Source organism: Lutra lutra, chromosome 16 (genome assembly GCF_902655055.1).
Source record: "Lutra lutra chromosome 16, mLutLut1.2, whole genome shotgun sequence".
Lineage (NCBI taxonomy): Eukaryota > Metazoa > Chordata > Mammalia > Carnivora > Mustelidae > Lutra > Lutra lutra.
The window spans coordinates 25,831,904-25,892,193 of NC_062293.1; the positions used below are offsets into that span (position 1 = coordinate 25,831,904).

At 50.6% G+C, this 60,290-nt stretch overlaps 3 protein-coding genes across 6 annotated transcripts; 2 read left to right on the forward strand and 1 right to left on the reverse strand.

Annotated features, from left to right (window-relative positions):
* Positions 1–11,473: 11,473 nt before the first annotated feature.
* On the forward strand, positions 11,474–46,549 carry ACSF2 (acyl-CoA synthetase family member 2). 2 transcript variants are annotated; one of them, XM_047707758.1, is made up of 16 exons: positions 11,475–11,650; positions 33,620–33,815; positions 34,191–34,319; positions 34,569–34,622; positions 34,930–35,048; positions 35,165–35,330; positions 35,888–35,983; positions 36,132–36,289; positions 36,583–36,674; positions 36,959–37,035; positions 43,527–43,634; positions 44,814–44,965; positions 45,549–45,690; positions 45,788–45,898; positions 46,065–46,133; positions 46,403–46,549. In XM_047707758.1, exons 1-16 carry the CDS (start codon positions 11,523–11,525, stop codon positions 46,451–46,453), a joined length of 1,848 nt encoding a protein of 615 aa, XP_047563714.1. In that variant the 5' UTR covers positions 11,475–11,522; the 3' UTR covers positions 46,454–46,549. The 2 variants fall into 2 exon arrangements, with proteins under 2 accessions (XP_047563715.1, XP_047563714.1); XM_047707759.1 differs by lacking the exon at positions 34,191–34,319 and having other exon boundaries at positions 11,474–11,650.
* CHAD (chondroadherin) lies at positions 37,447–41,906 on the reverse strand. 2 transcript variants are annotated; one of them, XM_047707761.1, is made up of 4 exons: positions 40,590–41,906; positions 38,613–38,776; positions 38,199–38,344; positions 37,447–37,878 (listed from the first exon to the last, which is right to left on the reverse strand). In XM_047707761.1, exons 1-3 carry the CDS (start codon positions 41,508–41,510, stop codon positions 38,203–38,205), a joined length of 1,227 nt encoding a protein of 408 aa, XP_047563717.1. In that variant the 5' UTR covers positions 41,511–41,906; the 3' UTR covers positions 37,447–37,878; positions 38,199–38,202. The 2 variants fall into 2 exon arrangements, with proteins under 2 accessions (XP_047563717.1, XP_047563716.1); XM_047707760.1 differs by having other exon boundaries at positions 37,447–37,971.
* Positions 46,550–48,850: 2,301 nt separating the features above from the next.
* On the forward strand, positions 48,851–59,591 carry RSAD1 (radical S-adenosyl methionine domain containing 1). Of its 2 annotated transcripts, XM_047707765.1 has the most exons (10): positions 48,858–49,177; positions 49,548–49,681; positions 49,799–50,003; positions 52,594–52,959; positions 53,142–53,205; positions 53,646–53,793; positions 53,944–53,998; positions 54,344–54,447; positions 54,633–54,782; positions 59,149–59,591. In XM_047707765.1, the coding sequence occupies exons 1-9, from the start codon at positions 49,043–49,045 to the stop codon at positions 54,748–54,750; spliced, it is 1,329 nt and encodes a 442-aa protein (XP_047563721.1). In that variant the 5' UTR covers positions 48,858–49,042; the 3' UTR covers positions 54,751–54,782; positions 59,149–59,591. The 2 variants fall into 2 exon arrangements, with proteins under 2 accessions (XP_047563722.1, XP_047563721.1); XM_047707766.1 differs by lacking the exons at positions 54,633–54,782; positions 59,149–59,591 and having other exon boundaries at positions 48,851–49,177; positions 53,944–54,186.
* Positions 59,592–60,290: the final 699 nt, after the last annotated feature.

The following is a 60,290-nucleotide window of genomic DNA, read 5'->3' on the forward strand; positions in this document are numbered from 1 at the left end:
CTTAGGCTATCCTTAACCCCCTCCCAACTTGAAAGTAAATGATGGGCCACTCCTCATGACCCCAGGGCAGCTCTTTCTGCCCACGGGTCCTGTCCTCACGCTTTAATAAAATCATCTTTTTGCACCAAAGATGTCTCAAGAATTCTTTCTTGGCCTCTGGCTTCAAACCCTAAGGTCTTTCTTGCATTCGCCTCCAAACCTTTCTCTTCTCCTGGAATGGCCTTGCTTCCCAATGCACCTCTTCTTAGCTAATTTTTAGTCCTTCAGGAAACCTCCCCTGACCACCATGAACTCCAGAGCTAGGGGTCCCTTCTTGGGACTCTGATAATGTCCTATGTGCTATCTTACTGTCAGAGGTGATAGGGCATGGTGCCTAAGACAGGACCTCTGGTTTACCAGAAAGCTTATTAGGTGATTACCATGCTTATTTATGGATAGGTGAGAAATGTGCATAATAACGGTGTCTAGCTGGTAGAGTCTGGGTAGGACTGAATGAGCAAAACACCATGAGCTTACTGTAGTGACTGGCATTTACTAAGTACCTGATAAATATTAGCCATAATTCATAACTTGCCTTGTGTTATACTTATCTTTATGTGTCTGTCCTCCACTCTGGACTGTGAGGGAGAGATTTTGTCTTTGTATCCCCAGTGTCTGAGTGTCTGAGACATGGTGGTTCTCGTTCAAAGGCCTGCTGAATGAAAGAATGAATGAATGAACAAGTGAAGCACTTTACCCACTTCGCACTCAGTTTGCTCATCTTTGAAATGGGCACATCAAAGCTTCTCTCAGAGGGCAACTGTGAAGACCAACTGAAGTCGGTGGCGAGAGCTATTCATTTCACAAATCCTTGTGCACACCCCTCCCACCCACAACAAGGCACAAGGCACAGTGCTGGGTTTCTGGGTACCAGACAAGGCAACTGAATAATTATACATTAGCACTTGGCAATCTCTAAAGCCCTTGAGCACCCATTATCTCATTGTGATAAACTACAAAAAGAGACTATACAGTGACTTTTATGGTTCTCTCTCTCTCTCTTTTTTTTAGAGAGAGCATGCACTCATGTGAGTGGGTTGTGGGAGAGAATCTGGTGGGGGCAGGGGGCAGGAGGGAGGGGGGCTCTATCTCACGACCCTGAGATCATGACTGACCTGAGCCAAAATCAAGAGTCCAACGCTTAACCCCTTAACCAACTGAACCTGCCAGGCGCCCCTGTTGCCTTTTTTTTAATTAAGGAAGAAACTCAGGGAGAAGTAACTTGTCCTTAGTCACATAGAGGCAGACCCAAACCTTTTGATTCCAAGTCCTGTTTCTTTTCACTACACCCTGTCATCTCTGTCCCCAAGGAGCCTACAGTCAAAACAAGTAATTATTATATAAAGTAGAAAGGATAATGGCCCTAACACATATAGACAAAAACCATGCAATGTACAGGGCTGTGTGGGTATGTGTTTGAGAGCGCTAACATCAGACTTACACATTTAAGAGCATTCTGTCCAGGGCTATGATTTACATATGTTATTTATTTTTTATTTTTTAAAGATTTCCTTTATTTATTTGACAGAGAGAGACACACAGCAGGAGAGGGAATACAAGCTGGGGGAGCGGGAGAGAGAGAAGCAGGCTTCCCGCCAAGCAGGGAGCTCCACTCAGGGCTCGATCCCAGGATCTCAGGATCACCATCACAGCCAAAGGCAGACGCTTAATGACTGAGCCACCCAGGCGTCCCTATATGTGTTGTTTTTTTTTTTTTTTAAACTCACAACAACCTTATAAGGCAGACATTATTTCGGTTTTTCAAAGAAAGTAATCAAGGCTCAGAGAGATCAACTATTTAACTATTCAAAGACAGTCACAATAAATAGATGAATGTATTCCATGGAATGTGGGTCATACCCCGCTGTGGTGGAGAAAAAGAGCCTAAAGGAAGGAAGATAGCAGGAAGGCATCTCAGAGGAGATGGCATTCAAGTTGAGCTTGGAAGAATGGGTCAGGTGCAGACAGGCAGAGTCACAGCCCAAGGAAGCCGGGCAGAAGAGTGAGCAATTGACAGCGGCTGTACCTCTGAGAAAGGCTTTTTGTTGCTGTTGTTTTAAATCCCTAAGGCAGTTTGATGAGAAGTGGAGCCTGTCATCTGTGGACAGCTTTTTCCTTGGAAACAATAGACTGGCCCTGGGCTGCAGTCCCCAAACCAAGTGCCACCTTGTGCCTGGATGTCTAGGTTGTTTGGGGAGATGCCTAAGGGAACACAAGCACCATGGCTCTTGAGAAGGTAATGATCAGGAAGAGGGCAGGATATAGTAGCTTCCTGAGAGAAGCTTGGGCATCGGGCCAGCACTGTGACTGTTAGCTCTAGTGTCATCCTGGCAAGTCACTCTACCTCTCCAAGCCCCTGTTTCTCCTTCCGTAGAATGGGGATAAGAAAATGGGTAAGAGCGGGGCGCCTGGGTGGCTCAGTGGGTTAAAGCCTCTGCCTTCGGCTCAGGTCATGATCCCAGGGTCCTGGGATCGAGCCCCACATAGGGCTCTCTGCTCAGCAGGGAGCCTGCTTCCCTTCCTCTCTCTCTGCCTGCCTCTCTGCCTAATTGTAATCTCTGTCTGTCAAATAAATAAATAAAATCTTTAAAAAAAAAAAAAAAGAAAATGGGTAAGAGTGCCAAGGACCCACACAGAGACACATGTAAGAGCCAAATAGCATTATGCAAGAAGTCAGCTTTCCTTAGAGCAGTTGGGTCTGGTCCAGCAGTTGTGGGTTGAGAAAAAGAGACTCAGTTAGCCCTTGAGGCTTGGAGCCCCCAAAGTAACTTTTAAGGCAAATGATCTCTCTCTCTGTGGTTTATTTATCTACATGGACTTGCTTTAAATACTTCCACAAATAGAGAATCATGCCATATTCGCCACAAATCTGTCCGTCCCGAAGTAAACTCTTAAACTGATAGCAATCACAATCAGAAATCCCAACAAGATTTTTGTTTTTAGAACTGGGTAAAAATGATCTGAAAATGCATATAACAGTGGAAAAAATCAAAATCATATGGAAGGATAAATGTACAAGAATTGCCAAGAACATTTACTTCGTGAGATAAAAAAAATAGCCACGAGGGTCAGGCCCAACCAGATATTAGACTCATCCTAAAGCTCCAAACAGTAGAGAATTGTTACAGGCAGGTAGGTATCAGTGGTACAGCATAAAGAACCTAAAAACAAATAAAAATGTATATGAGTCTTTAAAATATAGATAAGATGGCAGTTAAAGTGAAATCCATCCGGGGCGGCTGGGTGGCTCAGTCGGTTAAGCATCTGGCTCTCGGTTTCAACTTGGGTCATGATCTTGGGGTCATGAGATTGAGCCCCTAGTCGGGCTCCCTGCTTAGCTGGGGTCAGGGAGTCGGGTCTGCTGGAGATTATCTCTCCCTCTTGCTCCCCGACCCCTGGTGCTCTTTCTCACCCTCTCTCCCTCCCTCACTTAAATAAATAAATCTTTTTAAAAAATAAAAATAAAGTCAAATCCATCAAAAGGGGAGTGGTTGAATAAACCAGAGTGTATTATGCAGTGGAACATTATGCTGAAGAACTTCCCGCAGCATTAAAGAGAATGAGTAGAACTATATGTATTGACATGGAAAAAAATGTTGTGTATGATCAAGTAAAAAATGCAAGTCATTGAGTAAGGTAGATGACATACAGCACAATCTCATTAAATTTTTTTTTTTTTACTTTGACATTATTTCAGGCTTACAGAAAAGTTGCAAGGATAGCAGAAAGAATTCTTGGATGCCATTTACCCAGATTTCCCAACTGTTAACATTTAACTACAGACATACATACGTATTTCTAAACTATTTAGGAGTATGCTGTACACACGATACCTCTTTATTTGTAAATACCTCAGCATGTAGCTCCCTACTTTGAGGAAACCTCTTACATAATTACAGGACAGTTATAAAAGTCGACAAATTAACACAGACCAACACTATTATACAATCCATGACTTCATTCAGATTTCATCAATTCTCCAACATGATCTCATTTTTTGGAAAAAAAAAATAGAGAGAGGGAGGGGATGGAGAAACACATACATATACCTACATATTTGTATGAGCCTAGGAACATTTGGAAGAATATTCACCCTTTTAACACTGTGTACTTTGAATATTTGTCACAAGGTGCACATATTACTTTTATAATATGTTACAATGCAGAAAAATTAATATAAATAAACAAGGAATGAATGAACACAGTTACCATATGTTGAAGAGAAACTTGAGATCAAATTCTCATTTGGCCAACTTTGGACCCATGACCAGTTCTCTCCATCTCCCAGACTGGATGTCCTCAATCATAAATCTCCATTTATTGAGGAAGATATATATATATATATATATATATGTATATATATATATATATATATATGTGTGTGTGTGTGTGTGTGTATATATGTCTGAGAGCCTAGATAGATATAGATATAGATATAGATATAGATATAGATATAGATATAGATATAATCTTCCTAGATATAAAACTACTGGCTACTCCCAGAATATACCTGTTCTCTGCCTTCACATACACTTTCACCAGATTCCCTTGATATATGTTTCCCTGTAACATCCCATTGGCCGTCCACAGTTTCTCCTCCCAGTCCTGTCTACGGCGGGCTGCCTAATGGTTTCCCAAGATGTTCACGTCTGCATCCCCAGAACCCATGAATACATTACTTTACATGGCCAGGGACACTTTTCAAATGTGATTGAATTAAGGATCTTGAGATGGAGAGATTATCCAGAATCATCCAAGTGGGCCCTCAGTGTAATGACAAGTGTCCTTACAAGAGAGGCAGAGGAGTTTGGGTGTAGAGGAGGTGGCGGCTGAGGGAGATTAGACATGATGTGGCTGCAGCCAAGGCAGACCTGAAGCCACGAGAAGCTGGAAGAGACAAGAAATGATTTTCCCCTGGAACCTCTAGAAAGAACCAGCCCTGTCAACACTTTGATTTTAGTCCCATAAGACTGACTTCAGACTTCTGGCCTTCAGAATCATAAGAGAACAAAGTTCTGTTGTTTGTACTCCACCAAATGTGTGTAGTTTATTCCAGCAGGCATAGGAAATTAACACACCGTTCATTTTTTCAAGGAACCAGCTCAGATCTCTAGGGGACCTTCTGGGACATGCCCAGGGTAGGTGCCGGTCCCCTATTCCCCATTCCCACAGCACTGGCCACATGGCACCTCATTGTCAGTCTCAGGATAAGCGTTCTCTGCTAGACACCGAGTTCCCTGAGGATAGAGGTCCTGCCTCTTTCCTATCTCAGGCCAGAGGGCCCGGCACTGAGCCTGGTTCCAAAAAGGTACTCAGTGAATGTCTGCAGAACCAATGAGTGAGTAAAGGAAGATAAATTTTCTTGGGTCTGATATACTCGGTCTTTACCCAAGACTTCATGGTTGACCTTAGTTCCTGACTTTGACCCAAGGAAAGTTAAAAATCACATCATCCAAAAAAGATTTTTGCTCTCCTTACAAAAGCAAGGCTTTCACAACCTATGGCAAACGCTAGGACTGCAGCTTGCTTAGCTTTTTAGTTTTGAGTTGCTGGAAAATTGTGATCGTTTTAAGATCCTATCTGCCCGTGTCTGCCATCAGTTACCGGTTGTGATCAAAATAATGTTACTCTGCCTGGCAGTTCAGAACCAGTTCCCAATTTTCACTTTTAGTTTGAATATCAGAAACAGCCATTTTTAAGACGACTTTTTTTTTTTTTAAATCGGGCTTGTTGTTTTGTTATTTTGTTGTTTATTTTTTTTTTTGCTTCAGGTACTAGCTGCCACATCGGACAGGCAGAGTATGAGTGTTGTGTTATCTCCGGGCACTGTCATCCTTTCTTTCAAAATGAGAATCCAGGAGACCTGGCTGTCCCGGTCGGTAGAGCGTCAGATTCTTGATCTCAGGGTCATGAGTTCAAGTTCCACGTTGGGTGTGGAGCTTACTTAAACACACACACACACACACACACCCCAAAACAAAATCAGAACTCTTCCTCATCCTCCTCTCCCTTTTCCTTCATCTGGTCTGCTAGCTCTATCTACTTTCCTCCTCTCCTCTGGGAGCTCTGCATTTCTACCTCAGCTCAGATCATGATCTCAGGTGAGATCCAGCCCCACATGGAACTCCATTTGCTCTCTCCTTTTCCCTCTACCCCTCCCCACCTATGCTCACGCTCTCTCCCTTTCTCTCTCTAAAAAAACAAAACAAAACAAAACAAAACAAAAAAAACCTTTTTTTTTATTGAGATAAAACATGTATTGGGCAACTGTCTGGCTCAGTTGGTAGAGCACATGACTCTTTTTTTTTTTTAAGATTTTATTTATGTATTTGACAGACAGAGATCACAAGCAGGCAGAAAGAGAGGAGGAAGCAGGCTCCCTGCTGAGCTGAAAGCTAGAAGCAGGGACTCCATCCAAGGACCCTGAGATCATGACCTGAGCCAAAGGCAGAGGCTTAACCCACTGAGCCACCCAGGTGCCCCAAAAGTTTATTTATTTTTAAAATTTTATTTATATTTATATGTATCTATGTTTATATATAAATATAAAATATCTAAAATATTATTTATATTTAAAATTTTATTTATTTATTTGAGAGGGAGGGAACATGTGCGCAAAGGAGAGAGGGAGGAGCAGAGCAGGAGGGAGAGAGACAGCAGACTATGTGCTGAGCATGGAGCCCTCGGAGAGGCTCCGTTCCAGGATCCCGAGGTCATGGCCTGAGCCACAGCAAGATCAGACACTTAACCCACTAAATCACCCAGGTGCTCCCCATTTTAACCATTTTTAAGTGCATGGGCATTAAGGGGCATTAAGTTCAGGGGCATTAAGTTCCCTCGAACTGTTGTGTAACATGACCACCATCCATCTCCAGAACCTTTTCATCTTCCCAGATGAAAACTCTATACCCATTAAACACTAAGTGCCCACTCCTCCTCCCTCGCCCCTGGCAACCACCACTCTCCTTCCCATGGAATGTGACCATCTTAGGTACCTCCTGGAAGTGTTTGCACTTTTGTGTCTAGCTCATCTGACTTAACATCATGTCCTCAAGGTTCGCTTCTCTTATAACACATGTAAGAGTTTCCCTCCTTTATCAGGCTGAATAAATTCCATTGTATGGACATACCACCTTTGGGTCATCCACTCAGTAATCTGCCAGGGGGAATCCGGGTTGTTTCCATCTCTTGGCTATTATGAATAATGCTGCTACGAACATACGTGTATGGATGTCTGCTCAAGTTCCTACTTGCAATGCTTCCTGCTAGAGGTGGAGTTGCTAGATCGCGGAGGGATTATTTTTCACTTTTGAGACACAGCCATGCTATTCTTCACAGGGGCGGCGCCATTTTATATCCTTGCCACAAGGCACAAGGCTTTCAGTTTCTCCAGCTGCTCGCCAACACTTACTGTTTTCTGTTTTATTTTATGGTTACTTTTTCTTATTTTTTTAAAAAGATTTTATTTATTTATTTTGACAGAGAGAGAGAGAGAGAGTGCCCACAAGCAGGAGGAGAGGCAGAGGGAGAGGGAGAAGCGGACTCACTGCTGAGCAGGGAGTGCCATGTGGGACTCAATCCCAGGACCCCAAGATCATGCTCTGAGTCGAAGGCAGATGCTTAACTGACAGGGCCACTCAGGCACCCCTATTTTATTGTTATTTTTTACACTTGATCTTAGCCAAAAGGCCGAGAAGCGATTTATTGTTATTTTTTGAATAGCCATTCTCAAGGGTGTGAGGTGGTACCTCATTGTGGTTTTGATTTGGATTTCCCTAATGACCACTGATACTGAGCACCTTTTCATTTTTATTTTTGTGCTGGGTATTGTTCCATGTGCTTATTGGCCATCGTATGTCTTCTTTGGAGACATGTCTATTCAGGTCCAAGCCATTTTGAACGATTTTAACCATTCATGCTATTTGCCTCTAAATATTATATGTATTCAGCCATTTCTTGATTTTGTTTTATAGGGGAGAAATTGCACTGTTGGGTCTCCTCCCCAAGTCCTCCTAATACAGTTTTTCTGTTATTTTCGTACACAGACTGGTTGCCTACACAACTTTAAATAACATACTCCTTAGGGCGCCTGGGTGGCTCAGTGGGTTAAAGCCTCTGTCTTCGGCTCAGGTCATAATCCCAGGGTCCTGGGATCAAGCCCCGCATTGGGTTCTCTGCTCCGCAGGGAGCCTGCTTCCTCCTCTCTCTCTCTCTGGCTGCCTCTCTGCCTGCTTGTGATCTCTGTCTGTGAAATAAACAAATAAAATCTTTAAAAAACAAACAAACAAACAAACAAAAACATACTCCTTTATTTCATGTTCCATCACCGGTAGGCAGGATCCCTTGAGGACTCAAATTAAACAGGGATATCTGCCCGGCCCCTCCATCTCCTACCCCTCCCTTCTCAACTTCTGTCACGTGTGACTTCTGGGGTGTGTAGCATTAACCCTGTTCCCTAACCGTGATGAACTCTTCTGAAATTTACTCATAGGTTGATACTAAGACTTTTTTAAAAGATCAATAAATGTGGGGAAACTGGGTGGTACAATCGGTTAAGTGACCAACTTTGGTTTCAGCCCAGGTCATGAACTTGGGGTCATGAGATCGAGCCCCGTGTTGGGCTCCACGACACAAGTCTGCTTAAGATTCTTTCTCCCTCTCCCTGCCCCTCCTGCTTGGGTGCGCTCTCTCTCTTTCTCAAATAAATAAATAAATCTTTTTTTAAAAGGGCAATAAGTGGCATTTACATTTTGAGCTCATTTTTGAAGCACAGAAGGGAAGAATATTGGCAAAGGGGAAAGGTTAAGGGCTTTCTCAGGGTAACCAGTGGCCTGAGCAGAATCACAGGCACCATAAACCCTGCAAGTCAGGCGCTGGGCTGGGGCAGAAAGCCCCTTGAGCAGCTGTGCAGAACTGAGTTGGTTGAAGGTAGAGAGAGGAAAGTTACAGGATCTGGTTGGTGACGTGCCTGGCTCACCACCCCTGCAAAGTGACCTAAGAGTTCTGGTCAACAGACTCAGGGACCCTCACATTAGGCACTGTCACTTCTTTTCCTCCCAGTCCTTCTCCCCGTTCATAGAACCAGTGCCTACCAGGTTTCTCAAGGCTTTGCAGAGATGGAAAATAATTCCTCCTCCTAAAAAAGGTTTGCAACACTGAACACCGGGGAAAGTCTCAGAGTGTAGACATAGGAGGAAGGAGAGGATGGAGGGAGAAGCTAACAATCACTGATAAAGGGTCGAGTACTGGTTCTGTGCCCCAATCCTTACCCCACCTCTCTGCATGAGGCTGGTATTATTGCCCCCATTTTATTTATTTATTATTTATTTATTTATTTATTTTTAAAGATTTCATTTATTTATTGGAGAGAGAGAGAGAGAGAGTGCATTGGTGCAGGAGCAGGGGCAGAAGGAGAGGGAGAAGCAGGCTCCCTGATGTGCTGGGAGCCTGTCTCACGGCTCCATCCCAAGACCCCGGGATCATGACCTGAGCTGAAGGCAGACACCCAACTGACTGAGCCACCCAGGCGCCCCATTCCCATTTTAAAGATGATGACTGAAGTTGGAGAGGCCCTGGGACTTCCCCAAAGCTACCAAATAAGTGTGGCCTGAGCCTTGGCCTGTGCTCACTGTGCTTACCTTGACCTTGGGCAAGTAGCTGAACCTACCTGGGTCTCAGGTTTTTAATTTATTTTTTCTTTTTTAAGATTTTAAGTCATCTCTACACCCAACATGGGGCTTGAACTCATAGTCCTGAGATCAAGAGTGGCATGCTCTACCACAGGACGGAGCCAGCCGGACGCCCCTCAGTCTCCTCATCCATAAAACAGCAACACATTCAAAGGCGTTCCTGTTCCTGGCAGGGTGGTGGTGAAGGCCAGAGAGGACACCTTTGAAGAGTCTGGCTTGTGGAAGATATCCTGACACTGGCAGCTGATATTCCCTGGCTCTCGTGTCTGGGAAGTCAGGGAAGCCTATGCATGGAGAGCTGAGGCTAGAGCAAGTTCAAGGAGGAATTCATCCTTCTCCTCCCCTCCCCCTCTTCCCCCTGCCTCCCCCCCCCCCCCCCCCCCCCCCCCCCGCCCCGCATCCCCCGCCCCATTAGCAAGGAAACAAGAAGTGTTTCACTTCACAAGTCCTGGGCCACCCATTAAGGTACTGCAGCACTGATCCCCTCCAGACCTGGTTTGTGTCCCAGGGCATTCCATTCGTGGGGCAGCTGTCACAGTCAGCAAATTCCTCTGGTTAGGAAGGTGGTCCCTTGCAAACCCCGCCCCCCATCTTCCTCCCTCCCCCATCTCCACACAACTTGAAGTGTGCAGACCTCCCGCAGGAGTCAAGGTTTCAGGGAGATCCGAGGTCACTCTCAGGGTGATGACGAGGACCAGCACAGTCCTCCTCTCAGGACCTCAGTGGAGCCCAAGTCCCAAGATAAGGGCAAAGGTCTCCTATAGCCAGGTCCCGCCCCTAAACTCGCTTTCTGCGTGGCCCAGGTTTCATCGCTGCCTCTAGGGCAGGAAAGGGGAGGTCACCCCACCGCAATCTTCCCGCCTCCATTGCTGTCCTCCTCCTCCTCTGGATGAAGGGTCAAGACAGCGTGAACCTGACGTGTATGCCCCTCTCTGGTGCCCAGTGCCACCTTGCCCCGCCAGGACCAGAGCTGGAACAGGCACGGGGGGCTGAGCTTGCAGGACAGCCGCTCTCCATTCATGCCTCAGGCCGGGCGCGGAGTTGTGCCCTAGGCCTGAAAGAGCCAGGCGGATGGGGGATGAGAAGCACGGGTTGCAGTCCCTGATGCCACCCTACATGGTGCACTGCGGGGGGTCAAGGCTGCCCCAGGAGAGACGCGGGTACCAACTGGCGTCCAGTTAGCTGACTTCGGGCCCCGGAAGGGGCTGGCCCAACGCACTCTTGTCCTGGCCGCCTCCCCACCCACTGCAAACACTCCGCTCCAGCTGGCGCGCCTCGGGGCGGGTGTGTGTGTGTGTGGGGGGGGGTGCTTCGCGGCTCCCTTGGCCTCTGGCTCCCAACCCAGGGAGGGGGGTGGCAGCCCAGGACCCGCGCGCTAAACGGGGCTCCGGGGATGGACGCGCCGCGGCCTCGTCTCCCTGCCCGCACTCACGGCCCGCGGGCTCCCCTTCTGCGAAATCAACAAGCTCTTGCGCCCCCAAACCTAGGCCTCTAGTGGTCGGGAGGGGAGCCGGCCGAAGCTGGAGGCCTTCGGATCCGGAGGGAAACGTCTTCGAGGTGGGAGGGGAGGGCCTCGGGTCCCAGGGGAAGGTGGTCCCGAGCCTAGCCGCTTCCTCCACGCCTCGCCCCGCCTCGTCCCGCCCCGCCCCGCGGGACCCAGTCCTCCGCACCCCATAGGCAGAGGCGACCCTCCCCGCCCCTCTGCGCTCGCCCCGCCTCCGCTTTACTTTAAAAGTAAGCCGCCTCGGCTTTTACTTTAAAAGTTTCCTGGGGCCGGGACGCGCATAGAGAGCCATGGCCATCTACGTCGGGATGCTGCGCCTCGCGACGCTGTGCGCCAGGGGCCCGGGGGTGCTGGGGACCCGCCCCATCCTCGCGGGCGGTGGGCAGGAAGCGAGACTGCAGGCCGTCCGCCCCCTCAGGTACGCGGCCCGCCTCCCCACCTCCCCCGCGGGAGGGAGTTTAGGGGGTCCTGCAGAGCTTCCCTGGGGGCCAATCCCACTCTGGTTGGGAAGCCCGAGGCTGCAGCACCTCTGGATGGCACGCGCTGGGGAGCAGGTACCCCGCACCCAGCGCCTAGGCAACAGGAAATGCTGGCCTGGCTCGCGCGCACTGGGGCTGCAGCTGGTGGCTGGCAATGACCCTGCACGGACTCCGGGTTCTGGTTCCAGGACTCTTGGTTCTTTCCATGCATGATGAGCACACCGAGGGCCAGGAGCCTGGGCCTTCGGAGGTCTAGCCTGAGGAAAAGGGGCAGGGGCAAGCCTCTGTCTTCAGAACACTGCCTCTGAGCTGGACCGCCCTTCAGGGATAAACATGGGGATCTTTGGCCTGTCTTGGCAGTCCGTTAAGCTCAGCGGTCTCCCCTCTCCTCTGTAGGTGCTGAGAACATTGCTTTTGCACCTTGCAACCTGCTAGACCTGTTCTCTTCTGTTCTCAGAGCAAAAGGTGGGATGGGGGCTGGCAGGTGCCCATTGCCCCAGGATTCACTGCCCCCCAGCAGTGTAGTAAGTAGTGCTCTCTTCTTTAAGACTGCAAGTGTGATCGTTTGTTGGTTGCTTAAGCAGATCTGGGGTCCTACTGATGGTATCACTGGTGGTTATCTTCAGCAACCCGATGGGGGAGGCCTGAACACCACTGAGTGGGCCCTGGCACCCAGATGGGCCGGGAACTAAGTTGTGGGGGAGGAGGACAAAGGGGCTTCTTCTCTGAGAGAACTGTTTGGTTAACAAAAATAGGATGGGGGGTGCAGATTGGAGGGAGGTGCAAATTCCTCTTTTGGCTAAAACTCTAAGATCACAGTGTTTTGAACTTGCTGGTTCCTGGTAACTAAAAAGCACACAGTGCTTTAAGATGGCTACGCCTAGTTTTCTGGGAAAACCCTGTGGCTCAAGGCTGGTCAGTAGATGCATTTGTGATGAAGGCAGCTGGGTTTTGGGATGCCTGGGTGGCTCAGTCAGTTAAGCATCTGCCTTTGGCTCAGGTCAGGATCCGAGGGCTCTGGGATTGAGTCCCACATCGGGCTCCTTGCTCAGCGGGGAGCCTGCTTCTCCCTCCTGCTGTGTGCGCTCTCTCTCTCTCTCTCTGACACATAAATAAAATCTTAAAAAAAAAGACAGCTGGGTCTTCTCACCATGCCTCCCTAGGCAAATTCCACCATCAGTCCCCCAACCCTCCAAGCCCCACCTCTGGACCGCTCAGTGAGAGCCTTCTTACAACATGAGGACCCCAAGGAAAGTTCCTCCTAAAAGCATACATGTTTCATGATGCTAAATCAGGCCCCTTCTGGTCACATAGCAAAACTCTTAACCTTTGACATTTTTGTGCTTAAACACCAGAACCCTTACCCGGTACAGGCCTACAATCTCAGGGTACAGGCACCAAGCCTTAAAGAAATTCTGCCTCTGCAACAGGAGGAGATCCATTTGTCCAGAGAGAGAAGGTTTCCTGAGCATTTGGCCTAATTTCTTCCCATCCCTTCCATGCGCTTGAACCCTTTTCTACTGACTATGGTGATTTGGCCTGATATCACTCCCTCTTTCCCCTTCAGAAACCCTCCAGAGTCTCAAGCAGTCAACCCTGAGCACATAGGTCATGTCAAACACCTGGTGGGTGCTATGGAGATAGGAGCCAAGGAACCCAGTCTTCCAGAGACGTGCAGCCTAGTGGGGGGAAAGTAAGTCCAGTGACCACTACTCAGTGTTCCAAGTGTAATGGTATGGACAGCTCCTGGGCTTCTGCTCTCCGCTTTTTCTGATCTAGTCACACATGAAGCCTGCTTTTCTGCTACCCAACCCTCCCCCCATCCCAGACCTATTGTTTATCCTGCTTCTCACCTTCCCCAGTTTTGCCTGTTAGGAAAGAGCAAGAACTTTGCAGCCAGACTGCCTGGGGTTATAGCCCTGGCTTCTCCACCTACCCACTGTGTGACCTTGAGTGCATTGCCTAACTAACCTCTGAGCCTGGTGACTTTGTCATCAATGCTACCTACTTGCTGGATTGATGAAGTTTTGCTTTGCTCAGCCTTTTCTTTGGGGCAGGTCTGGTCCCTGTGACCTTCAAATGGCATCTGGCTAGGAATTCCAACGGATTTAAAAGTAGGAGAGGGGCACCTGGGTGGTTCAATCAGTTAAACGTCGAACTCCTGATTTTGGCCCAGGTCATGATGCCAGACCAGGATCCAGGGATCGAGTTCCACATTGGGCTCCTTGCTCAGTGGAGAGCCTGCTTCTCCCTCTGCCTGCCGCCCCCCCTGCTTGTGTTCTCTTTCTCTCTCTCTCTCTCTCTGGGAAATAAGTAAATAAATAAATCTTAAAAAAAAAAAAAAAGTAGGAGAGAATCCCCCTTTCAGTGGCTTCTTTCTCCCTTGTACTTGGTTCTTCCTTTTATCTAGCTGCCCAGAAGGTAGCCTGTGCCCAGCCACAAGTCTAAACCTTGGACCTGCCAGACAATCCCCTCTCCATCAAAACTGGGGTTGTTCCAAGTCTTTCCCCTGGAAGGAAAGAAGAAGCTGTCTTATTGTTCTCCAGATCTCCTGAACCACCAGCTCCTTCCTCTTGTCCACACATCCCCTTCCCCAAGGAAATGGGTGGGCTAGTCTGGGGCTTCAGGGAGCCTTGGAGATAAAATTCCTTGATGAACTTGAGATGAACAGGCTTCCTCCAGACCTCTGAAGCTGGCCTGGGGCTGCCTCACATTTGCATCTGGGGTGATGGATGCACTTGGAGCCGAGAAAGACGGAAAGAACATTGGCTTAAGCCTTTCAGAATTAGGAATGATGATCAGAGCTGGGGCTCCGGTGACTCCATGCTAATTGTAGGTCAGAAGGGTAAGTGAACTTCACGGACTGCCCCCTAGGGGAATGGCTGTACAGGTGGGACCAGTATTAGAAATTGTTAAATGCTGTCCCTATGTGAGGGGATTGTATTAAGCCAGGAAGCATTTTGGTTGGAAACCGTAATTGTTACCAAAAAAGAGACTCTTCCCATAACTCCCCAAAGATGAGTAACAATTGAGCTGGTAATGATTTACACATGACACCAGGGATCCTCCAGTTTAAATGTAACAATAAAAAATAAACTATAAGGGGGCGCCTGGGTGGCTCAGTGGGTTAAGCCTCTGCCTTCGGCTCAGGTCATGGTCTCAGGGTCCTGGGATCGAGTCCCGCATCGGGCTCTCTGCTCAGCAGGGAGCCTGCTTCCCCCTCTCTCTGCCTGCCTCTCTGCCTACTTGTGATTTCTCTCTCTCTGTCAAATAAATAAATAAAATCTTTAAAAAATAATAAAATAAAATAAAAATAAACTATAGGGGGCGCCTGGGTGGCTCATTTGGTTAAGCGACTGCCTTCAGCTCAGGTCATGATCCTGGAGTCCTGGGATTGAGGCCCACATCGGACTCCCTGCTCGGCGGGGAGTCTGCTTCTCCCGGTGACCTCTCTCCTCTCATGCTCTCTCTCTCTCTCTCTCTCTCTCAAATAAATAAATAAAATCATTAAAAATTTATTAAAAAAAAACTATAAACTTAGACTTTGTAACCAGTGAATGGTACATATAAGTTTGGTTACCCTTTCCTACCTCTCATGCAATAGATGGCAATGTACTCTGGAGGTTGCCGACGGGTATAAAGATCAATGAGCTTGTTTTCACTGAGTTCTTTGCCTAAAATCGATCTACAGGGAAGACCATAGACCCCCGAAACAAGGCAGAAAGGGTGCTGTTCCTTGGAGGACGGCAATTAAAGCAAGGAAGAATCTGATTGGTGGGAATGGGACTGGGAGAGACTTGCTGCTGAGGCTGGAGTTTGAAGCTGCTCCCTCTAATGATAGGGCTGTAGTCTGAAGTATGAAGCCCATATCCTTGCATGAAATTTTGTCTATGCTTGAACTCTTCTGAATCCTGGATATCAAGCCCTCCCAACCTCCCCCACATTCTTTAATTTTTTAAAAAAATATTTTATTTAGGGGCACCTGGGCGGCTCAGTCATTAAGCGTCTGCCTTCAGCTCAGGTCATGATCTTAGGCTCCTAGGATTGAGCCCCGCATTGGGCTCCCTCTTCGCCGGGAAGCCTGCTTCTCCCTCTCCCACTCCCCCCTGCTTGTGTTCTGTCTCTTGCGCTATGTCTCTCTCTCTCTGCCAAATAACTAAATTAAATATTTTTTAAAGATTTTATTATTTATTTGGCTTAGAGAGAGTGAGCACATGCAAGGGGTGGGTCAGAGGGAGAGGACGGAGAGGACTCTCTGCTGAGCAGGGAACCCCACAGGATCCTGGGATCAGGACCTGAGCCAAAGGCAGCTGCTTAACCAACTGAGCCACCCAGGTGCCCCCACATTCTTTAATTTATTCCATCTATAGGCAGAAACGTTGAAGCCAGGCAGATCTGGGTTCAAATGAACCATTTTAGCTGGTTGCTTTGGGACTAAGTTGAACTTGACCTTTCCCATATGTGAATAATGTTGTTTGAGAGTTAAATAATGTCACATTAAGAAACTTTTTAACTCACAGCCTAGTGCTAAAGAGATTGTCAACCCACTGCAGTGGTGAGCTGTTATACAGGAAATGCTTGCTAACAATGGGTTTGTGCATTCCTATAACAACCTCAAGGCCCACAGTTTAGGAACTTGGGAGAGTAGGAGGGAGACAGTTCTGGCAAGGTAATTGCCTAAACCAAGCTGGGCTGCTTGGGGTATGTAACATGCCTGTGTTCGCATTTTTTTTTTTTTTTGGCTTATCATAATGTTGAACAAACTAAAGTACAGGATGTAGTTTCATTCTTTGAATAGGACTTGCTGGGAGCATGTCCTAATAAATGACAGGTACCAATAATTCTGCCACTTGTCCCTCCCTTCAAAAATAAACAAGCTCTGTCTCCAGCTTACCGATCCTGTTTTATGAACCCTGTCGGTGCTGTCGGTCCGTGTTTCTCCCTGAAGGAATCAGATGACAGGGGAGCAAGGTCCACACCTATACTTTCTAATTCCGAATGGCTTTAGGCAATTCACTCAATCTCTCTGTCCCTTGGCTAGTTGGTAAAATAGCCACTTAGACAAGAAACACTCTACATTTCTGTAGACATTCCGTGATTCCTAAGGAGGCTGGGCTTTGAGCCCGATCCCCTAATTCAGGAGCACTGCGGTTGAAGTATGAAGCCTTCCCACTCACGTGAAGTCTTGCTTGTGTAGAACCCTAATGAATTCCTTGCAACCTCCTGACACTCTTTGATTCTCTCTAGTCCTCCAGGAGAACAAAAAACATTGAGGGTTTTGTCTCTAGAAAGCTAAGGTCAGAAGCTAACCTCCTCTGTACCTTCGTGATCCCATCAAGGAGCAAGTGTTCTGAGTCAGCCCAAATCCTTTCCCGGGGGCTCCGTAAAAGTAACCCAAGGGACGACCCACAGCGTCAATGCCTTGCAACCCCCAAGAACTTCAGGCTTTCAGAAATAGCTTCCTGAGTTTGCTAGACTCGAATAATAATTTCCAATGTTTCATTGTAGGATGACTTGCTCATCTCTTTACTGTAGTTCGTATCACTCTACAGTTCTTTGTAGTCCCTTGTAGGCTATTGGCTCCTTCAGGAAGGTTATGTTGGGTGGTAAAAAGATCATGGGACTGGGACACCTGGGTGGCTCAGTGGGTTAAAGCCTCTGCCTTCGGCTCAGGTCATGATCCCAGCATCCTGGGATGGAGGCCCGCATCAGGCTCTCTGCTTGGCGGGGAGCCTTCTTCCCTTCCTCTCTCTCTGCCTGCCTCTCTGCCTACTTGTGATCTCTCTCTGTCAAGTAAATAAATAAAATATTTTTTAAAAAAAGATCATGGGACTTTATGACATAATCACAATGCATGAATCTTAAGAGTACAGTTTGGTGCATTTTAACACAACTGTGTACTCAACACCCCAAGAGCTAGAACCCAGCCTTCACTCTAAAGCAGTGTTCTTCATTGGGGAGGGTATGTGCTATGATGAGTGCTGTGAAGTGTGTAAACCTGGCAATTCACAGACCTGTACCCCTGGGGCTTGTAATACATTATATGTTAATTAAAATAAATTAAAAAAAAATAAAGCAGTGTTATTCAATAGAGACATACCATGAGCCACACATGCAATTGTAAGTTTTCTAGTAGCCATATTAAGAAGGTAATAAGAAATAGGTGACATTAGTTTTAATGACACATTTTCTTTGACTTAGTATAGTCAAAATATCATTTTAGCATATGACCAATCTTTTAAAAATTACCAACTGAAGTGTTTTACATTCTTTTTTTTTTTTTTTTAAATAAAGTCTTCCAAACCGGGTGTGTATTTAACACTCACAGAAAACCTTCACGCAGACTAGCAACATTTCAAGTGCTCCATAACCACATGTGACTAGCGGTTATCCTATAGACAGCACAGGTCTAGAAATTTCTCTCATACCCGTTTCCAGTCAATGCCCTTCCCTAACCAGAGGCTACCACTGCGGTTTTGACTTCTAATCTCCATAGGTTAATTTTGCCGATCCTTGAATCTTAGAGTATATGCTTTTGTGTCTGGCTTCTTTTGCTCAAAAACCAAGGGATGTCTTGGGGAGGACGGACCCATTAACCTTGACAAAAATTCATGAGAGTGTGTGTATTATGCATTGAACCGTTTAGCTTTCCTTGATAACTCTGGGGGAAAGGACATGATCTCACCTGCCCAACATTTTACTTCTTGGGTGTGATGACAGAAAGGCATATTGAGAAGTGGGGCCCCAGATGCGTCAAGGGTTAACAGTCCCCAATATTATATAATCTAAGGACCTTTTTTTAAGTTAACCTTTTTATTTCGAGATAAGTCAAAATTCACATGCAGTTGTAAGAAATAATGCAAACAGGAACACCTGGGTGGCTCAGTGGGTTAAGCCTCTGCCTTTGGTTCAGGTCATGATCTCAGGGTTCTGGGATCGAGCCCCACATCGGGCTCTCTGCTCAGCAGGGAGCCTGCTTCCCCCTCTCTCTCTGCCTGTCTCTCTGCCTACTTGTGATCTCTCCCTCTCTGTCAAATAAATAAATAAAATCTTAAAAAAAAAAAAAAGAAAGAAAGAACACAAACAGATCCCATATACCCTTTATCTGGTTTCCCTGAATGGTAACCTCTTGCAAAATTAGTACAGTATCACAAGGGTACTTCAATTTTCTCTTTCATGACTACACTTAATTCTTTCTCATCTCCAGGCCTTGCTTAACCTCTAGCAATCTTCCATGATTTTGAAATTTAAAGATATGGTGTAGACAGAATCATATTGTATGCTATGTTTTGCAATTGGTTTTTTTGTTCTGAGGAATTCTCTGGAAATTCATCCAGGTTTCTTTGCATGTCAATAGTTCCTTTCTTATTATTGCTAACCAGTATTCTTTGTTACGGATGCGCAGTTGGCTTACCCATTCGTTCATTGGAAGATACTTGGATTGTTTCCAATGTCTTCATATAAGGCTGCTATAAGTATTCGTGTACAGATTTTTGTGTGAACATAAGCCTTCATTTCCCTGGGAACAGAATTCTTTATTTGGGATCATGGCCCCCAATGTGTAATTGCCGGCTCATATGGTAGTTGCCTATTTCGCTTTTAAAAGAAACTGCCTGTTTTCCAGGATGACTGAACCATTTTATGATCCCACCAACAATGCGTGAGTCATCAGCATTCTCACCATCGTCTATTTTTTATTTTCGCCATTCTGATAGGTATGTAGTAATACTGTGGTTTTCATATGAATTACCCTAATGTTGAATGATGTTGACTATCTTTCCATAGGCTTATTTGCCATCTTTGATGAAATGTATCTTCATGTCTTTTACCCATTTTGTAGTTGGATTCTTTGGGGTTTTTAACTGTTGAGTTTACAGAGTTCTTTATGTATTCTAAGGACTAGTCCTCTGTTAGATATGTGGTTTGCAAATATTTTCTCCCATTCTGTGCCTTGTCTTTTTACCCTCTTAAGAGGGTTGAACAGAGCAAAAGGTTTTCATTTTTACAAGGCCTGGTTACCAATTTTACAGACCACGTTTGTGGTGTCAAGTCTAAAAAATTTTGCCTAGCCCTAGATCCTAAAGACTTTTCTCCCATGTTTTTTTTTCTCAATATTTTGTAGCTTTGTGTTTTATATGCAAGACTGATCTATTTTGAGGATTGTTTCTTTTTCCTAAAAGAGACTTGAATCAAAATTTCTTTTTAAAACATCAGTCATTCTGGGCCATCAATTAAGAAAATGACCATTCACTTGTCACTCAGCACCTTCATTTTCTTGGACAATAGCTGTATGTTGTCGCTGGTATAAATGTGTCACCCGTTTCTGCAGGTACCTGAAAATTATAACTTTATTTCAGAACAGACAACTGTTACCTGTTCAAAGTTGTCCTCTCCTGCCCAAGCATGAGCCAACTCTACTCCCATGTCAAGTGCCACTCCCAGGTCAACCAGCAGTCTAGTGTCTTTGTGTAACTTAGGGAGAGGAGAGAACACAGCCCCATGGGGTGTGTATCAGTGAGTGGTCCAGGAGCTGGAAGAATGGTGTGTTGGATAGTGAGGATATGAATCTTGGTGTGCAAGGAGGATAAAAGAGGAGAACCAGCCTTTCCTTCACCACGAACTTGGCGTTGCACTGGCCCGTGTACCTACAACTGTGTCTCATAGACGGAATGTGTTGACTGAGGACAGAGGCTTGCTGTGAGTACAGCACATGAACTTCAGAGACAGACTGGGTTTTCTCATCATGTAAATGTTGATCTTGCCCTGGCCTTTCACATGATGGGACCAGTGCATCTCCCTCTGTCCATGCCCGGAAGATGTTCCATCTTTTGAATGTTTTAGGTGCCCTTCTTGGGAATTCACCAATCTTCTTGTATTTTCCTTCATGAATATTTCATATGGAAGAGAAAATTAACCATAATCACATGACAAAAAAACGAACACCAAAGGACCTATCACCCCAAATGAACATAGAGCCATACTTGTTACAGAAAATTGTGCATAAAAGAACTAAAACAGGGGCGCCCGGGTGGCTTAGTTGGTTAAGCAGCTGCCTTCGGCTCAGGGTCATGATTCCAGGGTCCTGGGATCGAGCCCCGCATTGGGCTCCCTGCTCAGCGGAGAGCCTGCTTCTCTCTCTCCCCCTCTCCCTGCCGCTTTGCTTACTTGTGCTCTCTCTCTAGCTCTCTGTCAAATAAATTAAAAAAAAAAAATTAAAAAGAAGCTTTAAAAAAAAAAAAAGAACTAAAACATGGATCAAATTCCAGTCCCTTTTATAGCCATCCTGTAACCCACCTCTTCACCGAGAGCCAGTGGCATAGATTGAATGCATGTTGTGTCTGAGTGCATTTTTTTGTTTTTCATATGTCTCCGTTCCATAAACAGTATATTCTTATCATTCAGAAGGCACCTCAAATCACACCAAGCAAGTAATAAGTGCTTCTGGTTTTCCAATTTTTGTCTTCATAAACAATACTTGGGTTTTCATAATCTCAGCACAAGTTGTACCGGAATGCCCTTCCCTTTTTCTCTCAACAGTGTGTTTTAAAGATCTATTTACACAGACATTGTAGATCTGGATTATTCCTGTTCCATTATATAACTGTGTCTCCAGCAGCACAATTTAACCCAACACAATTGGTGGGTTAAAGGGTTGAAGTTCCAGCTTTTCTGGAAATTGCCCTGAAGAGGATGTGCTGCTGTGACCTCCAGTAGCAACCCAGAGTCCCATGTCCGAAAGTCCTCACAAATGCTTAGTGTTACTGAATGAACACAGGAACTTTTTGTTCCTCTGGTAGGGGCCAAAGTGTATCTCACTGTGGGCTGAATGGACATTTCCCTGATTAGCCGTGAGACTGGGCTCTTCTGAAATGTCTTCTGTGAATTTTCTGTTCATATTCTTTGCCTGTTTATTATGTTAGATTACTTGTCCTTATTGATTCATGAGTTTGTTTGCTTTAAATACAAGCTGAATACTAATCCCTGGTCTCTTACGTATAAGATGAAATTTTAAACCCGGACAGCTGCTTGTCTTTTAGCTTTGTGTATGGTTTATGTTTTTCTTAGGGCCCCGGGGACCAGCCTGGCATCAAATGCTTGTAGAGGGGGGAAGGGCAGAGGCCAGTCCATGACTTGGAACAAAAATAGGCTATTGCTTTCAATTTCGTTTCTAAAGCCTTCTTGCTGGTAGCTGACATGGCACCTTGCCTAGGGGAGCAGTGGTCTGCCTCAGCATGGGGTGTGTTCCCACAGTCCCCAGGAGCCCTCAAATCTAGTTACCCTCCCTGCTTCGGGGCTTCTGAAAGGATTAAGAGCTTTGCCCAGGGTGGGCACCTGGGTGGCTCAGTGGGTTGAGCCGCTCGCTGCCTTCGGCTCAGGTCATGATCTCAGGGTCCTGGGATCGAGTCCCACATCGGGCTCTCTGCTCAGCAGGGACCCTGCTTCCCTCTCTCTCTGCCTGCTTCTCTGTCTACTTGTGATCTCTCTCTGTCAAATAAATAATAAAAATAAAATCTTAAAAAAAAAAAAAAAAAGAAAAGAAAAGAGCTTTGCCCAGGGTAATCTGGGTCATTCCAGCACCCAGCAAGGACAGGATTCACCTTTGAGCCGGTGCCAAGCACCTCCTTCCAGCAGGTAATATGTAACAGGAGGTGGAAGAGTTTCTTCCCCCAAGGAGACCCTGCAGACATGTTTGCCTAGGTGGCCTGATTGAGCCTGCCTCCCTTGACTCCTCTGGGGCCCAGTTCTACCCCCATCGGGACTGTGTGATCCTTGGCACCCATGGTGGCCTCTGGCCTGGACTTTAGTTGCCAACCCTAGAATGTCCAGAATGCCACGGGAGCTCCCCAAACCAGCCAGCTCCTCTATTCTGTCTAGATCCCCCCTGCAAAGCCAGGCTGGACCGGGCAGGATCAACACTGGGGCACAAGACTTTCCAGCCTGGTGACATCAGGAAACTGGCTAGGCAGTTATGGGGTCCACAGGTGGTTGGCACCAGGATGAGGGAACTAGAACATGAGAACGGGACAGTGAGATCAGAGGCTGTGAAGGCAAATCAGTTTCCACAAGTAAATCTCAGAAAAGGACCAGCGTATGCTGGAGGTCTGGGGGGTGGGGGTTCAGGGTTCAGTGGGGCTATTTCTCCAGGCACCTGTGGCACTTAGAGGGCCCCCTGGTTTGCAGCTCCAGACCCCATAGGGCCTCCGGGGGAGGTTGTGGAAGGGCTGCAGTTTAAAGAGAAACACACACAGAAAGGGGTCCAGGGGTGACCCCCACCAGATGTGGAACCATAAGGAAATAAACCTCTTGCTTCTTCATTCATAAAAAATGAAGAGGGGCGCCCAGTTGGCTCAATCGGTTGGGTGTTTCCCATCGGCTCAGGTCCTGATCCCAGGGTCCTGGGATCAAGCCCCGAATGGGGCTTCTTCCTCAGTGGGGAGCCTGCTTCTCCCTCTCTGCCTGCCTGCCTCTTCCCCTGCTTGTGACTTCGCGCGCTCTCTCTCTCTCTCTGTCAAATAAATAAATAAAATCTTAAAAAATAAATACATAAATAAAATTTAAAAAGAACAATCCTTGTATAGATGATCCAAGACCGATGATCATAGAACACACACGTACGTGGAAGCTCTCTTTAAGCCGTGAGATTCACTTTGTATATTTTGGAAGCCTTGGGAAGTCTGGGGTTTGAATCCCAGCTTGGCTACTTATTGGCATTTCTTTGAGCTTCATTCCCAAATGAAGGTGGGTATGTATCTTGGTCAGGGAGTGGCTATGAAGATCACAAGAGATCCTAAGAATGGAGTCTTTAGGAGAGAACTGGCATGAGGACGCATTGGTAAATGTCAATTCTCATTATTCTGAAATGCACTGTTTCACCTAAAATGTATTAGACATTTTCCATCTCGTTAAATACAGAGAGTGTCTTCATTTTTTTTAATGGCATAGGGTTCTTTTGTACAGATGCTCTGTATTTACTTATATAATCCCTTACTTAAAAAATAAAGTGTTTTTTTCTCAATTCTTTGCTAAGTAGCAATTAACATCCTTATTCATACCTTGAGGCATTCATGTGTTTTATTCGTTGTTTGTTTTTTAGGATAGCATGACTGGCCGAAGGATTTGCGTATTCAAATGTTGACAGATATTACTAAATCAGAAGGGATCCAGATTTGAGGGTTCTGAAGCTAATATAATTTGAGCTGCCGTCTTTATTAAAAAAAAAGACAAAATTACAAAACTCAAATTTAATGCAAATTGGATATTAATGTGAGAAAACAGTTTGCCATGTGTGAATTGCTGGGACTTTGAAGATTCAGACCCTTTTCTATTGAGATTTCTTTCCGCAGTTTGGCAGAAATGCTGACATATCAATGCTTCTTGGTTTGCCATTAACCTCCCTTTTTAATTCCCAGGAAGTCCCAGCTCGAGGTGGTAGGGGAGGGGTCTCCTGGAACATAAGGAGTATTACAGCTTCTGTCCTCACTGCCCTTTAAAAATCTTTTGCTGGGGCACCTGGGTGGCGCAGTCGTTAAGCATCTGCCTTCGGCTCTGGTTGTGATCCGAGGGTCCTGGGATCCAGCCCCGCGTCAGGCTCCCTGCTCAGCGGGAAGCCTGCTTCTCCCTCTCCCACTCCCCCTGCTGTGTTCCCTCTCTTGCTGTCTCTCTCTGTCAAATAAATAAATAAATAAAATCTTTTTAAAAATAAAATAAAAATCTTGTACCCGTTTTACACCCTGGCCCATTTCTCCACATCCTTGCCAACATTCTGTATTATCAATCGTTCTTGTTTTTGTGTCGAGATTAACAATCATGTTACTGATCTTCTCTAGTTAGGGAACTTTTGCTGGCAATACCGAGGACAGCGCTATAATCTGTGGGCTCTGTGCTGAGTACCTCCGCTTGTTATCCCGGGATAAGCTCGCAGACTGGCTGCTCGGAGCCAAGGACACCACAGACTGGCCCCTGCGGCGGGGACGGCCTTTCATTTAGCTGAAACTGCTCTGCAGGACGGCCTTGCGGTCCTCTTTGACAAGAATACCTGTCATGGAGTTTTTTTTTTTTGTTTTTTGTTTTTTTTTTTTTTTAAGATTTTATTTATTAATTTGACAGACAGAGATCACAAGTAGGCAGAGAGGCAGGCAGAGAGAGAGAGAGAGGAGGTAGCAGGCTCTCTTCTGAGCAGAGAGCCCGATGCGGGGCTCGATCCCAGGACCCTGAGACCATGACCTGAGCCAAAGGCAGAGGCTTTAACCCACTGAGCCACCCAGGTGCCCCTGTCATGGAGTTTTGAAATGAGACTCAGGCTCCTCTGGAAAGACAGCAGTCCCTGGTTTGGGCAGAGGATTGGTGATTTGTTCTATTTTGCCCTGTAATGACTTCTCATTTATTCCAGAATCAGACAGAATTCTGAATTATTTTCAACATACACGTGATTTTGGAATAACAGCTTTTGGGGCCCGGTGGTATAATAATCCAGATGAATGACCAAAATGATTGAATTTAGAATACCAGCTGCTGAAGTGGCAAAGAGTAGGTCTCTCCCTCCCTCCCCACCCTTTCTCTCCCTGCAAATACACACACACAGTACACATACCACACACAGGCACCACACACACACACCACACGCCAGACATACACACACACCAAACACACAAACCACACACCACACACACATGCACATACACCACATACACAGGCATCACACACATATACCACAACACCAGACACACACACCACACACCAGACACACACAGACACACACCAAACACACATACCACACACCACACAAAAACATGCACATACACCACACACACAGGCACCACACACATACATCACACACCAGACACACACACCACACACCAAACACATACCACACACACATGCACACACCAGACACAAGTACCACATGCACACACAAGCACACACACCACACACAAGCACCACATGCGAGATACACACACCACACAAACACAGACACCAGACACACCATACCGCACATACACCACACACCACACACATGCCACACCACACCACACATACCACACCACTCACACCACACCCACACACACACACACACCACATATATGCACCAGACACACACACCACACACCCAAGCACCATACACACACCACACACTAGACACACACATACCACACATCCCACAGTATTTTGCCACCCCTTGAAAATAAGTTGCAGACATTACAATATCAATATTTTCCACTTTTGTTGATCTCTTGGGAAACAAATGCCTCATAGTTGTTCTCTGATTTGTGAAGGGGACATCTTTCCCGATGCTTACCTGCCACGCGTCGTCCTTCTTCCTTGAGTGTGTGGCAGGTCTGTGTTTCACTTGTCAGTGCCACTCGGTCTGTTTTTGTGGAAAGTTCTCTGTGATCGAATGATGGGGCCCTGTTAATTAACTTGTACTGCAGCGTCTTGAACATTTGCTTATCCTCGCCCTCAATTTTCTCCACTTGTAAGACAAGGACAAAAGTGCTGGGGAGGATTTCCCTGAGGAAACAGGCAGGAGAGCCTTGCAAGGCGGGGTGTTGCTGTGCTCTTTCTGCCTTCAGGTCACATACCCTGTGGGACATTTACCTGGCACTGCCCTTCCCCACTGACAGTGCCCATCTTTTTCATAAATCAGAATCACCACACTCCTGACTTGTCTTAAAAATCTCTACAGAGGGGCGCCTGGGTGGCTCAGTGGGTTAAACCCTCTGCCTTGGCTCAGGTCATGATCTCAGGGTCCTGGGATCGAGCCCCACATGGGGCTCTCTGCTCAGCAGAGAGCCTGCTTCCCCCCTCTCTCTCTGCCTGCCTCTCTGCCTACTTGTGATCTCTCTCTGTCAAATAAATAAATAAAATCTTAAAAAAAAAATCTCTACAGACATTCCTTTTTTTTTTTTTTTTTTTTTTTAAGATTTATTTATTCAGGGGCACCTGGGTGGCTCAGTGGGTTAAAGCCTCTGCCTTTGGCTCAGGTCATGACCCCCGGGGTCCTGGGATCGAGCCCCACATCGGGCTCTTCACTCAGCAGGGAGCCTGTTTCCCCCTCTCTCTCTGCCTGCCTCTCTGCCAACTTGTGATCTCTGTAAAATAAATAAATAAAATCTTTAATTAAAAAAAAGATTTATTCATTCATTTGAGAGAGACACACACGGAGAGAGCACGAACAGGGAGGAGAGGGAGAGGGAGAAGCAGACTCCCTGCTGAGCTGGCAGCCCAACGTGGAACCCAATCCCACCACCTGGAGGTCATGACCTGAGCTGGAGGCAGAGGTTAACCATCTGAGCCTCCAGGTGCCACCCACAGACATTCCTAGAAATGACATTGTAAAGCAGATGGTTATCCAGTGGTTCTGGTTTCCCTTTGGGGCCATATTCCAATTGGGGGCAACCTTCTGGACCACGGCCTTGTGTCCAGTAAGCCATTCTGAAAAACAAGCAATATGCCATGCACTGCTCTGTGCTCCTGAATGGGGCGGGGCAGGGGGCCGGGGGGGGGGGGGGTGGTGCACATCCCTGTATGAGACGGGTTGGTTGGGCCAATAGTCACAGTGTCCCGTGAATGGCACGGAGGACATACACACTGCTTTCCCATCTGCCAGCATTCTCAGGAAGGAAAACCCTGATGCATTCAGAAAGGAGATTTTTTCTTTCTTCGAGTAATTTCTAGAACAGAGATCACCAACAGATGTGTCTGCTAGGCTTGCCCAGCATGAGTTATCAAGGGATGGATGGATTTTGCACGGAAGTGACACAGGCTGTTTTTACTTTTTGTGACAAAGTGGCAAATAGAGGACACAATCTGTCACTGAATGTAGTTTATGAATTATGAGTGAAGCAACACTAGCTTAAGCCGTAGGAGAGTTTTCTTTTAAACTCTGTACTGAAGTACACCGTGGGTTTAGCAAAGGGCACATAGGTTAAGTGCTTCCTTGGTGACTTTTTGATAAAATATACACGCCTGTATAACCAGTACCCAGATGGCCACTCTCCTGATCTCCATCACCGCAGATTACTTTTGACTGTTTTGTACGTAGAAATGGAATCCTACGGTATATACCTTTTTCAATCAGGTTCCTTTAACTTTTTTTTTTTGATGAGTTTCTTTCATGTTGTTGGGTATAGTCATGGTTCATTTGCTGACGCTATTGTATAACCCTGGTCCTACTGTGGATGGGATGGGTGGTTTCCATATTGGAGATAACACAAAAATCCTCGTACCCGTCTTTTGGTGAGCGCATGTCTGAATTCTGTTGGGTATATGCTTCAGAGTGGAATTATTCACGTTGTTTTTTTAAAGTGTCCAATTCAGTAGTTTTTAGTGCAGTCAAGAATCACCACAGTCAGTTTTAGAACATTTTCCTCACCTCAAAGAGAAACCCCATACCGTTAGCTATCACCTCTGTATCCTCCCTTCCCCTCAGCCCTAAGCAATCACGTAATCTACTTTCTGTCTCTATAGATTTGCCTATCTCAACATTTCATATGCATGCAGTTTTACCATATGTGGCTTTCTGTGTCTGGCTTCTTTTGCTTGTAATATCTTCAGGGTTTATCCATGTCGTAGTGGGTATTACTCCTTCATTTCCCTTTCAGGGCCAAATAATATTCCACTGAATGGATCGTCCCTATTTTGTTTATCCATTCATCCATTGCTGGAACCACTAGGTTGTTTTGACCTTTGGCTGTTTTGTGAATAGAATTGCTATGAACATTTATGCACAAGTCTGCATTTGAGCACCTGTTTTCAATTTTGGGGGGCTCAACACCTTGGAGCAGAATTGCTGGGTCATAAACTCTATGTTTAACTTTTTGGAGAAACACCAAACTGGTTTCCACATTGGCTGTGCCATTTTACATTCCCCCTGGTGATACCCAGGGGTTCCAGTTTCTGTATATGCTCACTAGCACTTGTTATTTTGTTTTTGATTTTGGTTTTTGGTGTTTTTTTTTTTTTTTATTCTAGCCTTCCAAGTGTGTGTAATCTGGTAGCTCCCCATTCCTTTTGTTTGTATTTCATGTGCTTGTGGACCTTATATTTTCTTTGGAAAAATGTCTATTCAGTGTTTCACTCATTTGTTAATGGGTCGTTATGTGCATTATTTATAATTCACGCATTTGGTGATTCCACTGAGTACCTCTTACATTCCAGGCACTGTGAGTCACTGGGGATAGAACCGTGAACATTTTAGTTGCTAACATTTAGTTGCTAACAATAAAACATCAGAGAATTCTTAAAAAACAAACAAAAAACCCCAAACCCTTGTTTCCTGGCAGCCAATGTACCCCTGAATTCTCAAGTGCCAACTCTCTGAGGGGATCTTTAGGTGGCGTTTCATCTCCAGTTCCTGGCTCCCACATATTTATATGTTCTACAATACCCAACCCAAGTAGCTGAAAGCTTTGCTAAACATTGAGAGTAGTCTCTCCTTATCCATGGGGGATACGTTCCAGGAGCCCTGGTGGATGCCTAAAACCATAGCTAGTACCGAAGCCTGTATGTACAAAGCTTTTTCCTATCCATACATACTGATGATGAAGTTTATAATTTGGGCACATAAGAAATTAACAATAACAGAATAATTATAACAATATACTATAATAAAAATTAGGTGAATGTGGTCTTTCGCTCTCTCTCAAAATATCTTATTCTCCTATACTCACCCTTCTGTGATGACATGAGACGATAAAATGCCTACGTGATGAGATGAAGTGGGTGAAGGACGTCAGCATGTGACATAAAGTGAATCTACTGCTGACCGTCTGACTGTCTGACCGTCTGACCTCATGTCAGAAGGAGGCTCCTCTGCTTAACTGTGGGTAGCTGCAGAAGAGGGGAGGACTCTTGGACTTTAGTTCTTTGAGTTAGGAACCATAGGAACTGCTGGCTCTCTTCCAACTCCATAAGCTTCCCAGCCAAATTGAAATAATGATAATAATAATAACAAACAAAAACCACTTGTCCCCGGGGCGCCTGGGTGGCTCAGTGGGTTAAGCCTCTGCCTTTGGCTCAGGTCATGGTCTCAGGGTCCTGGGATCGAGCCCCACATCGGGCTCTCTGCTCAGCGGGGAGCCTGCTTCCCCCTCTCTCTCTGCCTGCCTCTCCACCTACTTGTGATCTCTATCTGTTAAATAAATAAAAAATATTAAAAAAAAAAAAAAAAGAAAGAAAACCACTTGTCCCCTAAGCTAATCTCTACTGTCTTTTTCAGAGTTAGGTGGAATTTCTGCCACTTTGTTTAAGAACAGAAAAAGCAGTGGCTCCCTCCTTTTGCCCAAGGCCTTTGGGGCATGTTTGAAGAAGGAGGGAAGTAGAATCGACTCTGTTTGCGCTTGGGGTTTCGAAACAATGGGTGGTTCTCACATCTATGAGCAAAGTGCATTCATCCAAGTTTCTTAAGTCCTTTGGACGAGCCACCTGTGTCTGCTTCAGTCCTGCCCTGCTCCAATCCCTGTTTCTTGATGTCAATTAATAAACAGTTGTGGAAAATATAAAATGGAGATTCGACAATCTGGGGAATACGTCCAAAGCCTAGAGAACAGAATTGCCCACGCACTTCTTTCTCCCCGAATTGTGTGGGGGTGACGGGTGGTCCTCGGCTGCAGAACCAGCTACTACCAGCCCAAGCAGACCACTTGGCCTCTTTGCACTCCACTCTCTCTACCTGGAGAATGGGAGTTCATGCTTTCACCTGCCCTTCTTAGGATTTGCCTAGAATATGTCAGAGAAACCCACTCTCACTGTGGCTTCAAGGAGATGGGAGTTTTTTTTCTGGGAGACAGCCGGCCCATGGCAGCACGGTACGCCTTGCTGTCGACATCAGCTCTGCGGTGTCCAAGCTCACCAGGTGGCTCAAGATGGCTGCCATTCTCTTCCTGTCACAGATGATATTCCAGCCAGTGAAGGACAAAGAAAAGATGCCCCTTCCCGGGAAGGAAAGTTGCACATGTACCTCTCTGTAGATCTCCCTGGGCAGACCACCTGTGAGGGAAGCTTGGGAATGCAGTCTGGGGTCCGCATGGCCATGGCCAGTTGAACACCCCAAGGATGCTTTATTAAGGACAAGGGCCTACTGGGGGCCTCTGTCACAGCACCTATCAGAGCTGCCGTGAAGATAAGGGATGTAACACATGTGACAACTGAAATGGGCTTCTTTTCTGTTTTTTGTTTTGTTTTGTTTAGCAGGGATTAGAGGGGCGGGGAGAGGTTGTACATAAATCAACCTGTTGACTTACCAGCTAGAATTTCCAGGAGGCTACCGTCTGGTCTGAAATCCATGGTGAATGAGTAGAAACCCAAGTTCGGAACTAAAGAGGACGCCTGGTCACTGTGAGAATAAGAGAAAGCCTGTTGTCAGGTTCTGTTGACCGCAAAGCCATTCAGGTGGCTGAGATCAGCCCTTGGCTGCCTCCTGATCCCGATGCTGGGCTAGGCGAGACCGACTGCCAGGACTTCGAGGGCCCCGGTCATAACTGAATGTGAAAAATGCGGGTATATTAGGATGTGCCAGTTGTAAGCAAATCGAGGCAAATTTATCTTTTTTGCTCATGTCTTAGACTGCATGTATAAGCGAAATCATGCAATGTTTGTCTCTCTGTGTAACTTAACATCATGTCCTCCAGCTTCATCCTTGTTGTTACAAATGGAATTTGGCTTTTCTTTTCCCCCCAAACTGGCTTAAATTTAAAGAAGGAGTGTATTGTCTTTTGGCAGTGAAAAGTCCAGAGGAAGGTAGACATCCCATGTGGCTAGGCCTGGGGATTCAAAGCCTCACGATGAAGTCTGTGGCTGCGTCTTCCTGTCTCTGTCTCTATGTCTCTCTCCCTGCTTAACCCTGTGTTCAGTTTGTCCCTAAGCCAGGTTCTCTCCACGTGCTTGTTCTTACAACCATCGCTTTGGCAAACCCCAAGAAAAAGAGCATGCTTTTTCCCAGTGGGCAAACATGCACGCCCTCGACTACATGTGTGTGAGGTAGGGATTTGGGGTACCCAGTCTCTTTTGAGGTGACCACTGAGCGACCATTGGGAATCTGCTCAACAACTCATTAGGTTATCAGCCTGTGGGTAATGGGTGTGGGCCTTACAGGACAGCAGAGTCCTGCTGTGTGGGCTGTTTTCTGCCCCAGCTCATCTGCAGGAACCACGTGGCCTAGGTGACTCACCATAACCCTTTTAACCCGGTGGGGGCGGCTGGGTGGCTCAGTCAGATAAGTATCCAACTCTTGATCTCAGCTCTGGTCTTGACCTCGGGGTCATGAGTTCAAGCACCACACTGGGCTCCACCTTAGGCATGGAGCCTACTTAAAAAAAAAAAAAAGAAAGAGGGACGTCTGGGTAGTTCAGTCAGTTAAATATCTGCCTTCAGCTCAGGTCATGATCCCAAGGTTCTGGGATTGAGCTCAGCATCAGGCTCCTTGCTAAGCAGGAAGCCTGCTTCTCCCTCTGTCTGCTGCTCCCCCTGCCTGTGCTCGTGCTCTCTCTCTGACCACCAAAAAAAAAAAAAAAAAAAAAAAAGATTAAAAAAAACATTTGAAGGAGAAAAGATTAATTAGGTCATTTAGATAATATCCCCTTTCGGGGCACCTGGGTGTCTCAGTGGGTTAAAGCCTCTGCCTTCAGCTCAGGTCATGATCTCAGGGTCCTGGAATCGAGCCCTGAATCAGGCTCCCTGCTCAGCAGGGAGCCTGCTTCCTCTTCTCTCTCTGCCTACTTGTGATCTCTGTCTGTCAAATAAATAAATAAAATCTTAAAAAAAAAAAAAAGATAATATCCCCTTTCACCCGAGAATAACCAGCAGATCCAGTCCTTAAACTAGTCAATAGGTGGGGAAGCTGAGGCCTAGAGAGGAGAATCCCTGTATCTTTACTTGGATTCCCCAGAGAAAGAGGACTGTAGGTGGTCTGTAGTGCTGGGAGGCAGAAGTGAGGGGAAAGAGACCGAAAAAGAAGCAGGCATAGAGCGTGTTATGGAAGTCACAGCCAAGGCGACAAGGGCTTTACCCACTAGGACCTCTGAGAAGGTACAGACACCTCCCAGATCTGTTCAGCTGCAGAAGGGGAAAACTGAAGCCCCCCCAAAAGACAGAATCCCAAGGAACTGTCTCAGTGGCAGAAACCATAGATGCCCCATGGAGGTGACATGGGACACAGAAGGTGTCTGGCAGGTGCCCATCCCGCCAGCAACATACCTGGGATGAGACCCCAGACACTCCCTGCCACCCCATCTCTGATCCCAGCCTGGTGGTCACCTACTCCCCACCAAGCTACCAGGGGTGTTCCCACTGTGGAACTCCTCCTCATCTTCCTGGTCCAAAGTGGCAGCCAGGCCGAGCAGCCTCCCCACCAGCTTGCCTCGTGGCCCGCCTCCTGGAAGAGGGCAGCAGGCTCCTCTCCCATTTAGGGGGGAACCCCATTTTGCTCCCCTCTGCCCTGCATATCTGATTCTTCCCAGAAATTCTCCCCCACAAGATCCAGGCAGTCAATCAACAGAAGATACACATGGTCTTTCTGGCACAGCAGCTGGAATGGTCACCGCTGTCCCGCAGGCCCCACGCCACACCCTCTCTGATGGGAACAGGGTCTGAGGCCTGTTGTGCTCCTCGCTGCCCACCAGCCAAGGCCTCAGCAGGAGCCCGGCCCCTGTCACCCAGAGGGGCTGGTGAGCACAGGGAGGCCCAAGCCCACCATGTGATACTTTTATTTCTGGGGCCTTTTCTGCTTTTGTTTTTTAAAATAATTAATAGTTTAGTTGTTTTTGTTTTTGAGTACAGTTTGAGAGTTATAGAATAACTAAGCCTTTCTCTTGGGCCGGGGGTCCTGGGCGGGGGGGGTTCTCTAGCAGCCCCTCCCATGTCCCTGCCTGGCATCATGGAGCCCATCTCCCCACAACCCTGTCTCCCCACAGCTCCAGAGAGGCGGATGCCACCGTCCCCCTGCCCATTGGAGGCTTCAGCTACGTCCAGGGCTTCACAAACAATAGTCTTCTCCACAAGACTGTGGGGCAGTGCCTGGAAGCCACAGCACAGAGGGTCCCTGACAGAGAGGCCTTGGTCGTGTCCCAGGAAAACATCAGGCTGACCTTTGCCCAGCTCAAGGAGGAGGTGGGTCCTGGTCTGAACCCCAAAGGTGGGCAGGTACTGGGGGAACTGGAACTGCAGGGACAGCGGCAGGCTGTGGGGGTGGGGGGTGTGTAGCTGGGGCTGCCTAAGGACGGGGTGGGGGGTGGGGCATAGCAGGAGAACGGGGCAGCGCTGAGGCAGAAGAGGCCACCTGCCCCTGATGTCCCCTGTACCGCTGCTCCCTCCTGGGATACTTGTGAACTCGGAGTAGCTCCAGGCCCACGGAGGCCTGGGAATCTGCCCATCCCTCATTCTCAGTGGGATGTGATGGCAATCCCTGGGCCAAGGGCAGAGGTGGGAGTCACAGGCCCCTTCCTGCTCACCCGCCTCTCACCTCTTGTGCTCTGTTTACACCAGGTGGACAAAGCCGCTTCTGGGCTCCTGAGTCTTGGTCTCTGCAAGGGCGACAGGCTGGGCATGTGGGGACCCAACTCCTATGCATGGGTGCTCATGCAGCTGGCCACCGCCCAGGCGGGCATCATTCTGGTAAGCAGGGCCCTGACCAACACAGCTGAATGTGTAGGGGTGCATAATTCAGGGGGACTCCCCGGCTCCTCGGCCCCCAAACCACCAGAAGGTAGGGCTTTCTTCTGAAGCCTACCAAGGAGGCCCTGGAAGTGTAGGGCACTGCCTCTGACTTCATGATGTTTCTGTGCCTCCTAAGAATGGAGGGGCAGGGAGAGGGGCAGGGTTGAGTAAAGATACTGACTGACATCCCCTCACTATCTCCACCAGGTGTCGGTGAACCCAGCCTATCAGGCTATGGAACTAGAGTATGCCCTCAAGAAGGTAGGACCCTCTCCTTGGGGAGGGGCCTGGCCAGTCCTGCCAGATCGGGTGGGGGGTCAGGGAGGGCCTGCACAGGTGGGGGACCCCCAGAGTCTATCTTTCCTTAGAGGGTGGGAGGAGAGGGTGGTTGGTTGACGCGAGGCTGGTGTGTGTGTTGAAGGGGGCACATGTGTGTGTCAGGGTGGTGGTGGATGGGTGAGGTGGTGTGTGTGTGAGAGAGAGATAGAGTAATGGCTAGAACTACTCAGAGCCCCTGCCTGGAGCTCCTCGCTGACTGTGCTGGGGGGGCACGGCCCCATCCCCACAGGTAGGCTGCAAAGCCCTCGCTTTCCCCAAGCAATTCAAGACCCAGCAATACTATCAAATCTTGAAGCAGATCTGTCCAGAGTTGGAGAAGGCTGAGCCAGGGGCCTTGAACAGTCAGAGGTAAGGGTGTCCCACATTGGGAAGGGCACATAGTGTAGCCCCCCAGCCCCTGCACCCCTGGGGATGAGGTTCGTGTCTGTCCAGGCTCTGACTCTCGCCACCCTCCCTACTCGCAGGCTCCCAGACCTGACCACGGTCATCTCGGTGGATGACCCTCTGCCGGGGACCCTGCTCCTGAAGGAGGTGGTGGCGGCCGGAGGCAAAGAGCGGCATCGGGCCCGGCTCCAGTACAGCCAGCAGTTCCTGTCTTGCCATGACCCCATCAACATCCAGTTCACCTCGGTAGGGCAGAGGCCTCTAGGCCCCGCACCCCGGCTGGTGTGCTCCCCCCATCCACCCCGGCTGACACTTGCACAAGATAGAAGAGATGGCCGTGGAGGTCCAGAGGGCAGATGCTCTCCTGGGGCCAGCCCTAGCTGTCCTCTCTGCCCTGGAAAAGCGTCGGCCACTGGTGTCCTTGTCACATGCTCCCCTCCCCTCATCTTCTCGTTGTCAGCACTGGGCCAGACGCACTGGGCCACCACAGGCCAGAGCTGATAGATCCGCCCCCCCATGTAGCTGATGAGGAAACTGAGGCCTGGGTTGGGAATCTGCTGGTGGGCCACAGAGTCCTCTGAGCTGCTCTGTGAGTGGCTTACTCTCCCCATCTCTGCATCCCAACACCTGGCACTGAGCGGGCGTGTGCTGAGCCTTTGTGAATGCATGGTCAATGAATGAATGGATCTGGGGCAATAGTCCCCGTCTCCTGATGCCCCGTTCCAGGGCTCTCCCACCCGGGGCCCAGAGTGGGGAAGGAGATAGGGAGTGGGAGGCTAGGCATCACCTGCTTGTCTTAACAGGGGACAACAGGCAGACCCAAGGGGGCCACCCTCTCCCACTACAACATTGTCAACAACTCCAACCTGATAGGGGAACGGCTTAAGTTGCACCTGAAGGTGAGGGGCCTAGCCCAGGCCTGCGAGGGGGTGGCGGGGGCGCTTGTGGGGCGGGAGGTACTTGTGGGGCTCCCCCTGCTGGCTAGATGAACTGGTTCCTGGGCCTTTGGGCTCCAGGATAGAACTGGCTTCCCGCCTCCATCTCCAGACACCTGAGGAGACACGGATGGTCTTGCCCAGCCCCTTGTACCACTGTCTGGGGTCTGTGGGGGGCACAATGGTGAGCTTGATGTATGGCACCACCCTCATCCTATCCTCTCCGACCTTTGATGGCAAGAAGGCGCTGGAGGCCATCAACAAAGAGAGGTGGGCATCAGTGGGCAGCCCCCCCTTCTCAGGGGCTGATGAGACCCTCCTATTCCTGACTCCTGGGCCCTGATCCCTTCTGGAGATGTCTCCTCCCTTCAGCCCAGAGAAATGGAGACCAGGGGTAACGGGGGACTCCCAGGGGAGGACCAGTTCCTGCCTCTGAGAGCTTTTCCTTGTTTCCCACTTATGCAGCCTTGGTCCTTACTGCAGGTTCAGGGTGGGATGGGTGAGAAGAGGGAGTTCTCTTCCCCTTCCCAGCCTGATTTTGAGACCTCCCCCACCTTACACAGAGGCTCCTTCCTGTATGGCACCCCCACAATGTTCGTGGACATTCTGAACCAGCCAGACTTCTCCAGTTATGACATCTCGTCCATGCGTGGAGGTGGGATAGGGCCAAGGGTGGCCAGGCCAGGATTGGTCTGGTGAGCTAGATATATGCCCAGTCTTTTGTTTAGGGGCAACAAGATCACTGTAGAAAAGTGGGTGGGTGGGAGGCAAATACTTAGCATCCCTGGACACCAGCCCAAGGCCGGCTGCCAGCTGTAGGAGTAAGTCCAGGGTCAAGGGTGAGAGGGGAATATTCTTCTCTAGAAGGAGCTATAGGGGAAGTGGGTCCACTGGGCCTGGAGAAGCGGGGGGGTTGTGTCAGTCCTCTCTCTGATTCAGGTGTGGTTGGTGGGGCCTCTGCACCCCCAGAGCTGATCCGAGCCATGATTGACAAGCTGAACATGAAGGAAATGGTGGTGAGTGGAAGGAGGCTGGGCTGCAGCTATGGGCAGGGCACAGGCTGGGCTGGGGTGAGAGCAAGACTGGTGGGTGTGGGGATGGGTTCAGGCCAGATCTCCAAGGAAGACCCTCTCAGCTGGTCCTCATTCCAGAAAGCAGATGTGAGAAAGTCTGACCTCCAGTAGCTTGTGAATTACAGAAACAGGTGACAGGGGGCCACCTGGGTGGCTCCATCGGTTAAGAGTCTGCTTCTGCTCAGGTCATGATCCCAGAGTCCTGGGATGGAGTCCCGCATTGGGCTCCCTGCTCAGCGGGGAGCCTGCTTCTCCCTCTGCCCCTCCCCCCAGCTCATGCTCACTCGCTTGCTCTCTCTTGCAAAAATAAATAAATAAAATCTTAAAAAAAAATAGGTGACAGGGGAGTAAATATTACATATACATAAATTTATATTTATGAAAATCTAGGAAAGGAGTGCAGCATGGGAGGGTATGCGGCAAAGCACCAGTGTCCCGCTAGAGTGTCCTGGCAAGTGGGGGGGGCCGTGTGGCCGGCAGAGTTGGGGTATGGGCTTATAGACTCTTTTGGGAACGAGGGGTGGGGCAAGGATCTGATGTTTGTTTCCAAACGGAAAGGGGAGCAGAGGGAAGGAAGATTCTGGAAGGCCGGCCATCCTGATGGCCACCCTGTTTTGGTTCTGAAGGACTTGGGGTCTTGGCAACAGCTTCTCTGAGAGGAGCCATGATGTGGGGCCAGGCGTGCTGGAGCTCTCACTGTCAGGTGGACCTGGGTTCGTGCTGGAGCGCCCGAGTCCCCCTGCCAGGACGTGTCTAGATGTGGACAGCTCTGTGTGCCAGCAGAGGCTGTGGGGAGAAGGTGGGGGTCAGAGGTGGGAAGGTCAGTAGTTTCTCCAGCTGAAGGCAGAGGCCGGTCACCAGGACCGGCTGGGTCAGGACCTGTAGTGAGGCAGAGTTTGGTGTCAGGAGCCCAACAACCCAGAGGAGGCTTGCACAGGATGGTGGGAGTCCTGGGCAGTATCATTTTCCCCCTTAGAGGGGAGCCCAGCCCTCCCCTCCTCTCTCTACACAAATGGGGGGTCTGCAAGCCCCTTTGTGGGGACACCCTCCTCCCTTGCTGGAATCTCCGGGAAGGGAACGGGGAACCTGCCCACCTGTCCCCCCACCTGTTTAATGGCGGCCAGCTTTCTTGGACCTCTTAGTGGGGAACTTGCAGCCGCGGAAAGCGTCCGTGTCACGGATATGCTGGCCTTTGAACTTGGCGGGCGAGGCACAAGTGGCATCAGGGCGGGAAGTCTTGGCTTCCAGCCACCTAGAGAGACAGAGAGTCACTGGACTTGGGGGAGAGATATGGGAGTTCGGGGGAGGGGACGGCAAGCCGGGGGCCAGGACGGACTTATCTATAGGGTGGCCTGGAACCGTCATCTTCAATGTGACAAACTCCTAGGCTCCCACACCTACTAGGTAGCGGATCTAGGATATATGACCCAGATGTTTCCGTGCGGGGCCAGGGTATCTCCCCTCTGTCCCCTGAGAGTGGGTTCCAGGGCTGGGGCCGTGAGGAGGGGTGTTGTTCTCACCTCCGAAGACCCCGGAGCTGGCAGGTACACTTCCAGGGGTTGTTGGTAAGGGTGAGGGTCTCTAGGCTGTCGAAGGGGAAGTTGGAGGGCAGCTGGGTCAAGCGGTTGTTCTCCAGGTGGACGTGTTTCAGGGTGGTCACACCCAGGAAGGCACCGTCAGAGAACTGGGGAGTGAGGTGGACAGGAGTGAGCACCCCAGCCCCAGCCAGCCTCTCCCAGCACTATGGTCCCAGAGGACAGGGTCCTTCCCTGGACAGAACCAGTGGTTCGGCGAGGAATTTCAGCACGTCTAGGTTCTCTCCGATGATCTAATCTGTACAACCCTCTATTGACATAGGTGCTGGTGTTTCCAAAATGCAGATGGGGTACCGGGCAGGGAGTCTCTTGCCCAGGGTCACACTAGCGAGTAAACAGTAGCTGCAGGACCACACCCAACTCCTCTTTCCCTGGCACCACGCTCCCTGCACAAACACTGGGACCGGGGAGGCAGCCAGAGTTTGGCTCCAGCGGCCCAAGTTGGCAACTGGTAAAGCTGGTCAGTGTTTGGTCGGATGGGCAATGAGCCCAGTCTCCCCACAGCCCCAGGGTCCTGGGACTTCCCCCAACTCTGTCCTCACTGCTCCCTCCCTCACTGTTTGCCAGAAGCTATTTGTGGAGTCTCCTTGGTGGGGCCTTTGGCCCGGCTGGATGGCTCCAGAGGAAACATTCTATTGGGGCCCACATCTTGGCCCAGGCATCACAGTCCTGCCTGGCCTCCCCTGCCCCAGATCGGTCCCTGCTGTCCTGCTCTGCTCCCCACTAAAAGCCCACTCTGGCACTGGTGGGGCACGGGGAACCCTGACTTTATCTCTGGAGGGGCCGGGGCTGAAGATGGGTGGGCTCCATCCACCCAGACAAAGGTTGGCAGCCATCCAGGTATGGTTCTGCCCTCGTCCCTGTGTCTGTGGCTCAGGGAGGGGTGTGCAGTTCCCTGGAACAAGACTGCTCTCGTGACGGTCTTCTACACCTTACCCTGGTCCCCACCCAAGCCTCCTGGCCGAAGCCCCTGTACCAGAGTGATTTTCCAGTCCCAAGAAGGGATTCTGCCCCAACCCCAGGCAGAAAGGACTGAATAAGGCTGTAGCCAGGAGATGGGTCTGGTGATCGGGGTGGCCAAAGAGTTGTCCGTGGTCTGGGGAACACTGAGGCACAACCAGTCTTCTCCACAGAGAGACACCTGGAGTCTTAGGCCAAAGGCTGACAGTGCTCTGTGGCTCCCGCCTTTGCCCCTTCACAGAGCCCCTGAGTGCCATTCCTGCACCCTGGGGAAGCCCCTGTTTCCTGGGCCCCCCTCAGTAGAAATGGACCTGGGAATGCAGTGGGGTGTGGATGTGTGTGAGCAGGAGGAGAGGGAGGACATTCACCAGAGCCTCTGGGGCACATGGAGGAGGTCTTCTTCCTGGGGCTGTTTGCTTTCCCCTCATGCCCTGGCCCCCGACCCCACCTCAGCACCCACAGACACCCCCCCCCCCACCAAGAACAGGGTCTCTTTGTGGGCCTGATCTGCCCAGCTCCTCTGGTAAGCTTCTCAATAAACAAACCTTCCTTTATGGGGCGGTAGGATTACTGGAGACAAGAAAAACACAGCAGAGGAGGGACGGAAGGCCCAACAGGAAGAGGGGGCTCCCACCCACAGCAGGGGGGTTCGGGAGTACTGGACAGGCCTCCCAGGGGCCACCGCTGGAGCCAGGTCTGTCTATAAGTAGGAATCCTCGGAGGGCAGGGGCTGAGACTGGGGACAGGGAAAGTGGGACAGGATTTAGGGTGGGGATGAGGCCGGATGAGGTACAGAGGCGGCTGAGCGGCTCGCCTTGGAGACAGCCAGAGAGACAGAAGCAATGTTAGGGAAGAAGGGATGGTGCCCAGCTGTGGCCCCAGATCCACGGGGCCCCTTGGTGGAAGAGGAGCGGGGGCGGAGCTCGGCGGCCAGCGGCTCACCTTCTCCAGGTTGGTGTCGTCCAGCGATAGGGTCTCCAGGTACCTGCCGAAAGACTGGAAGGCACTGTCAGGAATGCTTTTCAGGGGGTTGTGGGACAGCTTCAGCTCCTCCACTACCCGCAGCTTGCTGAGAGCCGACGAGGGGTAGCTGGACAGCTGGTTGCTGTCCAGGTGGAACTTGGCGAGGTTCTCCACATCGTCCAGAGCGCCGGGCTGCAGCGAGCTGAGGGCGTTTCCGGACAGGTAGAGCCAGCGCAGATCCTTGGCGCCCTGGAAGGCGCCGGCGCGCAGCTCCCGAATCTTGTTGTTACTGAGCTGCAGGATGAAAAGGTTGACCAGTGGGGAGAGCAGCCCTCGGGGCAGCTCGGTCACCTTGTTGTGGTCCAGGTAGAGGTAGGTGAGCTCGGTCAGGTCATCGAAGGCGCCCGCACGCAGCACGCGGATGTCGTTGTGGGACAGGTACAGGTAGATGAGCTGCTTGAGGCCCCGGAAGGCACCGGCCGCCACCTCGCGGATCTGGCAGTGCTGCAGGTGCAGCGACACGAGGTTCGGCATGGCCCGGAACGAGTTGGTGGCCAGCACCGGGAAGTTGTTGCGCTGCAGGTTGAGCAGTTTGGTCTTCTCAGACACCTTGGGGATCTTCTGCAGCCCCACCTTGTCGCAGATGACGTGCTGCAAGTCGCTGTGGCAGTGGCAGTTCTGGGGGCAGGCAGCCAGGGCCGGCAGCAGGCTGGCCAGGAGGCCGAGGCTGAGCAAGAGCATCGGTGGGGCCATGGCCAGGGACACCTGGGGCCGGGGCCTGGGGGGCAGCGGCGGCGGGGCGCGAGCAGCGGCAAGTCCTCGGCACTCTGGGCTCCGGCCCTCTTTATACGGTGGCCCTGACCGCAGCCTGCAGCCGGAGCCAGCTCCTACGTGGAGCATCCAGGCCACCGGGCTTAACTCCCTCCGGAGATGCGCCCCCGCCCTCTACGGGGAGGGGCGGGGCCCTGCCCCCAGCTGGCGACTGTGCGGGGGCGGGTCCGTGACCCCCGAGCCTCGCCCCGAGTCGCAGCACCCTTTCTCCCTGCGCTCAGATCCTGTCTCCCTCCCACCCCACCCCCCCACCTCCTTTCCCCATCCTTTGGGGACTGAGGGTGCGGGTGCGGGTGCGTCCAGAGTCCCGAGTTTACACTGGAGAGAGGAGGCGTTCCCAAACTGACTTGTTTGCTCCAGTTCGCGCCCCCATGGCACCCCCCACCATGCACACTCGGCGCGGCGCCCTGGCCCCGGGGAGGGAGGAAGCGGGGCCGGACAGCCGGACGCGAGTCTCGCCGCGGTCGGCAGGCCGGCGGCGCTTTAATGGCACTTCTGTGCGGCGCCCGCCGAGCGTGAGAGCCGCGCTGGCGGCGGGCTCCCCCTTCCGGCTGGACTGCGGGCCAACCCGAAGGAAATGGGGGCTCCTTCCCCGCCGCAGCTGCTCTCTGACCCCTCTCCCCCAGCCCAGGGCTTGAGTTTCTGTCCCCTGCACTCTATCCCGGTTTTCCGCGGTTGAAGGCTAACCCGAAATGTGGAAACGGGCGGGGAGTGGGGGGCGTCCCTCAGAACTCGCAGACACATCGAAGACCGCAGGCACCGAGTGGGGACAACTGAAGGAATACAGTCGCACCATCTCCCCCTCCCCACCAGTCTCCCCACCCTTTGTCTCCCTAAAATACCTCCCTCGCCTCATCCCCACCCCCAGTGGTCAGGACCTGCCCCTGAGGGGTCTCTCAGGGTGGTGGCCAGAGTGGCGCCAAGGTGTACTTGGCAGAGGCCACACCTGGGCAGTGGCCCCAGGACTATGGGGTGGGGGGGTCAGATCCTGGCTACCAGGGACCAGCCCCGGATGGCTCTGGTCCTGTGGGCAGCCCTGCCCTGGCTGACCAGGTCTCTGTGTGTCCACTTGCCAGCCACCATGTCCGGATTCCTGTGGAAAGAGGAGGGGAGGCAGGCAGAGTCTGAGCTCTCTGCTGCAGGGTAGGGGTTGTTGTCTGTGTTTGAGAGGGGGAGGGGCAGGGCCAGCACTCCCACCGCCCCCCCCCCCCCCACAGTGTGCCAGCTAACACAGAGGAAACTGGGGGAGGCTGGGAGGTGGAGGATGGTCAAAGATCTGTTGTCTTTGCTGATCAGGAGCCTAGAATACAGTGTAGCTAGCCCCTCTCCCAAGCTCCTTTTACCCATTGCCTCTGGGGGGGGGGGGGCGGTCATAGTTGGCTCAGAACATTCCCTGGTGGTATTTAGGCTCCTCCAAGGCTGGCTTCTGGTTTTCTGCTGATCAGGATATTCCAACCACTAGAAGTGTTGGGTGGGGAAGGTGCCACTGGCTTTTAAACACTCGATTTGGCTACATTTTAATTTTGATGGAAGTAAACTTACAGGAAACTCTCCAAATCTGGGGGATCACCCACCCAAGCCCAGGCATTGTCCCCCAGTTTCGGGTGGGTGGGTGGGTTGGTTGTATCTTCGCAGGTCCCAGCTGGGCCCAGGCAGGCTGGCTTTCTCATCAAGTTTATGAGACCTTCAGTTTGGAAGGCAGGGGTAGGGGATGTTGTGATGTGCGATCAGGAAGGGGGTGCGAAGACAGCCTGGGCCTGAGGGAGAGAAGGCTGGGGCATCGGTAACCCAGGGAGCCATGGGCTCAGGCCCATGGCTGCTCCAGGAAGCAGAGAGACGGCGCTGGCTAGTGGTTTCCCTGCTCTCGATTTTAATTCAGACCTGGGGCCCCAGCTCGTGGAGCTCATGTGCTCAGCACTCTCGCACCTCTGTCTCCGGATCCCTGACCTCTGCCCAGATGCCCTGTTTCTCACCACTCGGCTGCTTTCCTCTTTCTCCCGGGTTCCTTCCCATTCCCCTAGGGTAGCTCGCCCTCCCCTCTGCAGTCTCGGGGCTCCCTCTGAACACCCTTTTCCGATCTTCTAGGTGGCTTACGGAACCACCGAGAATAGTCCTGTGACCTTCCTGAACTTCCCCGAGGACACTGTGGAGCAGAAGGCAGAAAGCGTGGGCAGAGTTATGGCTCACACAGAGGTGAGCCCCAGCCCCAGCCCTTCAGACCCCACGGCCCATCCCTCAGCTCAGGCACATCCCCTGGGGACGTTTATTGCCTTCACTTAGAGACACCACCTCCCCTCTCCCCCAGCTGCAGGGTCCTCCTCCGGCCTGGCCTGGGGCTCTTTCTGTGGGCTGAGGCCTGAGAGGGAAGAGCTGGGGCATTGGCTGAACTCCGCAGCCTCCCTTCCTGTCTGAGGTGTGTTTTTGCCAAGCCCCACTGTCTGTCTCAGGGCGGCCAGGACAGCCTCAAAGAGGAGCCAGAGCACAGTGATTTTTCCTACACAGCTCTTTCTCTCCCACATGCCTCCCCCCGCCCCGCCCCGCCTTCCGCAGAGCTCCTCCATTTGCTTGGCATAAACACTCCAATTCCCAAGCAGCCTGTCCCTCAGAGGGCCCCTTGCACCTTGAAGGCTGACCCAGAGCATCTTTTCCTCTGAAATGCCCAGCCGTGGCTCCTTGCCTGCCCCAACATGGGTGCTTGAGGCCAGCCTGTGCCTGGTTTCCCCTGGCCCTGCTGGGGTCACTGCGCACACAGCCCTTCTCCAGAGGCTCGCCGCCATGCTGGTGCAGACCTCTCCTGCCTGCTCCATGGAGTGAGTGCGCAGTGACATCAGCCCCTTCCCAGGGGCCTCACTGCCTCACTGCCACTCACTGGGATGCCCACCTGTAGGACAGACAGGGGCAGGCGGAGTTCTCCCCATTTCTCAGATGCAGACCCCGAGGCACACAGACTAGGCTTTTCTTGCACATTGGCTGTGGCTCCTTTCTCTACTAGGGCTCTCAGACTCTGCCTCTCTGTCTCCTCCTGTTCACATGGCCCGGCCACACCACCTCTTTGGCTTCTTTATTTGCTGCTTAAAGGGAAATAAGAGGAGACTCCCTTCTCTTCTGCACAGTTTGTAATTCTTCAACTGACCTGGCCCTCCACAGGCCCCCTCTGCTTGCCCAGGACCTCCTCGCCTGGGCCCTTCTTCCAGCCCCATCCAGGTGTCTGGCTGGCGGTGGATCCACTCCCATCTTTGTCTCCCTTCCCTGGATTGGGATGGGCAGAGCCGGGGGATATGGGGGTGGAGGGGCAAAGCCGTCCCCGAGGGCTCCCCCCACTCCCCAAGGTGAAGCGGCAGGAGGCCCCAGTCTGAGGCTGCTCGGTCCCAGGCCCAGATCGTGAACGTGAAGACGGGGACGCTGGTGGAGCTGAACACGCCCGGAGAGCTATGGATCCGAGGGTACTGCGTCATGCTGGGCTACTGGGGCGAGCCCCAGAAGACCGAGGAGATAATCGGACAGGACAAGTGGTACCGGACAGGGTGAGGAGGCAGCTCGGGGCTGCAGTGAGGCTGGGGCTGGGCGGGCAGGGAGGGGACGCAGTCCGAGGCTGAGCTGGAAACATGAAACTAAAACAGGGAGAACCGTGTCTGCAAAATCTAAGCCAAGACTCACTGATCTGTCCACGGAACAAGTTCTTCTCATGCGCCTCCCAGGGCTAGCGCTGTTCGGGATGCTGGCCGTCCAAGGGGAGGCAAGATGATGAGGGTCTGCTCTTACTCTCCACATGTCTAAACACCACGAGGACAGTAAAACAGGGTCAGAGGAAAGAAAGTGGCAGTGGTGGAGAGGGGCGCTTCTCTGAGACTGGCAGGGAGGGGGATCAGAGAAAGCCTCTGTAAGGTGGACATGTTTGAACTGAGACCCGAATGATTTAAAAAAAAAAAAAAAAAAAAAAGCCCGCCATGTAAAGCGTATATACGGAATGTCATGTTCATGCTATATCCCCCAGACTCTAGAGCAGTGCGAGATACACAGTAGGTGCTCAATAAATGTTTGACGAGTAGGGAAGCGACCCAGTTGGAGGAAGCAGAGGTGAGAGGCCATTCCTGGGCTTCCTCGCAGAGACATCGCCGTGATGGACAAGCAGGGCTTCTGCAAGATCGTGGGCCGCTCCAAGGATATGATCATCCGGGGCGGTGAGAACATCTACCCCGCAGAGCTCGAGGACTTCTTTCACACACACCCGCAGGTGCAGGAAGTACAGGTGAGACACCCAGCCCAGGTGAGCCCAGGGGAGCCCTCAGGAGCAGGAACTAGGGATGGGTGTGGCAATTTCTAATCTCTGTCTCTGGTGGGGGAAGGTGGTGGGAGTGAAGGACTACCGGATGGGGGAGGAAATCTGTGCCTGCATTCGCCTGAAGAAGGGGGAGAACACCACAGAGGAGGAGATCAAGGCTTTCTGCAAAGGGAAGGTGGGAGCCTCAACCAGCCCCAAGCTGATGTTGCTTCATTATTCAACCCTCTCTCCCTGCCAGCCAGCCAGCCCTTGGTCCCACTGTCCCAGTCTTCCCCTGCACCCCATCTCCCTAAACCCGTGACCTCACCCAGCCTCACGCTTTATCTCCCTCTGGTCTGCAGATCTCCCACTTCAAGATTCCCCGCTATGTTGTGTTTGTCACAAACTTCCCCCTCACCGTCTCAGGAAAGGTATGTAAAGGGACCAGAGAGGGGCAGGGGGGCCTGGGGTCCTAGGTTCCCAGAAGGCCTAGATGGTCCCACCAATGCCTCCCTCAGCGGTGGGCAAAAGAGTCTGCCCAGAGGCTGGCAGTAGAGTGACTAAGTAGCTCATCCTTGTTTGTCCCAGTCTTTCCTGGCTTTACCCTAAAAGCTCCTCAGTCTCAGGCAAACCAAGCCAGCTGGTCACTGTTGCTGGCAGAGGCCCCAGCCTGGCTCTCACTCTGTGCTTTTTCCTCTAGATCCAGAAATTCAAACTTCGAGAGCAGATGGAACAACATCTAAACCTGTGAATAGGGGATTGGGAGGGGTCCTCCCAGGCCCTCCCTGCCCTTCCCCCACATTCCCGCCTGTCTTTGTGATTTGACATAAAGAGTTTCTGTGTTTTCTTTGGTTGTTGGTCTCTTGCTGGCGTGCTGTCTTGGCAGCTGCTATGGGCTGGAGAAGGGAGGAGGCGCTTTCAGACCTCCCATTCCTTGTCACGATGGTGCTAAGTACTCTAGCGTGCATTATCGACTTAATTTAATGCTCATTCAATCCCTTTGAGATACCGACCTGATTTTTTTTTTTTAAAGATTTTATTTATTTATTTGACAGAGAGAAATCACAAGTAAGCAGAGAGGCGGGCAGAGAGAGAGGAGGAAGCAGGCTCCCTCCTGAGCAGAAATCCCGATGCAGGGCTCGAACCCAGGACCTGGGATCATAACCTGAGCCGAAGGCAGCGGCTTAACCCACTGAGCCACTCAGGCGCCCCAGCGACCTGATTTTTTTTTTTAAGGTATACTCATTGCTTTTTCACATTGTCCAATTGGTCCAGCAAGAAGTATTCCTTTTAAAACAATAAAAGCTGGGGCGCCTGGGTGGCTCAGTCAGTTAAGCATCTGCCTTTGGCTTAGGTCATGATCTGGGGTTCTGGGATGGAGCCCCATGTTGGGTTTCCTGCTCAGCGGTGAGTCTGCTTCTCTGGTTCCCTCAACTTGTGCGCGCTCTCTCTCTCTCTCACTGCCTCTCTTTCAAATAAATAAAATCTTAAAAAAATAATAAATGCTTTATTTTTTCCTTTTTTTTAAAAGATTTTATTTATTTGTTTGACAGAGATCACAAGTAAGCAGAGAGGCAGGCGGGGGAAGGGGAAGTAGGCCCCCCGCTGAGCAGAGAGCCCGATGTGGGCTTCCATCCCAGGACCCTGGGATCATGATCCTAGCTGAAGGCAGAGGCTTTAACCCACTGAGCCACCCAGGTGCCCCAATAAATGCTTTATTAAGATAATATTGCATATACTATCCAATTCACTCATTTAAAGTCTCTTACTCAATGTAGGTTTTTAGTGTATTCGTAGATATGTGGAATCATCCCCAAATCAATTGTTTTTCATTGAAGTAGAGTTGACACACAATGTTACGTTTGTTTCCCAAAGTCCACTTTAAACATCTTCATCACCTTAAAAAGAAACTCCATAACCTTTAGTTATCATCCCACATTCTGTTATTCCCCTACCTACCCCCAAAACAACCCATCTTTTTTTAAATAGATGAGCCTGGGGCTTCCTTGATGCGAGGTCAGATGGAGCATGCTGGAGCTTGACCCAAGAAACAAAACAGCTGGGTTCCTAAAGGAGCATCGGTTTCCAGCTCACAGAGGCCAAAACTTTCCTGCTGCTTTCTGTACTCACCTCCCAGTGTTTCTGCCCCCTCCAGCAGCAGCCTCCTCTTTACTTTTTTTTTTTTTTTTAAAGATTTTATTTATTTATTTGACAGAGAGCAAAGGAGGGAACACAAGCAGGGGGAGTGGGAGAGGGAGAAGCAGGCTTCCCGCTGGATAGGGAGCCAGATGCAGGACTGGATCCAGGGATCAGGACCTGAGCTGAAGGCAGGCGCTTAATGACTCGAGCCACCCAGGCACCCCTCCTATTTACTTTTCAGAAAATCAGTGGAAGTTCAGGATCCTTCCAGTGCCTGGTGCTGTGCTAGATGTTTTCATATGCATCTTCTCTTGAAATTTTCCCAACAACCCTACCAAGTAGGCACTATCCCCATATCACAAATAGTGAAACTAGAAACTCAGAGAGGTTCAGATTCTTACCCAAGGCTGCACAGCTGGAATTAGAACCCAGCTGTCTGGCTCCAAAGCCCGTGATCTTTCCACTTTATCAAATTTCTTCAGGTGCTTGCTTCTGCAGCCTTTCACCTGCACCGCCTCTTTCCTACATACACCACCTTCTCCTCTCCCAATCGGTGGCCAGGTTGGGCTGATCCAGGAGATAAAAGCTTACTCTCCTGGCCAAGCCAGCTGCCCCTGGGAATTTCTGCACCTTCAGCATCCAACCCCTCTCCTTCCCCCACTGACTCCACGGCCCTCGCATCAGATCCGCAGCATAACACAGAGCACACTGCCCTGGTATTCAGCAGATACCTAATTAGCATCTGTCGCCCTTTGTCTCTTACTGGTTTGGCTCCCTCCTGTCTTAAGCACCTGTACTGCGACCCGGTTTTGTGCATCTGGATGTTCCCCAGTGCCCAGCCCTGAGCCAGGCACATAAAATGTGAAGGAACTGATTGAACGGACTCAGAATTCCTGGGTGGGTCGAGGAACTCGCCCTCGGACAGGGTGAAAAAAGGACCGCGGCTGAGCCCCGTCCCCGCCCTGGAAAAAGACGGACACGCGGCTGCGGAGAGCGCGTCCGTGACCGGCAGGTGGCGCCGCAGCAGCGAGGCCCCAGGCCCTGCCGAGACGTCTCGGGACGCGAGGTCCGAGGTCACCCAGCCGCTCTTCCTTCCGCCGGGGCGGCCCAGCGGACCCGGCTCGGCGCACTCCCGTGCGACCCGGGCGCGTGTCGGCCGGATGTCCCGGCGCACCCGCCTCTCCCCGCCACAACGCGCGCCATGGCGCTCCCCGGGGCCCGGGCCCGCGGCTGCAGAGCCGCGGCCAAAATGGCCCAGAGGCGCCGCTACGCAGAGTACGCGAGAGGATCCCCGAGTCGTGGGCCCCCGGTCTCGCGCGCTGCGCTTTACGTGCACGTGAGTGGGGCGGGGGCGGCGGGCCAGAGCCCACCTGGCGGCCGGCGGTGCAGGGAAGTCACCCAGACTCACGAGGTCTGGGACGGGACGCGGTGCCCTGGCAAGAAAGTACCCTGGATCAGAGACCTGAAGCCTTTGGTGCTCACCAGTTCCGTGACCTTAACCGAGTGATTTCCCCTCTGAGCCTCAGTTTTCTCCTAATGAAGTGGGCATAATATTCCCTGTCCCACCTGCCTTGGGGAGTTAGGTGGCTTAGATGGTGCAGCCTCTGTTGATGACTTTGGGATGGGGATGTGTGCGACGGAACCCTACAAGGAGCCTGGGCCCCTGGGGTCACCCCTCGCCCCGCTCATCCACTCCTGCCCCCCAGTGGCCGTACTGTGAGAAGCGCTGCAGTTACTGCAATTTCAACAAATACATCCCCCGCGGCGTGGAGGAGGCAGCCATGCGGAGCTGTCTGGTGACCGAGGCTCGGACGCTGCTGCGACTCAGCGGGGTGCAGAGGTCGGTACTGGGGCTGTAGGCAGGGTCTTGAAAGTTGTTTGAGGGGAGTAGCTAGGATCGGTGCTGGCGTCCCGGAGGACTCCCTCAGGTCTCATCTTCTTCCTCCTCTTTACCCAGGGTGGAATCTGTGTTCTTTGGTGGGGGAACCCCCAGTCTGGCCAGTCCCAGCACCGTGGCCGCTGTCCTGGAGGCCGTGGACCAGGTAGCTCACCTGCCTGCAGACTCCGAAGTCACACTGGAGGTCAACCCCACTTCCGCCCCAGGCTCCAGGCTGGCTGCTTTTGGGGCAGCAGGGGTCAACAGGTTGTCCATCGGGCTTCAGGTAATCCATCTCACCCACTGCATCCCAGGACACCCACACCTGCAGTGCTGTCTCTCCTCTGGTCACATTCATTAACTGGGCAAACATTAATTGAGCTCCTCTAGGTGCTAGGGCCCAGGAGGCACGGGAAAGTGAATGGTGACACTTATCACTGCTTAATTGCTGCTGTGCTGGACCACAGGCTCTATGAGGCTGGGATCATGCATGCCTTTTTTTTTTTTTTAAATCACAGTATTCCAAGTACCCACCATAGTGCCTGGCACATAGCAGACACTCAAAATTTTTTGTTGCATGATTGGAGACACAGAAGAAGGCGGGCTGGTCATCAGATCATTGAAGCATGGAAAAGGCTGCTGATAAAGGGAGTCTCTAGAAAAGGCTTTCAGAGTACAGCCCTGAAGGGCATCTCAGTCTGATGAAATCCTGGACACCTTCCTGGAGGAGGTGATCTTTGAATGAGGAGGAGGACTTCCACAAGAGGGTGTGGGAGGAAAAGACACAGGATATGGAAGAGTCTTGCATGTTCTGGGGAGCTAGGAGTCATTCTGTAACTGGAGAGGCTGGAGGCAAGGCAGCAGGGTAGGGCCCAAAATCCTTGAGCATCATATTAGGGAATTTGGGTTTTTGCCTAGTGATGATAAGGGACTTGTTGAAGGTTTTTAAGTAGGGGAGAAACATTCTTTTCAGGTTGACTCCTGGTATTTCCATATCCAGTATTGTCTAGTATTCTGATACATCTACCACTTACCATAGAGTTTGGGGTCAGGGCTTTGTCCTAATGGGATATGCTGAAAAGGACACATAATTTCTAAGCTGTTCTGGCCCCCAAATGCATATCTTAAATCTAATTGTGAGGAACCATCAGGAAAATCTAAATGAAAAGACTTTTTTGGGAGCACCTTACTGGCTCAGTCAGTGGAGTATGTGACTCTTGGTCTCAGGGTCGTGAGTGTGGGCCCCACAGTAGAGATTACTTAAGTAAATAAACTTTTTTCTTAAAAAGACCTTTTTATGGTAAGAACAGATAACTTGAGATCAATCTACCCTCTAAACAAATTTTTTAGTGTACTGTATGGTATTAATAACTTTAAGCACAGTGTTGTACAGTAAGTCTCTAGAACTTACTAAGAGACGTTTTAAAAACTGTCCTGTGTGCTTCAAAAATGTCATGTCATGAAAGACAAAGGGTGAGTATCTAGACGCAAAGAGATAAAAGGAACAATGAGAGCTAACTGCAGTGTGTGACCCAGTTGGATCCTGGATTCGGGTGGCAAAGGGAAGTTACTACAGTGGGCATTATTGGGACAGCTTTGAATATGACTCTGTATTAGATAATGGTGTCGTGTCAGTGTTACGTTTCCTGAACTCTATAATCGGACTGTGGTTATGTAAGAGAGTGTCCTTGTTCTTAGGAAATGCGCACTTGAGTATTTAGGGGTGCAGGGGTACAGTGTTTAAGTTAATTACATGAAAGCCACCACATTGCAAGTGCTCACTAGCATGTGGTCAGTGGCTCGCATATTCTACTACAATGTTCTATATCTGCAGTGACCTGTACAATAGCCACTGACCACATGTCAGCAAGCACTTGGAATATGGTTATTAAAATTTAGCTAACTTAAAATTAAATAGCCACATGTGGTTAGTGTCTGCTGTATTGTATAGTGCAGACAGAGGACATCTCTGTCATCCCGGAAAATTCTTTTGGTCAGTGCTAGCCGATCACTTACTGCCAAATGATTCAACATTGTAATCACATCCGAGTATATTTAGAGACAAAGCAAATGTGGCGAAATGTTACTTGCTGAATCTAAATGAAGGTGTTTATGGTACTGGTCTTTCAGTTTTTCTGGAGGTTTAAAGTATTTTTCAAAAAGGAAAAACTTAAACACACTCTTGGCTTTGGAGTCAGACAGTCCTAAATCCAAGGTCTTTGTGTGACCTTGGACAAGTTACTTGGCATTTCTTTTTTTTTTTTTTTTTTTAAGACTTTATTTATTTATTTGAGAGAGAAGGACAGAGCGAGCACACAAGAGAGCATGAGCGGAGGAGGGGGTGGATCCCAGGACCCTGGGATCAGGACCTGAGCCCAAGGCAGACGCTTAACTGGCTGAGCCACCCAAGAGCCCCTAACACGTCTAAAGCTTAGTTTTTTTTTAATCTATAAAGTAGAGCTAATGTCGGAGGATTATCAGGATACATTACATGTTGTTTAAAAACGCTTTGCGGGGGCACCTGGGTGGCTCAGTGGGTTAAGCCGCTGCCTTCGGCTTGGGTCGTGATCCCAGGGTCCTGGGATCGCGCCCCACATCGGGCTCTCTGCTCAGCAGGGAGCTTGCTTCCCCCCTCTCTCTGCCTGCCTCTCTGCCTACTCTGTGACCTCTGTCTGTCAATTAAATAAGTAAAATCTTAAAAAAAAAATTTAAAAAAACGCTTTGCGCACAGTGAACCGTAACCCTTGGTCATGGCTTGACCATGGCCTTCTGGCTCCCTGCTGCGTCCTGTGTATCTGTCCTCAGTAAGGTCGGTCACATGTTCCTGTCTGACTCTGAGCTGGCCTCTGTGCTTATACCCGACCCTCTTTCCTCAGTCCCTGGATGACACCGAGCTCCAGCTGCTGGGGCGGACACACTCGGCCCGCGATGCTCTGCAGACACTAGCAGAGGCGCGGCGCCTCTTCCCCGGCCGCGTGTCTGTGGACCTGATGCTGGGGCTGCCCGCCCAGAAGGTGGGGCCGTGGCTTGGGCAGTTGCAGACGCTGCTGGGCTGCTGTGACGACCACATCTCCCTCTACCAGCTGAGCCTGGAGCGGGGCACCGCACTCTTCACCTACGTGCAGCGGGGCACCCTTCCTGCCCCTGACCCCGAGCTCGCTGCTGCAATGTACCAGGAGGGACGGGCCATGCTCCGGGAGGCCGGCTTCCGCCAGTATGAGGTCTCCAACTTCGCCCGGAATGTAAGTGCTGGGGAACAGGCAGGCTAAGCCAGGACTGGAGAACTGTGGCCCTCTGGGGAGGGTGGTTTCTGCTGGCTGCTCTCCAGGCCTCAGCTAGGACCTTCTATCCAGGTGGCCCTTACCTTAGCAGAAAGGGGCCCACCTTCTTCACTCTGAACGGACTATTCCCTCCCTCCCCGCAGGGGGCGCTCAGTACTCACAATTGGACTTACTGGCAGTGTGGTCAGTACCTTGGCATTGGGCCCGGTGAGTCCCCAGTGAACCTGAACCGTGAACCAGAGAAGGGATGACTCAGGAGCGGAACGTCACGGCTGTGTGGTCTTGGGCCACTTATTAACCTCTCCGAGCCTCTCTTTTCTTCTGCATAAAGTGCAGCAACAAATAACACAAATTTTGTGGAGCCATTGAATACATATTTTGAGATGCTGGATGTAGTGCCTGGCACTGTGGTTCTCAGTTGTTAGCACGTTTATCAGAATTACCGGGAGGGCCTGTTAAAACGTGGATCGCTAGGCCCCACAGCCAGAGTTTCTGATTGGGCGGGCTTGGTTGGAGTAATTGACATGTCTAGCATATTAGATGATACCCGTCCAGGGACCACATCTTGAGAACCACTGATTCAACTCTGAGCTGGCAAGCACCCAGCATTTTGTGGCTACTGAAATGGGGTTGCTTGATGTTGCCAGGGGCCCACGGGCGATTTGCGCCCCATGGGGCCGGGAGCCACACCCGGGAGGCTCGGATCCAGACCCTGGAGCCGGATAACTGGATGAAAGAGGTGATGCGGTTTGGACATGGCACCCGAAGGCGCGTCCCCCTGGGCCGGCTGGAGCTGTGAGCATCTGAGGGGGGCCTGCACCCCCAGAGCCGTCCTGCCTTGCCCTTCCCCCCTCCCTTCCCATCCCACATGTCCTTATATGTGTGTTTAAGTATGGGGGAGGCCTATGTCTCCTCTACAAGACAGGCTGATGGTTGTTCTCCCAGGCTAGAGGAAGTTTTGGCCATGGGGCTGCGTACGGACGTGGGGATCACTCACCAGGTAAGGTGGTGGTGGGGGGCTGTGGCACATCACTTCCTTCTCCTAGATCTTGCAGAATCCCTCTCCCTTCTGTGCATGCCCACAGGCACCGCAGATGCAAACCTAGTTCTCTGGGCCGGGCAGCTGGAGGTTGGCCTTGGCCCAGCCAGGGCCTGATGGGCAGAAACGCTGGGCAGGGTGGGGCCATGGTGAGGACCCTGGACTAGGGCCGCAGCCCCTCCCCCCCACTCTAGATGGCATGGGTCATTGCAGAAATCCCTGTGCAGACCCCCAGACAGGGGACCAGAGTAGCCTGGCCAGCTCCCCGCCATGGTCTCTGCACCCCTCCCCCTTCTGCTTTCCCAGCACTGGGGGCAGTTTGAGCCCGACCTGAGCCTCTGGGACGTGTTTGGAGTAAGCCAGGAGGTGAAGGTGCTGCTGGTGCAGGGCCTGTTGCTGCTGGATCACAGGTGTGTCGTGGGGGGGTGGGGGGCAGGAACCAGGAGGCCCAGGGAGCCCTGACTACAGATCCACGGGCCCAGGAGAGAAAAGGACGGATGGGGGGGCCGGGTGGCTGGGGGCTTCATACTGCTGAAGGGCGAGGATTGAAATCAGTAAGATGAAGCGGTCACACCCAGGCCTCTTGTTTTTCCAGGGGTCTTCGGTGTTCCTGGGAGGGTCTGGCTGTGCTAGACTGTCTGCTGCTGACCCTCCTGCCTCTACTCCAAGAAGCCTGGGCGCAGAGGACTCCCTCCCCTGTGCAAGGAGGATGACTGGACATTCCTGTGTCACAGGACCACGCCAGGTGGGCTTTGGGGGCAGGACTGATGCTCTTCACTGGCAGGTGCCGTCTCAGTGCCCAGACTTGGCATCCCCAGGGGCATGGCTACAGCAAGGTGCATGGGAGGACATTTCTGGTTTGGGAACTGGTATCAGGTCCACCCACCACCACCAGAGAAGGAGTAATGGATTCTGCAAGTGCCTCTCGCTAGTGGGCTCTAAAGCAAATCCTGGCTGGCAAGAGATTCTGAGAACTCTAGCTCTCAGGCTTCTAGTCCCTACAACATAGGGCAGGGCATAGAGGTCCCCCTGGCGTGTGCTGGGGGGCCCGTGCCTACATCCAGTACAGCGGCCTGCCAGACTCTGAGGACAGTAGGAAAGATCAGAACAGGCCTTACCCTTTCTCTTTGGGCAACCATCGTTATGTCTGGGGTGCCAGAGCCTCAGGACCCTCCTGCAACCCCCCACTTCCCTCCCCTCTACACCCCTTCCCTCTAGAGAGTGAAGGGGGGAGGGAGGTAAGCAGGGAAAGGGGAGGAGAGAAGAAAGAATTCAGGAACACCCAGAGCCTGGTAATTTTCCCCTGGCCTTTTACCTACAGAAACATTTGCCTGGTTTTATTTAAACAGCCTAACAAACTCAGTGAGCCCGCCTTGACCTTGGTCTTCTTTGTCCAGCCTTCTTCCCTGGAGGGTAGAATCCTGCTCTGGGGGGCCGAGCCTTCGTCCAGGGCTGAGTCCTTCCCCCACTGTACATTCCATTTTGAAAGATTCCAAGCCTACAGAAAAGTTAAAAGCACAGTTCAATGTAAAGCACATAGCCTTCGCTGTGGGGTGTCTGTACAGTCTGGAAAGAGCAAGCATTCGGAATGTCACCAAGGACATCTCCAACCTGTAAAAAGAGAAAAGAGCCATGTTTCCAGACGTTATGCTGAGCCTGTAGAGTTCCTGACTGCTAAGTTCTGGCCACATTTACTTTACCTCTGAATAGCCAGCTCGCTCGCTCTTTCTTTTTCTTTGCTGCACCCTTTGAAAGAAAGGTGTAGACATCAAAGATTTCAGCTTGTATCTCTTAAGAAAAAGAACATTCTCCTGCATGACCACAGCCCTGCTGTCAACCTGAGAAAGTGTCCATTCATGCAGTGACGTCTGGTCCTTTTTGTTATTTCCCCCAAATGTCTCCAAAACACCATCAAGTTCCTTGGCCAGAGCAGAGGGTGGGGGGAGGGGTGGGGGGAGGGGAAGGCCACAGGCTCCAGGGACATTTTATGTTTTACTTATGGCCATCACATATGTTTGGTTTCTTTTGAAAAAGCCTCCTTCCTTTTTGTTTATTTTTATGACAGTAAATTTTTCTGAGTGGAGGCCACTTATCTTACAGAATGTCCCACATTCTGGGTGTTATCTGTTTACTAATGATTGGGTTTAGGTAAAACAGTCTGGCAGGAGGTACACACAGATACCGTGTAGCTCAAGGTACACAATATGGCAGGTCAGCCCACTCTCAATAATGCTGATTTTGATCACGTGACGAAGGGGGTGGATGGCCAACCTGCCCGTCATCCAAGTACATTTTTCGTGGAAATGAATAGATTATTAGTAGGGTGATACCTTGAGACCAAATGAATGCCCTGTTCCCTAACAGTCACTGCGGCAACGATGTCAGCATTCCCTACTGATCCTTGCGGAAATCAGTGACTATACCGGGAGGTGCAGAACGTGCGTTCCTAACTCTAACACCCTGTCCACGTTTGTAACTGCCATTCATCCATAAAAAAGGAGCTTTCCCCATTTCTTTCTTTCTTTTTTTTTTTTAAGATTTTATTTATTTATTTGACAGAGAGAGAGATCACAAGTAGGCAGTGAGGCACGCCGAGAAGGAGGGGGAAGCGGGCTCCCTCCCTATGCGGGACTCGATCCTAGGACCCTGAGATCATGACCTGAGCTGAAGGCAGAGGCTTTAACCCACTGAGCCACTCAGGTGCCCAAAGGGCTGAAACTCTTAACCTAGAAATTGTATGCAGGGTGTATGTGTATGTGAGAGAGAGAGACAGGGGTAAGGGGGAGAGAGAGAGAGAGAGAGAGAGGAAGGGGGCATTTTTCTGTGAAGAGGTTCTGTAACTTTCTTACCTTAGCATATCAAAGGGTCCTGTGATGTCAAACATAATTTAGTACCGGTGCTCATCGAAGCATGCTCAGCGCAGCCTCTGGCCGGGTGACTAAGGATGGGGTTCCCTGCATCCCCTCAGATGTGGGAGCACGTGCATTTCCTGGGCACCTAGCGGGTGTGAGTATCAGTCCTTCTCTGACCCTGCGGTAAGGTGGTTAGTGTTACTAGCTCTCCTTTATTCATTAAATATTCAGCAAGCACTAATGGTGTGCTCCGCTAGGGGCGGGGCGTGCAGAGAGGAATAAGACCCACCCAGCCCTGGAGGAACTCAGTTGATAAATGGGTGGAGAGATAAAGCCCAAGGTTATCGGTAAAGACAGGCGGGCAAGCTAAGCCTGCTGGGAGTTTGGTTTTGAAGGGCCGGGAGCTAGAAAGGGTGCCTTCGGTTTTTTTTTTGTTTGTTTTTTTGTGTGTGTTTTTACCTCCCCCTCTGGCCCTGGGGCGCTGGAAGGGTGAGCTGTGCTCCTGGGAGGGAGGGGGGGACAGACACCTTTCTTCCCTAGGCTTCCCATGAGCTTGATACCCAAGAAGTGAGCACGGGCTGGGGCAGGTGCCCCATCAGATAACCTAGGCACACTCGGGTTTCTCCCAGCTGCCAGGGCTCATGTTACTTGAGATGTCTGGGCCCTCCCTGCTGGGGCACCTCCAGAGGCAGGTGCAGAGGGCTTAGACGGGAGCCAGAGCCCAGTGGGGGTGGCATGGATCACCTTCTGTGACTGGGCCTCCTCCCACTCTGAGCATCCTAGTCAGAATCTCTGGCAAGTAGAGCCTAAGGCTGCTAGCTTTTATTATTATTTTTGTTTGTTTATTTTTTTAAAAAATATTTTATTTATTTATTTGACAGAGATCACAAGTAGGCAGAGAGGCAGGCAGGGGGGTAGAGGCAGGCAGGGGGGTAGGGAAGCAGGCTCCCGGCTGAGCAGAGAGCTCGATCCCAGACCCTGGGATCATGACCTGAGCCGAAGGCAGAGGCTTTAACCCACTGAGCCACCCAGGCGCCCCTGTTTGTTTACTTTTTAAGAGAGAGAGATTGCAAGTAAGCAGAGAGGCAGGAAGGTGGGGGGGGGGGGGGCGGTAGGAGGCTCCCTGCTGAGCAGAGAGAGCCAGATGTGCGGGGCTGGATCTGAGGACCCCTTGGATCATGACCTGAGCCGAAGGCAGAGGCTTAACCCAGTGAGGCCCCCAGGCACCCCGGCAGCTAGCTTTTACATGTGGGCCAGTTTGGGAAGCGCTGACATTTCCCCCTTCCATCCCGAGGGGATGACGTTAGGAGAATCGAGGGGAACATGGCTCCTTTCTGACATGATTTGGTGGAGTGGGGTCCCCCCATCTTTGTCTTGGGCCTTCCGTGGTTCATCCATCAGGGGGTTTCTCCTCTGCCCTAGTGAGGCTCTGGTTGTCATCTTCCCACCCAGCAGGCTGAGAGCACAGGAACAAATGAAAGGGGGGACAAGAAGCCACTTTGGGGACGAAGTGATGAGAGGAGTTGGGGAAGTGGAGTATGTCTGAGTGTATGGTTACAAACCGAGGGACCAAACCTTCCACGGGCTCTAAGAGCCGTGTTACCAGTTTAAGCCTTAAACTGAGTTGTCCCCATCCCCAACCAGGCAGTGTGCAGTGGGCAGAACAGCGATTTTATTTTATGGTATTTTATTCTATTTTAGTTATTTTTTTTAAGTAGGCTCTATACCCAACATGGGGCTCAACCTCGAGGCCACAAGATCGAGAGCCACATGTTCTACTGACTGAATCAGCCAGGTGCCCCAGGACAGCTATTTTATTTTTATTTATTTATTTATTTTAGATTTTTTTTTTTTTTAATGTATTTGACCCAGAGAGAAAGAGAGAAGGAGAAAGCAAGCAGAAACAGGGGGAGCGGCAGGCAGAGGCAGAGGGAGAAGCAGGCTCCCCGATGAGCTGGGAGCCCGATGAGGGGCTTGATCCCAGGACCCTGGGACCATGACCTGAGCTGAAGGCGGACGCTTAACTGACTGAGCCACCTGGGCACCCCCGCGGGGCAGCTATTTTTAATTTTCATTTTACACACGGGGACATTCAGAGAGATTCTTGACTCAAGTCGTGTGAGGAGAAAGTAGCACACCATGGTGTAATGCTTCTGGACATCCAGAACTTTCTGCTACATCGTCATTTCATAACAGGTCGGTTAACCTGTCTCTTAAATTAGGCAGATTTCTGACTGCTTTCTGGCCTCTGTCCCTCAGGCTTGAAGCTGCTGTGTTTGCCCGGCACCATGTAGCTGAACTTGAGGTGTCTGTTTTCCCTCCCGAAGAGGCACCAACAGCGAGGCCGTCCCCTTCCTGGGACAGGACTACATGCTGCAAAGAAAAGGACTTGAAATAATAGGATTGCTGTAAAGTCTGTGTTTTTGGCTCCTGGCCCCCAGGAATTCATACGTCAAAACAGAGTCCCCAAGGGGACAGTATTAGGAGGTGGGACCTTTGGGCGGTGACTAGGTCATGAGGGTGGAGCCTTAGTTTTTCTAAAAGAGGCCCCAGAGGACTCCCCGACTCGCTCCACCACCTGAGAAGATGTGGATGTCTGCAAACCAGGATGTGGACCCTCCGAGGACTGGAAATCTGCCTGCACCTTGATCTTGGACTTCCCCCGCCTCCAGAACTGAGAAGTAAATAGTTATTGTTGAACATACCCAGGTTGTGTTACTTTTGTTACAGCAGCCCAAAGGTGCTAAGACAAGGGGGGAATAACTTGGGTGATAGGTTGCGTTAATTGTTCAAAATGTCTACTAGCCCTCCTTGAGTGCTGCTCCCTGAGGACCCACGGGAGAGGATCTGCCTGCCCTGTTGGACCCGGTTAGGGGGACTGTGACAGTGGCCTTGAACTGCTGTAGGAGCCCCGGGAGGGGTTGGGGTGTGGGTGGTGCTATCTCCTTCCTCTGCCACAGAGGCCTGCCACGTTCGGGTAGAGACTGTCAGTCTGGGTCCCAGAGTGAATATGGGTGCCGATCACAACAGATGGAAGCAGGAGTGAGAAATCACCATTTTGTTGTTGGAAACCGGTAGGTTTTCAGGGTGTCACTGCAGTGTAATTGAAACCGCCCCAGCTGACACAATCTGTAATCCCGCCATTGAAAGATGGATGACCGTCAGGATTCCAGTGGGCGTCTGTAGGAATTCTTACATGCAAATGAGCATGTTTACACACACAGTTCTCCAAAAATGGGAGCATCTCGGTCTTGCCATGGAGCCTTCTCATACCTAATATGTGGTGAGCATCTCCGCGTCAGATCTGTGTCCATAGCGTACCACTGCGTGGGCATGCCAAAATTTGGTTTTCCAGTTCCTTTTTGGTGGACCTGAGCGTTTAAGTGTTATTTTTATAAGCT

Coding starts and splice junctions, on each gene's coding strand:
- ACSF2 (XM_047707758.1), top strand. CDS start 11,523: ATGGCCATCTACGTCGGGATGCTGCGCCTCGCGACGCTGTGCGCCAGG. Junction 11,651..33,619: donor CAGGCCGTCCGCCCCCTCAG/GTACGCGGCCCG, acceptor GTCTCCCCACAG/CTCCAGAGAGGCGGATGCCA. Junction 46,134..46,402: donor CCCTCACCGTCTCAGGAAAG/GTATGTAAAGGG, acceptor TTTTTCCTCTAG/ATCCAGAAATTCAAACTTCG.
- CHAD (XM_047707761.1), bottom strand. CDS start 41,510: ATGCTCCACGTAGGAGCTGGCTCCGGCTGCAGGCTGCGGTCAGGGCCA. Junction 38,777..40,589: donor ACGACACCAACCTGGAGAAG/GTGAGCCGCTGG, acceptor CTCACTCCCCAG/TTCTCTGACGGTGCCTTCCT. Junction 38,345..38,612: donor CAGCTCCGGGGTCTTCGGAG/GTGAGAACAACA, acceptor CTGTCTCTCTAG/GTGGCTGGAAGCCAAGACTT.
- RSAD1 (XM_047707765.1), top strand. CDS start 49,043: ATGGCGCTCCCCGGGGCCCGGGCCCGCGGCTGCAGAGCCGCGGCCAAA. Junction 50,004..52,593: donor GGTTGTCCATCGGGCTTCAG/GTAATCCATCTC, acceptor CTCTTTCCTCAG/TCCCTGGATGACACCGAGCT. Junction 52,960..53,141: donor TCTCCAACTTCGCCCGGAAT/GTAAGTGCTGGG, acceptor CCCTCCCCGCAG/GGGGCGCTCAGTACTCACAA.